Here is a 55,467-nt window from a genome sequence, read left to right as displayed (position 1 = left end):
AGAGACAAGGAGTTCCAAAGAGGGGCAGGAAAAAGGGAAGGGCTGTGCAAGGACCTCAGAAACAAAACCAGGACTGGATCCCTAATCTATGATTCCTAGTCCAAGTGTTTAAAAATCATTTTATTATTTAAATGTTGTGACACTTTTTGAGCTCTTCCTCTGTACCAAGCCCTGGCTTAATAAAAGTGCACACAGCAGAATAATCCCTGACCTCCTGGAACCTCCACATTATCTGGAAGATGTGGCTAGAAATGTGGATTGTGCATGGTCCCTGTAAATTGAATTTCCCTGGGAATCAGGAGTCCTCCCTTGTACATTCTGCCATGGAGTTCCCCACCATTTGCTAGGCTCTGTGTCTGGCAAGGGTGGTGTGGGAGGAAAGCATTCTGATGGACATGATGGCAGGCATGCGGTACTCTATTGTTCTATCTTGTTCTGCTTCCTGCTCTCATTTCTTATATATATAAACTAGCCTGGTCCTAATGAGGCTATAGTTTGCACCTGTTTTGTGATTTACAGAATCTCAGGCTGGTCTCAGCCTTATCATTCTTCAGTAGACCTAAGACGGTTCACCAGCAGAGAGAGCCAGGGTCAAGGAGGCTCAAAACCCCAACTCTGTCTAATAGGTACTTAGATCTCAGAAAAGCTCCTGAACCTTTCTGGGCTCATATTCCCTATCAATAAAATGGGTATTTTGATACCTGCTCTGGTTATTTCACTACATTGTAAAAGGCCCCAAATCACAGTGAGATTATGTGCAACAAAGTGCTTTTTAAGTAAGAGTTCTATAGTTGTGATGTGTGGTTTTCCCTGCTACAGGAGCTAACATTGTGTATTTGGGGCCAGGAACTGTTCAGGTCTAGCCGGTCACATAAATCTTACAAGAACTCTCTAAGATGTGAATTATCGTTTCCCATTTTAGATACACGGAAACTAATCACAACAGGCTCGTTACTTTCCAAAGGACAACCACTGACAGGGCTTAGGTGGAAACACTGGGTTTGTTGGCTGACTCCAGAATTCACATATTTAACTGTCTTGCTTTACTGCCCACCGGGAGTAGGAGACTTAGCTTCTGGTCCTAGCTGTGCTTTCAATAATCTTGGGCAAGTTTGCCCATCTATAAAACCGAACAGAGAATGAAGTCATTTTGTAAACTCTAATGTCCAAAGGGTCAGAGTGTCTGTTCTCAGATGGTCCTCTCCCTACCATGGAAAGGTTTGGAGCCATCCTGGAATATAGTTCAGGGCTTAATGGGGAGAATCCCAATCTCCAGGAGCCAGAGAAGCTAATGAGCGGAGTAGAAACAGAAAGGTTGAAGTAGAAACAAAAGGCTGAAGAGAGGACTCTGCCCTTCCACACTCCAGACACACTGCATGATGCTCAGCAGCAACTCCAGCCTGCTGCAGTGACCGCCCCTGGCTCAGCCCTGCTGCCCGGGTTTATTGATTGAGGTGATTCTTCCCCAGAGCCCTTAAGGAGACCATCTATGATCAACAAATAGCAACGATGACATTCCCTGAGCAGTTCCTATCTTCCGGGTGCTGTGCTTGGCTACAGGGACCAATAGATCCATTCAGACCCCTTCTCAAGGAGTTCACAGCCCCTCAGGGGAGACAGACATGTAAACAGCTAATGCTAATGCAAGTACACATGAATATTCAATAGGTAGAAACACAGCCTTCGTGCTCTGGGAGCAAAGAGGGAACATTTGCCAGAAACCTTGAAAGTAGTATAGGAGACTAGGGGAAGGGCATTCCACTGAAGGAACAGTGTGAGCAAAGACATGAGGTATGAAGTGCAGGAATCATTTTCTGAAGGGCAAACAGCCCAGCGAGGTTAACTCCCAGCAAATCCCAAGGGACACAGTGAGAGATGAGGCTTGTAAAGTAGGCTGGGGTTTAGAGCCAGACCATGGGGGCCTTGAATGCCAGGATGAGGAGTGAAACAGTCCAAGGGAGATAGTGTGTGAGCCTTGGGGACTCAGAGATGGGGCCAATGGAGGGGGTGCCCAGACTCCCACCAAGAGAACGTGCCCTGAGTTCACCCTTCAAACAAGCAGCATCTTGCCCTCGAAGATTTCCCAGTTTGACAGTTCCGGCTCTCCTATCCTTCCCTCCCCCAGCCAGCCCTGTAAGTGGATCCAGATGGTCATTCCTATTTTAGGTCGGTGTGTGTGCTGAGGGGAGGGGTAGCGATGAGTCCTATCAATCCTTTCCTGAGCTGTCAGAGGAGCTTCTTCCAGGACCCTGCTGTGATCCTCTGAGCCTGGAAGGAAGTGTTAGTCTTTGATGGAGATTTCCCATCTGTCTGTGGGTGATAGAGGTGGCAGCAGCAGAGCAGGCAAGGCACAGGCTAGGGAGGCTTTTACATTGGGTGAGAAAACCCAGGTGATGTGTGCATATGAGAGGGGGCTATGTGGACAGGCTAAGGGGTGGCAGGGGGAGAAGGTTGGGGGAGAGGCCCAGAGAAGTCAGAGGAGCTGGCTTCTTTCTCCAGGAACCTGGCCATCTTCATGCCTCTGCTTCTGTAGCTGCCTAGGCCAAGGAGCTAAGGATCTCTGATCAGACACTACTCCTGAGCACTGTGCCCCCCAACACCCATGGGCCCCTTTAAAAAGCTTGGGACACCAAGAGGTAGCAGGTGATAAGCTAGGTTCCTGCCCTCGGACTGTGTGTACCCAACATATGATACCCAGCTTTTAAGTGTATGCCATTCATTCGTTTTTGCAAATATTAAGTAGATGATATATACTCGACACTACTAGGCACTAGGTTTGCAGAAGTAAACAAGACAAGGATAGTCTCTGCTCTCAAGGAGTTTCCAGCCTAGTGGGGGAATCCAAGAATTCAGAGCTACAAATGTGCTATGAAGGAAAGGAAGAGGATGTCTCAAGGGAGATTAACGGGCTTTCTGATTTTGATTGGGAAGGGCTCTTGGAGAAAGCCACATTTAATCTGAGACTTGAAGGATAAATAGAAGTTAGCCACTTTAAGGGGGTGAGGAACAGTTAGCAGAGGAATGTAAGCCAAGTCCCTGGGGACATGAAAGAGTGCGGCACATGAGAGGAACTGATAAAAAGGCCGGTGGTGGGGGCGCCTGGGTGGCTCAGTGGGTTAAGCCGCTGCCTTCGGCTCAGGTCATGATCTCAGGGTCCTGGGATCGAGCCCTGCATCAGGCTCTCTGCTCAGCAGGGAGCCTGCTTCCTCCTCTCTCTCTGCCTGCCTCTCTGCCTGCTTGTGATCTCTGTCAAATAAATAAATAAAATCTTTAAAAAAAAAAAAAAAGGCCGGTGGTGGCCGGTAGTGTAGTGAACAAGCAAGAAAAAAGGCAAGACAAAGGGCCTTGTAAGCTATGGTGAGATATTTATGTTTTATCCTAAGTACAGTGAGAAGCCGCTGAAGGCTGGCAGAGTAAAGGTGGTCCTTGTGTTAGTACTACCAAATTGTGGCAGACCCTAAGAAAGACTTAACTTTGGTTGTTTATTCATCAATATATATAAAATAAATGACTAAAGGGCACCCACCAGCCCTGTGCTAGAATTACGGATTGACAGTGATGATGGAGGAATATCTAAGGCAAAGACCTTCCTCAGAGCCTGTGATCTGGAAGAGATTAGGTATCGTGATGAGTCAAGAAGTAATTTATTCATTCAACAAACATACACTGCACACCTAATCTATGCCAAACTGTGCTAGATGCTGGTGTTGCTCTGCAAAGATAACGCACTACACATGGGTCACAGGAGAGGCACAAACCTACTCAGAATCGTTTTCAGTTGTGATACCTGTAAGGCCTTTATAAAACATCCGTTCAATCATTAAATCAAGAAACATCTAGTGGGCATCCGCTCTGTACTAGGAGCTATACGATAGCTACTGAAGTCAAGGAACTTAGATTTCGTAACAGACATACCCCCCAAAATGCATTAAAATATTAAGTGCTTGGGTGCCTGGGTGGCTCAGTGGGTTAAGGCCTCTGCCTTCAGCTCAGGTCATGATCCCAGGGTCCTGGGATCAAGGCCCACATCAGGCTCTCTACTCAGCAGGGAGCCTGCTTTCCTCCCTCTCTCTCTGCCTGCCTCTCTGCCTACTTGTGATCTCTGTCTGTCAAATAAATAAATAAATAAACAAAATCTTTAAAAATATATATATTAAGTGCTACAAACAGGAGAGCAGGGTTTCTGTGGATCAGTGTTGAGGAAGGGTAATTCAGTGGAAGAAAAAGACGTTCCTAAAAAGGCATAGCTCCCATTTTTCTGATTTTGTCCCTACCTCCTCCTAGCCTGATTTTTAGCTGCTGCCTTCCTTCTTGTCCCCATATTTTCCCTTCCCATCCCAACAGATTCCATTTTCTTTGGCTATCTTGGCATCCTTTAAAAAACCCAAAGAACCCAAGATTTAAGCCTGCCTGCTTTATATTGGTTGTGTGTGATCTCGGACAATTAATGAACTTCCCCGAGCCTCAGTTTCTCCATTTGTTCGATGAAGGGATCGGATCACATCTAAGTAAGGTTTGAGATTTATTCCAACCAAGGTGATATTCACACTCCTGCATACTGCGCTCTGCAAAGCCTCTTGCTTTGCACGGCTGCACGCATCCCTGCACCCCCACCCCCGTGCCACCTGGCAAACATCAAGACAGCTCAAATACCTCCCGGCAAGCCTCCCCTGCGTACACGCACACCACACAGCATTTTAGCCTGACCTTCCTCTCTCCGCTGCCACTGCCTCATGAGAGCCCACAGAATGGAAAGGACAAGGGACGCAGACTTGGGTTTGAGTCTTGGCCACTCACCTCACCTCTTGGGCCTCAGTTTCTCACATGTAACCTAGGGGAAATACCTAAATTCGCTTGTCGAACCAGTCTATGGGGATTAAAAACAGTGTATGTCAAGTGCTTGGCACCTAGGAAGCACTCAGTAAACAGCGGCTGTACCACACCTCTTGGGAGGCCTCAGCGTACTGAATTACGAAGTTCTCAGTCGGTCTCTCGCGCTAGACCGCGCGCCGCTTGAAGGCATCCCCTTCTCAGCGCTGCAGCGCGGGCGCAAACACACGGGGCCAACGGGCGCCGAGGCAGGGGGCCAGGCGGGCCGGGCCCAGAGGGATGCGGTCCCAATTCCCGGGGGGAAGGCGAAGCCAACGGACCCCACCTCCGGGAAGTGACGCCACCGGGCGAGCGGCGCTGGAGCAGGGGCCGGCCGGAGCGGGGCGCGCGCAGCATGGCGGAAGCGGAAGGGAGTTCGCAGCTCCTGTTGCCGCCGCCGCCACCCCCGCCCGGGATGGCGGAAGTGGAGGCGCCGACGGCGGCCGAGACGGACAAGAAGCCTTTCAGCGGCTCGGGCGGCAGCACCATGGACGTAGACCGGAGCCGTTTTCCCTACTGCGTGGTGTGGACGCCCATCCCGGTGCTCACGTGAGTCTTCCCCGGGGAGTCTTCCGCCCGGGGACGGGGAGAGTCGGGCGGCCCCGGGCCAGCCTCCGGTTTCGACGTGCTGCAAGCCCTTCCCTCCGGTCCGGCCCGCACCCCTCGCCCAGTCACCAGAACCCCGCCACCTACGCGGTGCCAGTTTGTGCTGACGGAGGGGGCACGCTCCTCGCCCTCGTTACACCTAGTCTAGTAAGGGAGCAGGGCAGTCGTAGACCGGCGGGAAAGGTTCTGTGGCTGGGAAGCGCAGGACCTGTGGGCGTGCAGAAGAGGGGCCCTTCACAGGGTCTGAGGAGACATCTTCGTTCAGTGCTTCATTCATTGAGCGAAAGCTTGCTGATCACTTCCTATAGGCTAGAATGAGTCCAGAGGCGGGAGTGGGAGTGTGGCTGAGACCACGCTGCCTCCTGAGATGTCAACATTGAAAAAGCCCCCAGACATCTGGGAGTCCAGCCGTTTGTCTCGTAGGTGATGAGGCTGGAGATCACACACTATTTCAGTTGCAAAGCGAATTTAGGTCCCAGGGTATCTACCTCCCAAAGCAGTGTTCCTTCCATGGCCTCGTCCTGTGTCAGGAGAGAGAGCAGGTGCTCCTGTAGTGTGGCCGCCTTTTAGGGAGGAGGAGCTCCTGGGTCAGGGGAGCTGGTTTGCTCTCCTACTTCAGCCTTGACAACTGATAAAAACACCCTTCACAGTGCTGGACAATTGGCCAAGCTCTTTCACAGTCATTTTCTAAGGTAGGGATTTCTGAGACGATGAAGCTGAGCTTCCTCTGTACCATTAAAGGTCTTGGTCAGTTTCACAAGCCAATGAGCAAAAGCATCCCAAACTCAGTCTTCGGACTCCATAACATGCTCTCTTTTGACTATCTTCCCTCACCTGATGAGACAAATTTGTTCCCTGTATCATAAGCAGCCAAGTGTTGTGGAGAAGGGACCATTTTTTGGCCTTATATGTTGATGACACAAAAATGACCTTAATTTTTGTATTATGTTAAAATACTTCACTTGTTTGTTTTTAAATGCTTATGCATTCGTTTAAAAGCATCCAAGTCTGATTCCTTTAAAAAATAAAAATTTTAAGAAAGTGTGTTCATTCATTCATTCGTTTATTCAGTGTTCTTGTAACATATTTGCTGAATGACTCCTTTGTGCTCAGAGTAGTTCTAAGTGATAACAATATAAAGTTACAGATGAAACAGATAGGATTCTCACTGTCATGGAGTTTTTTGTTTTTTTTTTTTTTAAGATTTTATTTATTTGACAGATAGAGATCACAGGCAGAGAGCAGGTGCTGGTGGCGGTGGGCGGGGGGCGGGAGCAGGCTCCCAGCTGAGCAGAGAGCCCAATGTGGGGCTCGATCCCGGGACCCTGGGATCATGACCTGAGCTGAAGGCAGAGGTTTTAACCCACTGAGCCACCTAGGCGCCCCTGTCACAGAATTTAAATCCTGGTGAAGGAAGATAGACAGTAAACAAGTAAGCTAGTAAGAGAACTTCTGATAGTGATTAGTGCTGTGAAGAAAATAAAATGTTTACGTGAGAATAACTGGAAGGGATAGTCAGGGAATATACCGGTTTTACTAGAAACATGTCTTCTTTCTTTAAGATCTCTGTTTTTTCCCTGTTCTCAGAAGAACATTCATAGAGTCCTCTGCTCTTCAGAGAGCTGATAGCAACATGAAATGGGGGCACCATAATCCCCAGTCACCTGGGCCAGGAGCAGCTCACACCCTATTTCTGTTTGCATCTATGTGCATGTGTCAATAGATAAATAAGCCATAGCCCCTCTGTGGAACCTGCAGCAGGAAGGGAAGACAGATGAACGAACCAACATAGTGCATCGTGATGATTGCTGACCTAGGGTGCAGAGCTGGGAATAGATGTGGCACAAGGAACTGTCATCTGTCTTTGGAAAGGGGAGCAGAGAGGAGGCAACTGAAACCAAAACTCTGTCCACCCCCTCAGAGATGTTGATAATTCTGCATGAAAAGCCAGATAATAGCTCCTGCTGCTAATAAAAGCAGCTAAGATTGGATACGTACTCTAAACATCTTATATTCATCATCTCATTCGGTCCTTGGTCCTTACGTCAACCTAATGAAAATAGATACTGTCATCCTCATTTTGTAGATGAGGAAATAAAGGCTTAGAAGCCTACGTGGGGCTCTTTCCACTGAGATAGTCTACCTTACCAGGTAGAGCTCTCCAGGGTCAGTAACTCCTTCCCTCCCGCCGTTCCTTCGTTCCATGAGCAGTTATTGAGGGTCTGTTATGTACTTGGTCTGAATAGACAGCAGTCCACAAAGCAGCTTTGGAGCTTGACTTCATGGGATTTCCAGACTGACTAATACTTGGAGAGTTTCTTCTCTGTTGCCTCCGTAGGCTCAGGGCTCTGCTGTTGTCTCTGGACTTTACAGATTTCCGGCATAGTTGTGATATGTGGGTTCCTGGTCAAACCCAGACCTTCTCCCCAACCAGATGAAAGGAACTGGGGCAGAGGCAAAGGGTGGGGGGGTTTGTTCTGAGATCAGGGTCTGAGAAGCCAGAGGAGCTACTTTCCCATAATTCAGGTGCCCATTCTGTGGCCACTGTAGCTCTTTAGCAATTTATTCTGTGCCGGTCCAGCCAATGAGATGGCAAGGGTTTATGGAGCAGCTCATGGTAACAATATTGAGCAACTACCAAATGCAAGGAAGTGTGTCAGGCACTTCGCAAGCAGAGCCTGTTTAATCCTCACAGTAGCCCCCGCACTGAGGTCATTATTACTATCCACCTCACACTGACAAAGTTGGGAATGAGTAACTTGCCCCAAAACAAAATCAAGACTCAGCCCAGCTCCAACTTCAGAGCCTGACTCCACTCTTAAATTCAGGACATTCATTCATTCATCATTTATCAGTCAGTGAATTCATACCTCCAACTGCATGCTAGGCACTGCTCTGGGGACTATAATAAATAAGAAAATCCATGCTGTCTTGGAGTGTACGTCCTAGTGGGGAAAGACCACAACCATAGACGTTAACAAGATTAGTTCCAGATAGTAGTCGGTACTATGAAGAAATTAAAGCAGAGTAATGAGAGCTGGGGTTCCTGGGGTGATGTGTGGCTACTCTTTTTTTTTTTTTTTTAAAGATTTTACTTATTTATGTATTTGACAGAGAGAGAGAGAGAGATCACAAGTAGGCAGAAAGGCAGGCAGAGAGAGCGGAGGAAGCAGGCTCTCTGTTGAGCAGAGAGCCCGATGCGGGACTTGATCCCAGGACCCTGAGATCATGACCTGAGCCAAAAGCAGAGGCTTAACCCACTGAGCCACCCAGGCGCCCCATGGTGTGGCTACTCTTGAAGGCATGGTCGGGGAAGACCTTACAAGTGGACAGTTAAAGCTGAGGCCCAAATGACAAAGAGCAGCCAGCTGTGTGAAGCTCTAGAGGAAGAGTGTTCCAGATGAAGGCAAATGAAAAAGAGCATTGAGGTGGGAAGATTTGTTGTGTTTGAGGAACCAGAAGCAGGCAATGTTGCTAGAAAGAGGGTTGAGGTGATTTCAAGGGATAAGCAGGGCCAAAGTGTTAGAAGGAGTTTTAAGTATATTTTAAGTGTAACAGGAAGCCATTAATGAGTGTGAAGCAAGGGATCGATGGAACCTGAATTACGTTCTCAAGAGACCACTCTGACCCCACTATCCTTTCAGATTCCCCGGGCAGCAGACCTAGGAAGGCCTCTGTCCCATCAGTCATAAAACTGCCCAGTGTTCCTTTTAAGAATCTTTTGAATCCATCTGCTTCTTACTACCTTACCACCAGTGCTCTTTTTTTTTTTAATTTAAATTTTTTTTGTTTTAAACATATAATATATTTTTATCCCCAGGGGTACAGGTCTGTGAATCGCCAGGTTTACACACTTCACAGCACTCACCATAGCACATACCCTCCCCAATATCCATAACCCCACCCCCCCAACCCCCCTCCCGCCATCAACCCTCAGTTTGTTTTGTGAGATTAAGAGTCACTTATGGTTTGTCTCCCTCCCAATCCCATCTTGTTTCATTTACTCTTCTCCTACCCCCTTAACCCCCCATGTTGCATCTTCTCTCCCTCATATCAGGGAGATTATATGATAGTTGTCTTTCTCCAATAGACTTATTTCGCTAAGCATGATACCCTCTAGTTCCATCCACGTCGTCGCAAATGGCAAGATTTCATTTCTTTTGATGGCTGCATAGTATTCCATTGTGTATATGAGATATCACCTCACACCAGTCAGAATGGCTAAAATTAACAAGTCAGGAAATGACAGATGCTGGCGAGGATGCGGAGAAAGGGGAACCCTCCTACACTGTTGATGGGAATGCAAGCTGGTGCAACCACTCTGGAAAACAGCATGGAGGTTCCTCAAAATGTTGAAAATAGAACTACCCTATGACCCAGCAATTGCACTACTGGGTATTTATCCTAAAGATACAAACGTAGTGATCCGAAGGGGCATGTGCACCGGAATGTTTATAGCAGCAATGTCTACAATAGCCAAACTATGGAAAGAACCTAGATGTCCATCAACAGATGAATGGATAAAGAAGATGTGGTATATATACCACCAGTGCTCTAGTCAGGATCACCATCATCCCTTGCCAGTATTCCAGAATAGCCTCTGAACTGGCCACCCACTTCCCTCCACTCTTGTCCCCTCACCTTCTCCAAACACAAGCAGAGTTCTGCTTTCTGCCTGATGATATCCTGTCCTTTCACGGCTTAGGGTTAAAAGTTACCTCCTCTGTGAAGTTTTTGCTGACTGCTCCAGCCCCTAATAATCGCTTCCTTGAGCTGCACCTCCAGGTTTTGCCTCCCCTTCCCGAGCAGGGTGCAGCTTTGAAACCAGTGCTGGCCACTGGCCCTGGAATGAGTCATATTTTCCCCCTGGGAGTCCTTAAACTGGACCAGTCTGTTCAGCACCGAGGCCCTGTAGCGCCCTGGTTCCCATGCTACAGACAGATCAGGGGCTTCTATATATTTTGCATATTGGGGCCCAACTGAGATTTTGTTTTTTTAAAAAATTTGGACTTTAAGTTCCTGGAATGCACCGTGCTTTTGTCCTCAGCTTTTGTCCTCATCGATGTCCTTCCACCTACTGTTAACTTCCTCATTTCCTCTAAGCAGCCGTCCCTGAAACCCTCCTCCCCCCACACACAGATTAGTCTTTTGTTGTTGTTGTTTTTCCTTAAGATTTTATTTATTTATTTATTTGACAGAGAGAGAGTGACAGCACAAGCAGGGGGAGCAGCAGGCAGAGGGAGAGGGAGAAGCAGACTCCCCACTGAGCAAGGAGCCTGGCGCAGGGCTCCATCCCAGGACTGAACCACCCAGGCGCCCCCACAGATTGGTTTAAATGCCTCCCCCCTCACTTTTTAATTTTTTAACCCCCCCCCCTTTTTTTTTAAGAGGTAGGCGGGGGTAGGGGGAGAAGCAGGCTCTCCGCTGAGCTGAGAGCCCGATGCCAGGCTCCATCCCAGGACCCTGAGATCATGACCTGAGCAGAAGGCAGAGGCTTTAACCCACTGAGCCATCCAGGCACCCCTATTTTTTAACTCTTTTGCTGAGATATAACATACACTGCAAAGTGGACAAATCTTAGGTATATGGCTCAGTGAATTTTTGCATATATATATAGATATATATTCATATCACCCAGGTGAAGATAACATTTCCAGTACCCGAAAGACTCCCTTGTGCCAGTTAATTCGGCCAAAGAAATTACCCCTCTTTTGCCCTTGAGCACCATAGGTTAGTTTTACCTCTTCTTGTAGTTCATATAAGCGGAGTTTTATGCATGGACTTTTGTGGAAGGTTTTTTCACTGCCTAATGTCTGAGAGAACATGTGTTGTATGTAGCCGAAGTGTGTTCTTTGTTCATTGTTACATATTATTTCATTTCATGAGTCTACCTAATTTACTTACTCATTTTACTCTTGTTGGACCTATGGATTATTTCTAGTTATTTTTAAAATCAACTTTATTGTGGGGGGGTGGGAGTTGAACAGGGGCCAGGTACTAAGCGGGGCAGTTGTGATGATACCGGCTGGTGCACGTGAGTGATGAATCACTGAATCCTGCACCCGAAACTCGTATTGCTTGGTGTGTTACCTAGCTGGAATTGAGATAAAAACTTGGGGGAAAATTCAACTTTATTGGGATGTATTGTATATACAATGAAGTGCATACATTTTAAGTGTGCGGTTCAGTGAGCCTTGACAAATGTCTCCAGCGATGTTGAACGGAGGTGCTATGGATTTTCTTGGCATTGGTGGACATAAGCATTTGTTTCTGCTGGGCGTACACTCTGAAGTGGGTTTGCTGAGGCATAGAGTAATTGCCAGTTTTGAAAGCAGTAGAAACAATTGCAGTTGCCCCCCATCCTCTCCACACCCCATGTTACCATCCTTTGGGGGTAGCCATTCTGTGGGGTGCAGTGGTGTTCCATTGTGCTATTCATTTGCCCTCGCCCCTCGTCTGTGCCTCCGCAGCCGTCCCCGGCCACCCTAGTTGGCACTCACTGCACTACGTTATAGTCACGTAGTCTCACACTGGGTGGAATGTCCCCAGCATCTGTCTAACCAGTCGAAGACCCCCTAAGTTTTGCCCCTTCTCTGTCCTTTTTTCCACAGGTGGTTTTTCCCCATCATCGGCCACATGGGCATCTGCACATCCACGGGAGTCATTCGGGACTTTGCTGGCCCCTACTTTGTCTCGGTGAGTTCCCATTCTGCCCTGCTCTAGTGGGTTCCAAGGCTTCAGTGGGAGGCTGGCCTGGCTGGCCTGAGACAGCTTTCCAGTCTCCCCAGGAGAATGCAAATATCAGACAGTCCTGGCCCTGGTCCTCTGCTCTTCACCAGTGTCTGACCCCTTTCCCCCTTCTCTTACCTCCAGGACAGGCCAGGAGGGCAGTGTGGCCAGAAGGATTCTTAAGTAACTGACCCAGTCCTTAGCCCACCCCTGGGGTACCAAGACATGGGTAGGGATTAGAGGCAAGAGTGGAGAGTCAGACCATCCAGGAACCACATCTGGACCTTCAGAAGGTGGGAGTCACAAGGTGGGGACACCGGGGAGGCTGATGTGGTTCCCTGGGTGTGGCCATGGAGAAGATGGGGTGGGGCTTCAGGAACGAACCAGCTATGTTCTTAGGTCTGTTTCCTGGGGATGTGCCTGAGGTGGGGGCAGGGGGCCAGCTGCAGACAAGCAGGCAGCCTGCTGCCTATCCCTGGGGTGCGGCTTCATCTCCGTGAGAGGCTGGAATGAGGAGCCGTGATGGTACCAGCTTGTTTATATTACTAGATGTCATGACAAAGGTCTTTTGTATATTTTATGGTAGTTTCTCTTTGACCTGCTCTGTCAGCTGGGTCTTCCTGATTCTGAACCCAGAATCTGCCCCGACCCTTACGTAGGAGGTCCAGGGCTTGGGTGAAACATGTCCATCACTGGAAGCTTCTCGAGCCCCCTCCTCAACCACCAGGCCTCCTCTGAATGATGCGGTCAGGCTGCCAGACACAGGAGCCCCATGTGGTCCCTGTTGTCGGGTCAGGAGGTCAGAGGGTGTTGTCATTTGTACCACAAAGGAAACTGCCTCCCTGTGATCACTCATAGATTGGCCAGAGAACTTGGAGCAAATGAGGACCAGAGGGTGAGAGAAGTACCTGGGAGCCACACAGAGGGGCTGTCATGGCTGGCACTCCGTCTTTGGTTTCTGGGTGCAGCACCCTGGGCACTCCTGCTGTGATGTGACCTTCTCCCAGAAAAGCTGCTGCTGGCCCTTTAGATGCTGTGCCAGCCCCGGAGCGGGGCCCAGACTCCACTTCTGCCCCCCTGACCTACCACCTTCTTAGTCACTGCACTTGCACCACGGACACATCTGTCTGCCAGGTTCTCCACTCACTTCTGCTCTTGTCCTTCCGCAGGAAGACAACATGGCCTTCGGGAAGCCTGCCAAGTAAGTGATGAGCACCCTTGTGACAAGCCCTAGGGCCGGGCCTTCTGGGATGCGGCGGGAATCAGCACCCTGAGGATGGGATGAGGGCCGGGAGAGCCAGGGTCCACCAGAGCATAGCACCCATGCCAAGCATCTGCCCCAGTCCTGGCTGCATTTTTACCCACAGACCATCTAGACTTTGCCTCAGCTCTGCAAGATTGTATGCAGCTCCATTGGAAGGATAAGGAAAGAGAAAGGGCTGGTCATGATCACACAGGAAGTGGCAGAGCTGAGACTCACACCTAGATGTCTCATTCCAAAATCTAGATTCTTCTGCCCCTTGGGAGTGAACAAGCCATTTAAGATGTAAAGGAGGCACTGCTTGGAACTCAGCTGGAAAGTTCTGGTTAGAATAAAAGTAGTCAGACCCTCTGGGAGCTATTGCTATGTTTGGGTATTTGGAATCTTTGGTCTGTCTCCCTCCCTCTCTCCCCCACTTCCTTCCTTTTTCTTTTTCTTTTTTCTTTTTTTTTTTTTTTTTTTAAGTAATCTCTATACCCAGTATGGGGCTTGAACTCACAACCCCCAAGATCAAAAGTCTCATGCTCCACTAACTGAGCCAGCCAGGCACCTCTTTATTTCTTCTGTCTTGGGGGCCCACTCAGCTGTGGGCCTGGTGACAAGGTCTTAGTCATTGGTATGCTGAGAACAGCCCCTGTGGTCTGAAGCTGCCCCAGCCAAGTCAGGCCCCAGGGAGGAGGTGGTACCTGCGCAGTGAAACAGCCTGCACTGGTTCCCCGCCCCCTGCTGACTTCCACAGGCAGGCGGAGATGTTGGCCGTGGACCTCTGGGCTGGATGTCTGTGCCAGGCTGCTTTTTGGGGTCAGTTTTCTGGGCACCCGTTTCCAGGCAGGAACCCCTGTGCAGCCCCATATCCAAGCGGTTCCCCACGGAGCAGCCAGAGGGCGCCCTGCCCTCCCAGCATTCACTTCTGGAGCCCCGCTGGGCACTCCGTCGTTAGCACAGCTGCTGGCACCTAGCTTGAGATCAGTGAGCTTTTAGCCCCACGGGCTCTTCTCCTGCTCACCCCAGTCTCCCGTGGGGGGGGGGGGGGCAGAGAACTTGTGCTATGGATAAACTCTGGGTGACATTCAAGTCCCCCAGCATGTGGCCCGGCCTGCATCTTCCTCCCTCTGACTCCTCCAGCAGTGCCCAGACTCTTAACCACCCCATCCCCCCCACCCCCCCACCCCACCCCTGTATGAACCCCATAAGTCTGTGACTCTCCCTCTGTGCGTGCTCCACCCTCCACTGGGCACAGGTAACCACTCTTCCTTCACACGAGATGCAGATGTCACCCCAGAAGCCTCTCACAGCCCCCCGAATAAGTTAGTCCCTGCCTTCCCCAGCATCCACACGGCGCTATGTGACAGGTGTCCACTGTGTGCCTCTTGCCCTGGGCTTTTCTCACCCCTACAGCCTCCACCCCCTCTCAGGACCCTGCACAGAGCAGGCGTCCAGAACATTTGAGAGGCTGAGTGATGGTAAGAGAGGAGAGCCAGTGCCCAGGACCCCCTCTCTCCTTCCAGGTACTGGAAGCTGGACCCTGCTCAGGTGTATGCTAGCGGGCCCAATGCGTGGGACACAGCTGTGCACGACGCCTCCGAGGAGTACAAGCACCGCATGGTAGGTGGGCCACTCCCCATAGCAGGACCTGGGGTGGAAGGTCCCCCACCACCCAGCCTGACCCAGCCCTTCCCACATCTCTAGCACAGTCTCTGCTGTGACAACTGCCACTCACATGTGGCGTTGGCCTTGAACCTGATGCGCTATAACAACAGCACCAACTGGAACATGGTGACACTCTGCTTCTTCTGCCTGCTGTACGGGAAGTACGTCAGGTAAGCTGTCCAGCCACCGCTCACCCCTGGGGCCGCGCTCTCCCGAGGATCCCGTCAGGGCCCTTTGTGGAGTTCTGCAGCCAACAGGGCCAAAGCAGATGCTGGTTGGAGCCATGAAGGTTCTAGAATAACTAGCTGAGTTCCTGGTGGAGAGGAAGGTGACTGTGCTGAAATCCAGCTCCACCTGGATTTCACCTGGGTCCAACCCCAGACCCATGTGATCTCAGCCACCTGCCTTGGCCTCTCTAAGCTGCAGCTGCCCTTGGTAAAATGGAGCTGATGGTTGTGGCCCCTCGGAGAGGCTGTGAGCCCTCAGAGCCCCATGCACAGGTTAGGCGAACATGGAGACCCTTGAAGGAAGGGCTGGTAACTGCCCCCACGGGATTCCCATCCTACTCTTCCTCATCAGAGGCAGGGTTCTGGGCAGGTGGCCTCCGTGGTGGCCTGGGAGGACCTTTGAAGCCACAGCCTCAGCCTGTAAGGTCAAAGGCATTATTCCAGTTTTCAGGTAAGGGGACTCAGAGAGCTTGAGTGATGCACCCACCTGGGCGCCAGCATGGGCCTGGTCCCCCCCCCCCCCCCCACCTCTCCAGCCCTCCCGCTAGCCACATGCGTCATTAAGAGCTTCTGAAAAAGAGACTCTTAGGGGTCTTTTTTTTTTTTTTTTTTTTTTTAATTCTGAAAGTCCTTTAGCGGTCCGCAGAGAAGACTGTAACTGCAGTCACACAGACACTGAGGCCCAGCCCCTCCGCTCCAGCCACAGCACTGTGCTGACTCCTGCCCACCCCTCGCTTCCCAGAGGGCCTCATTAGAGGGCTTCCACACCGAGACTCAAGACCTCTCCAGAGAGAGCTCATTGTGGAGGGAGCAGTGAGGCCCAGAGAGGGGTGGGTGCGTCTCGTGCCTGCCCAGTGTGGTGTCAGATGTCTGCCAGAAACCTGGAGCAGCCCCTGCCCAGGACTGTAACTGGTGACTCTGCATCATCGGTGTCGAGCCGGGCTGGGCCTCTTCCCTTGACTGACCAAGTCTGGGGGTGAGGGAGTGGTTCCGGGAGCTTCCTTAGGGGCAGCAGCCCCATCTGGGCTGGTGTGCTGACAGGACTCTATGAAACACACCCCACTCCTCGGGCCCTTCCCATTCGGACTCCCGTCTCTCCTCCCTGTCAGCGTGGGGGCCTTCGTGAAGACCTGGCTGCCGTTCGTCCTCCTCCTGGGCATCATCCTAACTGTCAGCCTCGTCTTCAACCTTCGGTGATGGCTGCCTCCTGGCCCTGAGCCCACCAGGTTCCTGAGAAGGCAGTCGCCACCCCTTTTGGTTCGATTTTTCATTCTCACCCCAGAAGGCAGGGATGGGTTTGCCGGTCTTGACCCAGTGGTCTGGGCCAGATGGACTGAACAATGGCTGAAGATGAACATGGGGCGGGGGGTGTTTGCTTATTGTGTCTCACTGGTCACTGAGAAGCTCCCTGTCCCCTCCTTCCCAGACTTGTGACCCCCGCCCTTGAGGTACCCTCTTTGGTCACCTGTTGGAAAGGCCTTAGCTTGCCTCTGTAGAGCTGCTCCTGCCACTGCCCACTGGGCTCCCTCTGCCTCAGCCCAGTGCCCGGTGGGGAAGGGGAGCACATTTGGACCACCGGACAAGGCCGCACAGGGGCCAGAGCTGGATTTGGAGCGCAGCCGCCTGCCAGGGCTCTGGTCCCAGGGTGGGTGGAGTACACTGAGAAGTTTCCATAAGCTAAGCTGCCCTGGGACCTTCACCACTAGTCTCTAGAATGGTCTAATAGGACTGGGTGGGCCCCCAGTCAGATGTCTACCAGAAGCTGCACTAGGGGCAGTTCGTGCCCCATCTCCTGGTGTCCTCCAGCCCCTGCAGACCCTGCTTCCTCTTCTCCCTGGGCTTCTCAGCACGTGAGTCCATTTCCCCCTGCAGTTGGGGGTTGGGGCTCCCCCAGCCAGCCCAGGGAGATGAGTGATGCTGACATGCCCAGAGTGACCCCCTGTAGACCAGAGCAATGTAAACAGAGCTTGGCTCCAGCCCCAGGCATGGGCCTTGCCCAGGCGCACTGGTGATGGCCCCATGGGTCCGGGATGCTGGGGGCTAGGCATCAGGGCAGCCAGTGCCGTCGGGGAGCTGGAGGGGAGCTGTTTCCTCCCACTGCCACAGTTCCCCTTAACTTCAAGTTGTGGAAAGGGCGTGTGCTGCCCCTCACCCCTGCTCCGCGGATTCCTTGCTTGGGGCTCCCTGGGCAGGGTAATAAAGAGTTTGACTCCAGAAGGTGTCTTGTCCTTGTTTTCTCCCTGGCGGGGGCCCTGATTGACAAAGCCATGGTTGAGTCCTCGTCCAGTGCCTACCTCAGGCAGAGCTTACGGGGATGTCCGCTTCCCTCAGGTACCTCCTGCCCCGGGCCCAGGCTGTGGGAGCTCCCCACCCTTCCAGATCCACTCTCCCAGAGCCTTCTCAAGGCAAGTGAGTATGAAACCCTCCCACACTGCTTGTTGGGAAGAACTGGCAGAGCACTGGGAGGTGGGGCTGGGCAGACCAGCGCCCTGACCTGTCCCCTCAGCCAGGGCTGCACCGTCTGGGATAAGCCAGGAGGATCACCGGAGCCCCTGGCCTCTGCCGTATCCATGGGTCATATTGCTAGGTTCCCCGTGCTGACCCCCAGCGATCAGGTCACGGCCCCGCTCTCCAGCAAGACGGCAGAATCTGCTCGTTTCTGGTCCTTTGCTTTCCACCTGTTGAAATCTTGGCCCTCCTTTCTAAGACTTGGCTTCAAAGCCTCTTCCTTGGTGACGTCTTTCCTAACCCTGCTCTATGTCATGTGTAATTTTAGTTGAACTCGCAAAGGATTTGGTCTCTGAATCCCGAGGATCTTTGGTGTCCATCCTGACGGCAGCTTTGAGGACAGCTGTAGCAGCTGGCCCCCATGGCCCTGGAGGGGCCTATAAGCTTATCACCCTTTGGAGCTGGAGTTTCTCCAGGGCAAGACAGAGCACCCCACTCCTGTCCCTTCGCAGCAATTCCATTTTCAAAAATCAATTTTGCATACAGGGACTCATCTGAGAGTTGGCTAAAGGGAGAAAGTTCCAGTATGGAGGACAACCACAGCAAAGTGGGCAGACAAAAGTAGTAAGGCTTGATCCCGCCCAGCAGAACTTTTTTTTTTTTTTAAGATTTTATTTCTTTATTTGAGAGAGAGAGCAGGAGCTGAGGAGGGGAGGGCAGAGGAAGAGGGAGAAGCAGATTGTTGGGCAGGAAGCCCAACATGGGACTCGATCCCAGGACACTTGCTGGGATCATGACCCCAGCCGAAGGCAGATGCTTAACATCTGAGCCACCCAGGTGTCCCCCAGCAGAACTTTAAATTAGTCTTGGGGGAAACAAGATATAAAGAGGTGGCTGAGTGCTTAGTGTGTGCCAGGCCTCATAATAAAGTGTCACTTATCCTCACCACAGCCCAGTGAGGTCAGTGCTACCATCCCCATTTTATAGATGAAGTAAGCACAGAGAGGTAAAATGATTTGCTCAAGGGCACAGAGGTAGGAAGAGTGGACCCATGTTCAAGTCCAGTAGCCTAACCTACTTCCAGAGCCCCCACTCAGAGCCACGCTGTGGCCGAGCACAAGGGGTAAAGCAGAGAGAGGCTGTTTTCCAAAGGGCTGGCTACTGTGACCATAGAGAAGGGAGAATGCCTGCTGGAGGCAAGCCAGGGGACACTCCCCTGCAGCAGTCCCAGGAGATGGCTGCTGTCACTGCCTTTGTTTTATAAAGGCAGAGAGTGAGGCTTATAGAGATTGTCACTGATCCAAGCCCACCAGGGACCATGCACCAGAGCCAGAAGTTTAAGCCAGACCTGTTGGCCTCCAGGCTCCTGCCTTCTCACCTAAGCCCAGTGCACATCCTGGAGGCAGGGGAGCCCTGGGAGGGGCGGTGGCAAGTGGGGAGAGCACTCCTGCAGCTGGCGACTAGGGAGCACCAACGGAAGCAGAGTCTTTGGGTAGGCTTCTAAGGATGTGGGAGACAAGGACATCAGAGCCACACTTATGGGGGAGCCTGGGAGTCAGGCTGAGGAGTAGGTGCAGCCCAAGAGTTAGTCAAAGTGTCTAAGGGAGGCTGGACTGGTTGGGAGCACTTTTGTGAACGAGCCACAGGGTTATCCTGGTTGTTTGCCAGCACCTTCCAGAGCTGAGGAATGACAGATCAAAGTAGGACACTGAAAGACCCCTCCAACAGCCTTGCATAGGCAGGACTAGAGGGGCTATGTGGAGGCCAGGAGACAGGGAGGAGGAAGGTTCCAGAAGAAGCTGGGCTGGTACTAACACCTGGGCAGTGCGGGAGCAACAGCAATGGGGGGTAGCTGGGGACGGGAGAGGGGGCAGTCTGGGCACTGGCAGCAGGGGGGTTGTTCGTAGCAGTGGGAACTTGGACATAAGAGAAGACTTGGTTGGGGGCGGAGGATACAGAGTTAGAGTCCAGAGCAGGGGGGCTGGGGCTAGCGCCGCCCAAGAGGCACATGTGGACAGGGAGGGACAGTGGTTGTCAAAAGGGACTGTTGGAGAGGGACCCCCTGGTACCCTCTCTATGCTGGCTGGGCCCTTTCTGGCCCTTGGAACAGGCTCTTCACACCTCCACCCCCAGTTTGCATAGGAGGAAATTGCAGCTCAGCCTGGTGGAGACACCACCTGCTTAAGGTCACACAGTGGCAGAGGAGAAACTCTACTTAGGGTCCTTTGGCCATGGTCTGCAATCCTTCCTTGACCCTGCTTCTTAGAAAGATTTCTAACCTTGCTTTCAAAGCAAGTTCCTCTCAGCAACTCTGCAGGCGGGGTGGGGCGGCCACCCACTCTAGGGATGAGGCCACCGAGGCTCTCAGGGGTTGGTGCCTGTGCTGCTCACAGCAGTTACAGAATAAGTGGGCAGCAGAGCTGGGGCCAAGCTCCTGGTGTCTCCCACCCAGCAGATCAGCTTGGAGCTCTCTGAAAGCCAAGGCTTAGGTGCACCCCTAGGGTGCCGGGAGTCCAGGCCCGGTTTTGCAGCAGGCCCTGCTCAGAAGGTGTTTCCTCCTCCTCTGGGGCAGCTCCTCTGGGCTGCTGGTTGAGTCAGCCTTAGTCCCTCTCTGCTCTGCTCCCCAAGTTCAGCTCTGAAACTCAGCTGCCAGGAGTTCAGGAGAGCCCAGGTCACCCTGCGAAGGTTCTGATCCATACTGGACTCCTACAGGTAACACACCTCAGGGCCAGGGTTCCTTGCCAGGGTCCCAAGGGGCAGACACTGCCACCTGGTCTCCTGGGTACCCTCTGGGGCCTTAGGGGTCGAGGCAGGTGGGAGCGGGTCTGGGACTGGGACATTGACCAATGGGTCGGTCCCATAGTGTTGAACGGGGGTGGGAAGGACCAGACGCTGGATTTTAGCTCTAGAAGAAGGAACTACAGGGAGGGGTTGCTGCTGGGGACCCTAGGCTCAGATGCCCACAGCCCAGCCCAGGCGGACCTGCAGGACATTCCCCACCTCCGCACTCCTACACACACCGCCAGAGGACCCCTGGGGCCCCCCAGCACATAGCACGACATAGCCCAGACGCACGTCCAGCAGAGGATGAAGTACACAGGGCACATACCACACTATGCTGTCATCCAGAAAGTCACTGAAGGTGAATAACAGTCACCCACGCGGCGTCACACTGGGACATGGTGCACCGACACACAGGCAGTGACACAATCTTCACACCCACAAAACAAACAGCCTCATAGACGCCTCCGTGTGCAGAGCCGTGTTGTGTTGGTCTAAGACCCTTGCAAGGGCATAATGTCACATGGGCTTGGGCCCCGGGCCACAGAAGAGCCCCGAGCTGTGTGCGGGCAGCACCCAGCACTGAACAGGGCAGATGTTCGGGAAGTAGTGCTAATGCGGGGCACACGGGCGTTCACACGGGTGTTCACACAGGATCAGACCAGGCACTCTGTAAAGACAGCCACACCAAGCCTGTGGTGCGGGCAGCAGAGGGAGAAGGCGCGCTCAGGCTTGGACACAGACTCGGCAGGGACGGCCCAGCTCAGGCAGCAGCGGGCACAAGCCAGGACTTGCCTGCCAGAGAACTCTCTTCCCATCTCGGGCCTGCCTGGTGCCCTGACCTGGCCTGGGAGGGGATGGGATGGGCAGCAGGGGAGGAGAGACGGCCCAGTGGGCTCAGGCCATGCCTCCACTCTGCCCACGACTCTGTCCCGGGCCCCCTGCCACGTCCACATGCCCCTCGGAGCTGGGCAAATGTTTTCCTTCCGGAGTCAGCGTGGTGCCCGGGCAGCCTGAGCTGCTTTGCAGCCCTTGGCCTCTGCCGCCAGGCCCCTGGCCAGGTCCTGGGTCAGGAGAAGGGGGAGAACACATGTGGCCAGAGCAGAGGGCGCCAGGGGCTACAGGCAAGAGGGCATCCCTGGCTGGACGCCTCAGGGGGAGTGGGTAAAGTGGTTACCTCAGTGGGGAGGAAGTGGGGGTGTGGGCTGGGGAGGAGGTTGCCTCAGACAGGAAGGCCAAATGGGCCAGGGCAGGGTGGAGGTGAAGGGTGGAGGGAGACAACCCGTATTGGTAGGTTCCCAGGGTCGGGGGGAGCAGTGAGCAGAGCCGGGTGTTTGTGTGTGTGGCCTTCCTCATGTGTGTACAGGAGTATTTCTGCATTCAATTAATCAAGCTTTTACCAACTGTCTGTTGTGGGCAACATATGGGCTTTTGGGGTGAGGCGCTGTCTCTGTCTTCAAGGAGCTCACAATCCAGTTGGAGGAGGGGCAATGTGTGTGCAACACTCGGTGTGATTTGTGTGTATCTCGGGTCATGTTTTTGTCCCAAGTTATACATTCTGTGGGGCCTCGCGTGCAGGGTTCAGAATATGTCAGGCATGTCCCCTGGTGTGAGCCAGGGTCTGGGACCAAGACCGCATAGGGTCCTTGGTGCGGGACAGGTGTGCACTGGCCTGTCCATACAGATGGTGGGGCGCCCGTGTGATCAGGCGGACGTCTCACTGTGGGTGGGCGTGTCTGCACATCTTCAAGTGTGTCTGTATGTCTGTGAGCCAGTGTGTACCGGGGCCCATGGGTCCATGGGTGTGTCTCATGCCACCTCGAGCTCAGCCTTCCTGGAGTCGTACTGTGCTCACCGCCCAGGCATGTATTTGGGCAGAAAAGAGCCAGCAGCTCCAGGATGGACCCTGTGTTTGGGCAGGGCTTGACCTGCCCCCTTGATCTGCCCCCCCAGGTCGCCACATGTGCCCCAGCTGATGGGGCACCGTCCCAGCTGATGCCCCAGAGGGGACACCCATTTCAGGAGAGGCTCTGGGCCCTGCCCAGCTGCCTCATGGCGCACGGGCCACAACCTGAGGCTGATGCACTCTTGGACCTCAGCTTCCTGACAGAGGAGGAGCAGGAGGCCATTGCTGATGTCCTGAAGAGAGATGCCCGCCTTCGCCAGTTGGAGGAGGGCCGCGTCAGGTGAGGCAGGGCAGGGGAGCCCGGGAGAACGGGGCCTCAGGCACTGGGAGCCCCAGTGTGCCCCTGCTGCCTCCCAGTGTGTGGCCTGTTAGATATCTGGGTGGTTCCTGTTTTTATTCACTGTTCACCTTCACCCTTAACTAGCGCAGCTCTCCACCTCACCCAAGGCAGCTGCCTTCCTGCCTCCAGGCTCACCCTCTCTGACTCACTGGTCATGCTGCAGCTGGAGCTCCCCAGATCTGTCCTTAATGTCCCCTGCTGAAACCGCCCATGGTTCCTCAGCACCTCATGTCAGGAGCCAGCTCCTAAGTGCGCCCGCAAAGCCTCCCTGATTAGTCCCTGCCAGCCTCCCCAGTCTCATCCTCCACCAGTAAGCCCCGCCCCCGATACACATACCCAGAATGTCCACTCGAGCCACTCAAGAGCGTCAGAGTCCCTGAATACAGCCTTCTGTGCTGTTCCTTCTCCCTGGAAGAGCACAGTGGCAGAGGAGCATGTGACTTAAAAGTAGTGTTTGGGGACAGGAAGACACCTCTTAGCTATGTAACCTAGGGCAACTCTCCTGACCTCCCTAGCACCACTCTCCTCATCTGTAAAATGGGGCTAAGGAGCACTACCTCCTGGAATTAGGAGGGGGCATTATGCACAGTAGTCACTTAATGAATGATAATTATTCTCCTTCTCTGCCTGGAAAACTCCAATTTGTCCTTCAAGAAACTAGTCAAATGTCACCTCCTCTGGGAAGCCCTCCTGGATTCCCACAGGCAAAGCTGGCCCTTCTCACATCCATCATGGCACCCACCTCATTATAGTGTACTTGTCTGTTCTGGATCCAGTCTCCCCATCAACCTGAGCTCCTTGATCCAGAGTAAGGATTGAGTCTGATTTGCTCTTGTGTCCCTGGCCCCAGGTACAAGGCCTAGCACAGAGTGGGTAGCAGGAATGTGGTTTGGATGACAGCCACACCCTCCCCTATCCCCCAGCAAGCTCCGGGCCTCGCTGGCAGACCCTGGGCAGCTGAAGATCCTGACAGGAGACTGGTTCCAGGAAGCCCGCTCACAACGGCACCACCATGCCCACCTTGGCTCTGATCTTGTCCGAGCCTCTATCCGCAGAAAGAAGAGCTCCATGGGTGAGAGGAGATCCCCGGGGTGAGACTGGCTACACAGAGCCCAGGGCACTGGGTATGCATGTACAGTAAGAGAGGGCCCCTGGTACTGTGTGTCTTTGGGTGGGCACCACCCCTCCACGAGCTCCTGGAGGTGAGTGAGCATCTCCAAAGGCCAGACTTCCTGAGATCCAGGGTTCACAGAGCTTCTCACCCGGGCACAGGAGACCAGGCTCCAGGCAGCGATGGGGAGGCTGAAGCTGCCGAGAAAGAAGCTGAAGAGGAGCCAGAGCCCAGGTGAGGAGGTCTGGCAGGGGGAGAGGAGGGTGCCTATCAGTCCTCTGGGGTCTATTCCCTGACAACCACCTCTCCCTTCTCCTAGGCTCATCATGGACAAGGCACCCCAAGAGACGCTCAGCAAGGCTGAGGTGAGGAATGAGTGACCCCCGAAGAGGAGGTGGGAAGTGAGACTCAGGAGACCCTGGTCTGGGCCACTGTAATCCTCCTCTGTCAAATGGGGACAGACACCTGGCCTCTAAGGGAATCTCAGAATCTGGCTCTTAGGGGTGGTGGGGGGACTGAGCTGGGTGAGGTTTAGGACTCAGAAGTTACTGTCTGCCACCAATGGGACGAGTCAGACAGGGCATGCCGTGACACAGGACGGAATGTGACATGCAGGCCCCACTGGTTTGGCAACTGGTTAGCTGGTTACCAGCCCTGCCTGGAGGGCTGTGCTAAATCCATCTGGGATAGCCAGCTGGAGCCTCTGGCCTCTGACCCTATCGTGACCTTTGACTCCTTCGTCACTAGTCCCCACTGTGATCTCTACTCCTTGCTATTTTCAGAAACCTGATTCCCCTTCACCATATGTCCCCCTAAAGTCTTCAGATCATGAGGAAGAACCCCAGGCCCAGGAAGGTGAGTGGGAGGGTGTGTGTTGGGGACTACAGAGAGGTTTCAGGGACCAGAGGCATCTCTGAAATGACCCCAACCACCTGTGTTCACCTTCCTTCCCCTTCCTACTCTCTCCTTGGTGCGCGTATATGCGTGTGCGTGTGCGGTCTCAAGGGCTTCCCGCTGGACTGGAGCCTGAATCCGCAGGTCACGGGAGTGGCAAACCAGTCCCTCCAAATCTGCTTAGGGGCGGGCAGGAGAGGGCCACGCTCAGTAGCTCATGCCCCACCCCAGCCCCGGACTCCGGGGCCCCGCAGGTCAACACGGAGGAGGCGGAGCCGGAGCCGGAGCCACGGCCGCGGGGAGCCGAGTCGCCTCCACCCCCAGCCCAGGTAGGCGGGAGCGGCCGGCGGCTGCTCCCAAGACCCGGAGCGGATTCTGGGCGGGGAGTGCCCGTGCACCAGGCTGAGAGCCGTCTGGGGAAGGGCTGGGAAAGAGAAGACGCCCCGTCACTTACCCCCTGCCCCACGCTCCCCAGACCCAGACGGCGCCCGAGATCTTGCAGAACGGGGAGGAGGCTCCCGGCCCCGGCCCCTCCCTCGACCGCATGCTCAGCAGCAGCTCCTCCGTGTCCAGCCTCAACTCCTCCACGGTGAGGGGTGAGGGCTATGGCCTGGGGACGAAGGAGACGGGTGGGGGACGCCACCCTCCATATCCCCGCGCGTAGCCCCGGCCTCACCCCTCCCTCGTCCCCTGATCTGAGCAACCCCCCCCCCAACCCCGCCTGGACCTGAGCCCTGCACACCCCCCTCCCCGCGCTGACCTCCACCCCCGCCCGCAGCTGAGTGGCAGCCAGCTGAGCCTGTCGGGGGAGGCCGAGGCGGGCGCGGTGCAGGTGCGCGGCTCCGTGCACTTCGGGCTGCGCTACGAGCCCGGCACCGCCGAGCTGCGCGTGCACGTGATCCAGTGCCAGGGCCTGGCGGCCGCGCGACGCCACCGCTCCGATCCGTGAGTGCCCGACCCGCTCTCGCTGCACCTCCACCCCGCCACTCTTCTTGGTCGATTTTCGTCCGTCTTCAAAGTGGGAGTATCAACGTCCTTGGGAGGCGCGGGGGTTGAGTGAGAGAACTCCGGGAAAGCGCTGCCCGGAAGCTGTGCTCTGGGCTGGGGCTGGGGAGGCCCCCCCCCGGGGGGTGGGGGTAGGCGCTGGGAGGGCCCCCCATTCAGCTCCGGTCCTCTCCTCCCCTCCCACGCTCCAGCTACGTCAAAAGCTACCTCCTCCCGGATAAGCAGAGCAAGCGCAAGACGGCGGTGAAGAAACGGAATCTGAACCCGGTCTTCAACGAGACTCTGAGGGTGAGGCTGCGACGACCGGGCGGCCCCCCATGCATGAACTCAACGCCCTTTCCTGCGGGGGCCTGGTGGCTGGGGCAGCCAGGGTATGGTCGTTGCCCGTCGCTCCGACCCTCTGTTGTGCGGGAGGAACGGCAGGGAGGCCCTCCGTTCGTGCGTTCCCCAGTGTGGGTCAGTCCAGTGCTGGGCATGGCGCTAGTCCAGACCTCCCATTACGGCCCTTCGAGGCTCCCCCAGATTCCGTCGTGCAAGGAGCGCGGTAGGACAGGTCCCCGTCCATACTGCTGCAGCGCTGAAGCCGGCGCCAGCCGCCGTGGTCCCTTAAAGCGCACCTCTTGTCCCCAGTACTCCGTCTCGCAGGCCGAGCTCCGGGGCCGCGTGCTGAGCCTGTCCGTGTGGCACCGCGAGAGCCTGGGTCGCAACATCTTTCTAGGCGAAGTCGAAGTGCCTCTCGACACGTGGGACTGGGACTCTGAGCCCACCTGGCTCCCTTTGCAGCCCCGGGTGAGGCAGCCTGCCCGCGTGGGGAGACCCAGCGACGCAGGTGTCCGGCCTGCACCCTCCCCGCCCCAGCCCCCTTTCCTTTGCTCCAGCCTCCTCTGACTCCGCCTTTGACCGAGCCTCCCCTCGGCCTCGAAACCCTACTGCCACCCCGGGCGGTGGTTGGGCCCCCCGGCTAGGTGCGCCCCATCCGGGTCTGGAGACCTCACCCCTCGATGGCCGCTTTCGCTGGGGTCGGCTCCCTGACCTGACCGCCTCTCGCAGGTTCTGCACTCTCCCGACGACCTCCCCAGCCGCGGGCTGCTCTCCCTTTCCCTCAAGTACGTCCCCGCCGGCTCCGAGGGTGAGTGCCCCGCCAGAGGCCACGCTGGACGGGACCTGGAAGGAGGGGGCCTCCAGTCCGGCGAGGGCGAGGGGCGTCCGGCGAGGGCATGCGGCGGCAGGGTCTGAGCCGAGTCTCTGGGCAGGCGCGGGACTGCCCCCCAGCGGGGAGCTGCACTTCTGGGTGAAGGAAGCTCAGGACCTCGTGCCGCTGCGCTCAGGAACCCTGGATACCTACGTACAGTGGTGAGGGGCTTGGGACCGTCCTGGCTACCCTTCTTCCCCGCCCTCCCCCACCGCCCACGCGCTCTGGAGCTCCCCACCTCTGACAAACCCCTCGTAATCAACCGTTCTTGATCCGCCCCCCAGTCTGATCCTCGACCACTGTGCAGGGGTGAAGGGGACAACTTGAACAAAAGCCCAGAGTCAGAAAAGTTAAAGACTTCCTTCAGGAGCTGCATTTCAGAGTGACAAGCCATGGGACTTGTTGGAGAGCTGAGGCTGGGGACCTGGGAGGTCACAGGGGCTCTTCCATGAAAAGACCTGGAAGGTCAGGCTGTGGGGCTTGCCCCTGAACTTGCAGTTCAGTGGTTTTCAAAGTAAGCTCTGGGGGACCTCTAGGGGTGCCTCCGGGTGCTGCCTCACACTCAGAGAGTGAAATGAAGTTGGGTGGATCAGGTTCTAAGTTCCCAGCCCTGATTCCACGCATAGACGTTGTTTTCTTCTACTTCTGGGTAATGTTTTATCTTGCAGGGTGGGTTCTGAGGCTTTAAAAAGTCTGGAAACTACTTCTGGGGGCAACAGGGAGCCAATGAAGGTCACTGTGCAGGGAAGTAGCAGAACCGTATTTCAGAGACTTTACTCTGGGGTCCTACGAATAAGAGTTGTAACTTTTAAAGACAAGAGCCTGAGAGGTAGCTGGCCCAAAGGTCCACGAATAGTGAAGGTTTGAGTTCAGGACATAGGCGGGAGCCAGAGGGCACGGACATTGTGAGGGAGAATGGGTAGGATCTGGTGACTGGTTGGTTCTGGGGAGCGTGAGGGGATAGCCACTTGATTGCCAGCCTACCTGCCCCACAGTTCAGTGCTGCCCGATGACAGCCACGCCAGCCGCCAACGGACAAGGGTGGTACGACGCAGCCTCAGCCCTGTGTTCAACCATACGATGGTTTACGATGGCTTCAGGCCTGCTGACCTGCACCAGGCCTGTGCTGAGCTCTCCCTCTGGGACCATGGGACCCTGACCAGCCGCCAGCTGGGGGGCATACGCCTCAGCCTGGGCACTGGTGAGTGGGGCAGGGCCCCGGGAGACCTGATGCTAATACCAAGCTCAGCGTGAGGCCTTGGGCACTTCTCTACCCTTCCCTGAGCTTTGGTATCTACTTATGAGCTGGGAGTGGCAGTGGGTAATCTGGGACCCGGAAGGCATTCCTTGGGACCTTAGGGTGTCCGGGGTAACCATGTCCTTCACCCCTGTCTGCACATATCCAGGCAGCAGCTATGGGCTCCGGGTACCCTGGATGGATTCCACAGAGGAGGAGAAGCAGCTGTGGCAGATGCTTCTGCAGCGACCATGTGAGTGGGTGGATGGCCTTCTGCCCCTCAGAACCGACCTGGTGCCCAGGACATAGCTGCCCTACAAGCTCCACCAGACTCCCCTCTGGACCCCCATCTCTGGGCCTGCCCTTGGCCAAAACCAATAAAGTCTATTCTAAGGGCAGCAAGGGGCTGATGTCTGTTTTTGGGCAGCAAGGGCGATGGCAGGAATGGGCGAGGGAAGTGAAAGGGAACAGGTGAAGGGACTTCAGACTCAGAAAGACCTTAGGAAGCTGGTCCCAGGACCCCCGGCCCCCCATACCTCAGAAGTTGCCAAGATCCAGAGCGCCTGGGTGGCTCAGTGGGTTAAGCCTCTGCCTTCAGTTCAGGTCATGATCTCAGGGTCCAGGATTTGAGCCCCACATTGGGCTCTCTGCTCAGCAGGGAGCCTGGTTCCCCCTCTCTCTCTGCCTGCCTCTCTGCCTACTTGTGATCTCTCTCTGTCAAATAAATAAAATCTTAAAAAAAAAAAGTTGCCAAGACCCAAGCATACAAAGATATTCTGTTTAATAGTCTGCCTGGCCATACCTGATCGGCTTGGGGGTATCTCTATGGTTGATCCCCCCCCAATATCGCTAAGTCTGGGCCCTACCCCGCCCCCACCCGCCTGGCCTCCTCCAGTTGGCCCTGAGTCCTGGGGTAGGTGAGGTGTATCGGAAGCTACTTGTGTCTTCTCCATGCACCCATCCTTGGGTCCTGCCTTCTGTCTCTGAGCTCTCATTCAGCCTCCTGTTGGCCAGGGGTGACTGGCGTGGATCCTGCTCGCTGGGCCAAGATGGCTCTCCAGATGCGGCACACCATTCCTCCCCTGGGGAGAGCAGGCTCAGTGTGGCTCAGCCAGAATACGGCCTACCCCACTGTCTGCCTGATGCGCCTCCTGCCCCTGGGGGACACTGTGTCCACGAAACTTCCAGGGAGGAACTGAAGCAGGCATGTAGCCTGGTGGGGGGGTGGTCAGACTCTGGCCACCAAGAAGCCACATGCGTGGGTCATCCCTGGAGGGCTCAGGACATACCTGATGCGGGTGTAGATGAGGTCATCTCGAGTGGCACAGGTCAGCAGGATACGGAGGGTGAAGCTGTGGTTCAGCAGCTGGTTGTGGACAAAGACCCGGATGTAGAAAAGAATATCAGAGGGAGATGTGTCCAGAGACCCAGGTACTAGCTCTGCTGGGCTACTAACATGCTACACAGCAGCCAACGCCCCCTGGCACTTGTTTCCTCATCTGCACCATGGGGGGTACACTAAGTGCTCTTGTGTACTGAGAGTCTCGGCATGAGGGAACGAGTGAGAAGAGCTGAAAGATGGGCAGAGATGGAGTCTCTGGTGGGTGGGGGTCAAGGACTTGGCCCGCGCTCTCCCCCTCACCATCTGGATAGTGCCTGAATCCACATTCAGTCCCTGTAGCCACTGAACCAAGCCCTGGTCCACCGTGAGAGCAGCTGTGGAGGAGAAGTCAGGCGGTCAATCCAGGGATACCTCCTGGCAGAAGCTGCCTGGCACTTGCCTTGAGTGTTCTCCAGCTATGGCATACTCACCAGGGGGCTCTGGGGACAAGGCGCAGGTCCCTGCCTCCCTGTTTACCCGCTCCAGAGCTTGCTGCACCAGGGCCTGGCACTCTCGCTCCTTCTCGGCCAGGACATCTCGGAGCCTGTAGGAGAGCGCAGAGGTGGGGCCAGTACGATGGAGCGGAGAGTGAAGGTGAAGCTGGCCCAGAGGGCGTGGGCAAGTCCCTGGGGCTTTACCTGTCAGTCTCTGCTCGCAAGAGGCCCAGCTGCACCACTGGGGTTGGGGGTGCTTTCTCTGGTTCCCCCGGGCGCCGGCTGATGGTCTCCTGCTGCTTGGACTGGGGTTCCTCCTCTGACCTCGGTGGTACCTCCTCTGTCTCCTCTTCTGCCAATCCAAGTGACTGGGGTGAGCTCCCGCAGTGAGAGAGAACGCCCATTTGGGACACTTCCCCAGACACCCGGCAGAGGGCGCACGGCTCTGGGTACCCAGCCATTCATTCCCGCCCGGGTTGAGCTTAACCCCCACCAACCACGCCCCCTACCGGCCCCCGGCGTGCATGTCAAGCCCCCAAGGGGGTCACACCCTCGCCGGCAGGCAGGATAGCTCCACTCCTGGGGTTACCTGGGCCCAACACGGCCAGGGCTACCCGCACCGCTCGGCTGAGCAGCGAGTCCAGCACGAACATCCAGTGTGGGCGGATCTGGCGCCGGCGGAGGATCTGCTTCACCTGGAAAGGGAGAAAGGGCGCGGCGGGACTCAGAGGTGGGGCTCGAGTCGGAAAGGCCTAGAAAGTCTTGAGCCAGAGGCGAGTCGGGTAGGCGGGCTTGGGGCAGAGGGAGGAGCTGGGAAACTAGGACGGGATAGATGTCCCTTTCTTGACGGCTGTATCTTCACGGGGAAGACGTGCAACCTTGCAACAAGTCCTTGCACATTCCCGGGTACAGGGAGCTGACTACATCTTATTGGGCAGCTCGAACCGCGAGAAGGCTCCCTCACCGCGTCCGGGAAGGCGAAGAGCGGTCCGTGCAGAAGCGAAGGCCGGAGGCCTTGGGCCCGCAGCTGCCCTTGCAGCGCCCGCAGCTCCTGGGCCAGCTGCCGGCGGTTGGGAGTGTGGATGTGCGCCCCGAGGCAGCGCAGTAGCTGTTCCACATGATTCCTGCCCAGCTGGGGCCCCTGGGGAGGAAGAGAGGTTGTCATGGGTGGGTTTCCCCCTGAGTCAAGAGAGCTGCAGGTGGGGGTGCAGGTGTGGGGGAATACCTCTGCGGACTTGCAGGCCCCGCCTCACCACCAACCGGCGGAGCGGGGTGGTGGTGTGTGGCTGTTGGTGGAGGTGGTTGGGACGCGCACACCCACCTGTTCCTGCTTCAGGCCCAGACTCTCCGCCAGCGAGGGCAGCTCCTGCTCCAGCACTGCGGCCAGCATGGCCCGGCGCTTGCTCTCTTGGTGCAGCAGGCTCAGCCTGGAACTCTCCTCAGGGGACGTGGGCTCCTCGGCCCCCGGTTCCTCAGGCACCCTAGTGCAACCGGGGAGCTGCGCATGGAGGGCGGGTGGCCACAGTGCCCGGCCGCCTCCACCCCAGGGTCTGAATCCTGGCTCTTTTGAGGCCAGCCTCCCAGGGGTAAGAGAGAGGAGCCTGGTACTGAGGTGGCACAAGAAATACAAGTCGGAGCATCGGTGAGGAGGCCCCCAATCCCACCCTTGCAAGTGGTGGGAGGCGCCCAGGGCCCCGAGGGGGGCTTTCCCACCGGAGGGAATACAAGAGCAAACCCAGATGAGGCAAAGCCCCGCCAAGACCCTGGGCTCTCACCGGAGGTGGCTGGTGTCTCCGTAACTGAGGCAGCGCTTCGGGGGACTGGGTGGGTGCTGAAAGGGTGCCTGAGGGTGTGGGAATGTCTGGGGCTGGGTGGTTGGGTCAGCTGAAGGAGTGGGGCTGGCTGAAGGGGCATCTGAGGGAGGGAGGAGGCTGTCAGCCTGGGCCCCCCATTCAGCCCTCTCACCTCCACAGCTCCTCTCCCTCAGCCCAGTGCACCCACTCCCTCCACCTGCATCTTACCTGAGGGCCGCAGTGCATGTCGTGGGGAGCCGGGGCTGCGGCTCCTCCTCCCAGGCTGCAGGAAGGGGTCCCCCAGCAGTGCTTCAGCACTGGCTCGGAGGCGGGGGTCTGGCTCAAAAGTTCGGAGAAGAAAGGCTTGGGCCTCCGCTGACAGAGAAGTGGGCATTGGCGGATGCACCTTGTACATGCCCACCTGGGAGGGGTCAGGGAGGACGGAAGAAGGTCAGGTTTCCAGGTGTTCAGGGCTCGGTCTGTCGCCACGCCCCCCGCCCTGTGAGCCAGGCCACGAGTGAGGGGTCTCACCTTAAACATGGCCGCCTGCGGGCTCCCTAGCTCATGGAAGGGGGGGCGACCTGTTGCCATCTCGATAACAGTGCAGCCCAGTGACCAGATGTCAGCTGCCTTCCCATACCCTCGTGGGCCCTGGTCAATGATTTCTGGTGCCATATACTGGAGGGTCCCTGTGGTAGAAGCCGTGCCCTTAATGCTCATCTAGGCATTAGACGATGTGGGGGTGACGGGCTCTCATCCTCTAGCCACCCGCACCCACCCTGAACTCTGTCATCCAGATAATCCCCATCACCTACCCTGGGGGTCAAACACCTATCCTGAGTTTCCTCACTCATCTTGGGCTCCGTCACGTTCTGACTCCCTCACGCACAGTATGGCCCACCACACATCCCAGACAGCGTCATCCACTCTGAACCCATCACACACTTCTGCCCACATTGACACTTCCTAGACACTAAATTTGCCATCATGGACTACTCAAGCTCCAGTTCTAGACTCTATCACCTCACCCCCAGCGCAATCACCGGCCCTTGGTTCCATGTCCCATGAGGGCTCTAACTCCACAGCCAAGGAGAAACACCATTCCCCGGAAGGTCCTAAGAGTTCTTCTGTCCCAGGTCAGTGTTCCCACTCCCCACCCCACACCCCATTACCTGTGAAGGTCTCAGTGCAAGGTGTGATGCCCGCCAGCCTCTTGGAGGTGCCGAAGTCAGAAATCTTGAGCAGCCCACTGAAGGTGTTGATCAGCACATTGTCCCCCTGAGCAGAGTGGACCTTATGCTCAGTGGACATCAGGCTGGGTTCCTGATGGAGGAACCGGACCCTGTCCCTGGATCCCACCTCCTACGATCGAAGCCTGACCCTGCCTCTGTCAGCCTCCTCTCTCTGCCACCCCACTTATGACTTCCTGGGTGCTGGCACCTGCTTTGGCTTCAGGTCTGAAGTTCTCTCATTCCCTTGGGAGCCTCCCTGGTGAATTCCCCCACCCTTTGCAAAGGGGTCAGCCTTCTGAATGCAAATTGCTGTTCTCTGTCTGGACCCCTGTGTTCCCATGACCCCCGCCACCAGCAACGGGACTCACCTTGATGTCTCGATGCACTATGTGGTTGTCATGCAGGTAGCTGAGTCCCTGAAGGGTCTGGCGGGTATAGAAACTGATGGTGCTCTCATTGTCCTGCAGGGGGCCCCACACCGACCGCAGCAAGGAGGACAGGCTGCCTGGGCAGATGCAGTCCAGGATCATCACGGGCACCCCCTGACTCCAGCCTTCAGCTCTCTGCTCAAGGCCCAGGCACACCCCAGCCATGGCCCAGACTCCATCCCCACCCAAGTATACAGTGTCAGCTAATTCTGAGCTACCCCACCCACGCAGGCTAGGATTCATTTTCCCCTAGGGTTCTCCACCCCCTTCCTGGCCCCATCCCCCTGCCCCACACATCCAGTTCCACTGCCATCCCACACTGGGCACGTACCTCCAGGCACTTCCTCCATAAAGATCTTGAGGTAGCCGTCCTGGCTGGTGGAGCCCAGGTAGCGCACGATGTTCTTGTGGCGAAGGCGCTTGTGCAGAGCAATCTCTTCATGCAGGGGCTGAGAGAACCTGAGAGCAGGGAGCAAGAGAGGAACAGGCCACTTTGGGGCAGAGACGCTCACCCAGCTCCAGCGCCAGGCAGGCGGGGCCCCCAGGACCTGCCCCAGCCACAGGCCCCTCTCTGATCTTCTCCTCCATATCACCCAGCCCACAGGCCCCCTCCAGACCTCACGGCCCCGCGTGTTCCCTGCCATTCTGCCCACAAGACCCCCTCCCCTTGGGCCCTGGGCCCCGCCCCTACCCCCCCCCCCCCCCCCCCCCGCACACCGCACCTGCTGTCCCGCTCCGGGATCTCCTTAATGGCTATGCGCACCCGCGTGTGCCGCTCGCGGCCCGCGTACACCACCCCGTAGGTGCCCTTGCCCAGCACCAGTCGCTCACCCGTCTCTGTGTACTCATAATCAAACTGCGGGGGGGCGGGCGAGATGGGGGCTCGGTGAGGCCCCCAGCCCTTCCCCACCCCCACTTCTGGCGCTCCCAGGCCCCCTTCCTCACCTCCAGCACCTCCCCCACGCCCTCTGCCTCTTCCGCGGGCGTCGTGGAATCCGGATTCGTCACCAAGGCTTGGATCAGGCCGCAGAACCTGAGGGTGGGGGAGGTCAGGCCGACGGGAGGGGCACGTTGGGCGAGAACTGTCCCCTCCCGGGGCGAGAGCACCCAAGGAACATGTCCCTTCCTTTCCCTCACTCCCCGGGCACCCCAGCCATCCACGCGCACCACTGGCAGTGCCCGACGCTGGGGAAGCAGAGCTGCACGTCCTGCGCCGGGGGCAGCGCGTAGAGGAAGCAGCAGCGCTCATCCCGCTTGGAGGAGCTGGGAAGGGAGGAAGAGCCGCCGTGAGCGCTAGTGGGCTGGGGGCACTCCCCTCCTGGGACCCCGCCACCACCGGAGGTCTCTCCTCTCACCTAACCCCGCAGATGGAAGCCACTGGGAAGGTCCAGCTGGAGGGAACGTCCTGGCAGAAGAAGCTGGGTCTGAGGGGGGTCCTGGGGGACTCAGAGAGTGGTTTGGGGAAGGGATGCCCAGCAGTGACTTCACCTGGGGTTCGGGCTCCAGCAGGCTCAGGGTCACTGCGCTCACCGGGTCGGTACCCTGAATCTCCAGCCTGGCAGGCAGCAGCACCTTGTTCATCTCCAAGACCAGCACCTGCACATGATGAGGAAGGGGGTCCGTTAGAGAGGCCCCACCCCTCTCCCAGGTCCCACACCCACACTGGGCAGCCTCACCAAGCACTGGTCCCCTTGGGGACAGGCTGTCTTGAGTGGCTGACAGGACTGCAGCAAGAAATGGAGCCAGAAGTGAGCACGGTGCGGGGGTCCTTCGGGAAGCTCCAGCGTGGGTCTGAAGTGCTGGTACAGCAGGAAGGTTTCCATCATGGACACCAGGTACCTGCCGGCACAGCCTTGTCCTCAACTCAGCCCAGGCCCCATCTAGCACTGCCCGGGAGAGCAGACTGGCTTGGAGGCAGCCAGAACATGGGTACCGGGTGTGGTGGGCACTGGTCTGGAAGGGGCCATGTCACCAGCTCTGGGCTTGGGCTAGAATGCGGGGGTACATGTGTGCAGGAGCAGACAGCTGAGGCCGGGCCCAGACTGCAGAGGAGGCCACCTACCATATGGGAGCATTGAGCTTGTACAGTTGCTCTGCGGCCAGCGCCACCTGGGCGAGGTCATTGGCGAGGATCTGAGCTCCCAGGTAGAAGCCTACATCCCAGTAATACTGCATCTTCTCCACAGAGCCTTTTCGGGCCAGCAGGCAGCCCAGTTTCATGCCTGGGAGAGAGGGGTGTGGGACCTAGGGAGTGTGGCTGTGGATTTGGGCAAAGCCCAGGTGTGGGCCACGACATCCATGTGGGGAGGAACATAGAAACAGGCGCGGGGTGCCTGGGTGGCGCAGTTGGTTAAGCATCCAACTCTTGGGTTTCACTCAGATCATGATCTTGGGGTCGCGAGATCAAGCCCTGCATTGGGCTCTACGCTCAATGTGGACTCTTCTTGGGATTCTCTCTCCCTCTGCCCCTTCCCCTGCTCTATCTCCCTCTCTCTCTCAAATAAATAAATTGAAAAAAAAAAAAAAAAAAGGTGAAAGCTTTGGTATGACTCTCAGGTGGGAGTAGGAGCTCGGGGACAAGGAAGGTTTGGGGAACGAGTGTATGTCAAATTTGGTGTGTAAGGAGCACAGGTGTGGGCTTTGGCACACTTGTGGCCTCAAGGGCTCATGAGGGCCCAGGATGGGTATGAGGGTCCAGGTGTGGGTTCTGGCAGAATAGGTCCAAAAGAGACAAGGCCAGGCTCCAGCCGGGTGTTCTCTCTGCCCACGCTCTCCCCTGGCCCGTCCAAGGCCCGCTGGTGGGAGGAGGCGCACAGAGCTGGGACTCACCTATGAGCTGGAGCTCCTCAGAGTCCTCGAAGCGCTGGCCTGCAGCAATGAGCAGCACAGCCGCATTGATGCCTGAGTGGAGGCTGGGCTCTACATCAAAAGCCTTGCGATACCTGGGGTAGGGGTGGGGCCTCAGGGCTGGCCCGAGGCCCACAGCCCCATTCTCCAGCCCACGGTCTACTCGCTGGTGCCCCTTACCAGTGGTAGGCCTGCTCCCGGTACCCAGCATCCTGGAAGCCAGAGCTAAAGAACATGTCCTTGTAGACACGGCCGCACATGCAGCAGAGGTCAGGCACCACGGAGCCCTCGCTCTGGACCAGCGGCAGCAGCACGGCCAATGCCTTCTCCCGGTCCCCCGGCCTGTTCCTCCTAGGGAAAGGGGAGCGCAGGCCGGGGCCTTACCTGATGACCCCACCCCACTCTAGCCATGACCCCCAGATCTGCCACCCCCCAGGCGGCAGTCCCATGTGTCATCAGTGGGATCCCAGTCAGCAAAGTCCCTGAACAGCACGGATCCCGCTCAGCAGGGACCTTGCATGGCAGAGACCCATGTCCCTAGGAGGCTAGGACCTGAGCCTTGTTCTATCACTCACCGGTTGAGGGCAAACGTATAGTGGAAGCAGACGTTATGCTGCTCAGCCACATCGCAGGTGGGCAATGCCTTCAGGGTCTCTACCAGCTCGATGATGGCCGAGTAGTCCTGCGGAGGGGGACAGTGCACACTGGCACGATGGCCTCTGGGGGGGGGGTCCCATCGCCCCCCCAGGCACTAAGGGAAACCTTGAGTTTGGGGCTCCCTCCCATCCCTGAAACCCCATCTTCCCATCCCCACACGTGACACAGAGAACCCGCTGTGGGCCCCCACTTCCCCGTGCTGGGAGACAGTGACACGATCGATCCCTCTTACAGACAAGGAAACTGAGGCTCAGAGACATGAGCCCCTCTGCTCAAAGCCACCAGCACGCGAGTGGCACAACCAGGAAAGGGACTGGGTCTTTTCTGAAGTGGGGTGCGGCTGCCCCACCTGCCTTCCTGTGCTCCACACACCTGCACGTCGCGGTAGGAGAGCAGCAGGTTCATGACAATGTCGGGGCTCAGCAGCTCCACGCTGTCCAGCCTCCGCTGCAAGCGAGCCAGCTCCTGCCGCAGCTGCTCCCCACAGAAGCGCTCCCGGGCCTTCCGGATGTCCTGCCGGATGGTCTCCCGGAAATAGCCACTGAGGGCCCCGGCAGAGGAGGGAGGGGAAGAGAACGATGGGGCCTGTCCCTCAGCCAGGCCCATCGTGCCCTCGCCAGCCTCTCCTGGTGCCCTTTCTCTGTACCCCATTACCAAGAGTCAGTAGGCGTGGTCTCCAGCAGCCGGACCAGCCGGCCCACCAGGGGCGTAAGCAGGGCCTCGGTGCCCACCCTGGCCTGGACCAGCCCATCAGCCAGTCCCCTCAGGAGGCCAGCATCACCGCACAGCACTCGGCCTGCAACTGTCACCACATAGGGGATCAGGGTGTAGCTGCCAACACAATCCTGGGGGGAGGGAGGCAGCAATCAGGGCAGATCAGAGGTCAGCACCCGGTTATAGAGCGACAGTGAGGAGGTGAGAGGTCAGCACCAGAGGGGACTGGAACAGCAGAGAAAGGGCACACATCGTGAGCTTGGCAATAGGGAACAGAAGGCCACATGGATGTCAAGGGAATTGGGTCAGAGGTGACTGAGGAGGCCAGGAAAGGTAGTGGGGGTCGAAGGGCACACTGGAGCGGAGAGTGGATTCTGCTCACCGAGTTCTTCTGGAAAACATCCTCCTGCAGAGGACAATCCAATCGGTATCCTGGGTAGCCGCTGGCCCCCTGCCCCTGCCTGCCCCCGCCCCCAGACACCCGGCCACCTACCCGAAGGGCCTGCAGGTCAGGGAGGTCAGCCTGGGAGCAGAGCAGCACGTTGTTGGTCATGCTGAAGCTCTCCCGCACACCAAGGTGGTAGAAGAGCGAGGGCTGCGCCAGGGAGCTGCTCACCTCCAGCACCACCACGTCTGTGGGGGCACAGGCAGAGGCCCTGAGCCCGGAAGCCTAGCTCCGCAGGCAGGGGAGGAGCCTTGGAGGCTGTCCTGGCTCAGATGGCCTCCCCCTTTGACTCCAGCAGGGTACAGTTTCGCTCTGGCCTCAGTTTCCCCCTTCTAGGTCCCTCTGGCTCTTACACAGAACGGATATTATCTGCGGTGTTGCAGGAGAGGCTTGAGCTCCACGGGCTGGGACCCTCATCCCACTGCTTAGAGCCTGCGGGTACGGGGCACGGTGCTGTACCTGTGTGTAGAGCTGTTTCTATCTTTGTGTGTGACAGTGTCTGTGAGGGCCGGTGTGTCAACATATGTGCGACGTGGGAGTCTAAGGCTGTGTGGGTCTTTGTGTCCTCGAGGTCGAGTCAGCCTTCATCTTTAGGCTGTGAGTTTAGAGCCGTCAGATAAGCTTGGTTCCCAGACTCGTGGATGAACAAATAAGTGTCGGGGCGGGGCGTCCGGATTGGAGGAAGGGAGGGGACTAGCCACCTTTCTGGCCACGCCCCCTAGCAACCCTGCTTAGCCTCCAGCTCCGCCCACTACCTCGCAACTTCTGGGGCCTCGTAACCTAAACTCCTTCGCCCAGAATCCCGCGCCGAAGGGTCCCTTCGTTTCTCTTTCTGCTTCTCTAGCCCGATCCTCGGAAGTAGTGTGTTACCGCCCCTGGACTCCAGCGCCCCCCCAAGGACCGCCTCTTTCCCTAGTCCAAGCTCCACTTCCCCGGATCCGCCCTCACGAGCTCCGCGCGAGATCGACTTGAGGCTGAGCCCTCCAACCCCACTCTTGAGATACTACTCTCTGACCGGCTCCCAGCCTCGCCGCAGACTTAACCCCGCTCCCCAGGCACGGTGCCGACTCCAGAGTGCTTTAAGCCCCAACCCTGAACCCCGGAGGCTCCGGGCCTGGATCTACTAAGTCCCAGCCCGAGCCCGGCCGTGCTCCAGATCCCCTAAATTCCGCTTTTATCATGCCCCTATCTCGAACCCCTCAGCCTAGCTCACTTTGTGCCCCCCGGACCCCACACCGGTCTCAGGGTCTCCCCGGCGTCGCCGAACAACGCCCCTTTCGGCCCTCCTCCGGAACTCTAAGCCCCGCCCCGGGCCCGGGGCCCGCCCCCAGCGCGAGCTCACCCGCGTTGTAGAAGGAATCCAGCGCTGCAGTGTCTCCCAGCGCCAGCGTCCCGAAGGGCAGGCTGCGCAGCTGCGGTCGCGGCCGCGGCCCGGAGAGTTGCGCGCAGGCCTCGCGCAAGCAGCGCAGGGGCAGCGGCTCCGCCTCGGACTCCACCCCGGGCTGCGGCTCCCGGGTCAGCACGTAGACCACACTGAGCGGCCGGCTTCGCGCGTAGCCCCGGCCGGGGGTAGCGGCGTGGGGCCGGCCCCGGCTCAGCGCCTCGGCCAGCGGGTCCTGCCAGCAGCTGCCAGCGCGCTCCAGGGCTCCGGACCGCAAGCACGGCCCTGCCGTGCGGGGGCGCTCGGGTGTCGGGCGCCCGGCTCTGGGCACCCGGGGAGGGGCAGGAGCCAGTGGCTACGGATCCAGGAATCTCAGGATCGGGAACCTGGTACGGGATCTGGAAATCCAGACTCTGCCAGAAGTCCTGTTCCGGGAATCTGGAGCCCAGGGCGAAATCCGGGGTCCGACTTGCAAGGTCCTGAGGATCTGAAGTCGGGGATTGGGTCCAGAGAATCTGGGACATCCAGTGATCCGCGGCCCAGAGTTACGTAGGGGATCCCGGGAATCGGTCCTGGCGTGTCCACCACCGGGACACCGCAGGAAAGAGTCTGCCGTGGCTCTCCCCTGCCCTCACATGTAGGGCGGGCCCAGCCCTTTCCCGGCCGACTGGAAAAGCTCCACCCTCGGCCCTGGGGCAGCGCCGCTCCCTCGCGGCCCCAGGACTTGGCCTCTCCCCTCCCTCCTCTACCGGCAGAACCACTGAGACTGGCGGCTTCCGGAACAGCTTGTGCCCCCAAGCAGGCCAACCAGTGTGGATGGCTCAGAGCGGGCACCTATAGGATGTGTGCCCAGGCCGGGACTATGGGGGAGTTGGGAACTGCAGGAAGTGCCCAGCGGGGATCTGTAGAATGAAGGCATCTCCAGAGACAGAAGGGTGTGCAGAACACAGCGAAGAGCCTACATCCTTTGGGGCGGGCCCTGCTGTGCAGGTGGGGAGGAACCAGAATGGGGGAAGCAGGCTTCTCAGCCTGCCAGGAACATGGTACTTGGCATCTGAGCCCAGGCCTTGGCCCTTTCACCAGGGAACTGCTTTCCCCATAATCTAATCTGCTGACCTCTGACCTCCACCCAAATATGACCATGGGACCTGGATCCCCACACAGACACTTCTCTACCTACCTGAAGAAGATCCAGAAACCTCAGCCCTTGAGCTACCACAATGGCACAGCTCCCCAAATCCCTAGCCTTCCAGTGTGAGTTAGTGAGGCCACAGTCAGGTGTAAACCTCAGCAGGTTCTGGAATCAGGAACTGGGGACTCAGTCTCCAAGATCACTCACCTCCGTGACAGAGCAGTGTGCAAGCCCAGGACCACCCATCAGGCTGGAGTTATCACAGTCTTAAGTGTGTGTTGCTCGGCCAACATGTTTCTAGAACGTGAGTCTAGCAAGTTAACTGCTTGGTGACTGTTACCCTGTGGAAGTAAAATGCACCTTCCCTGGCTTGACTCGGAGTTCAAACCAGCCCCAAATGGGACAGGCAGGAAGTAGCAGAGAATGAGACTTGGCTTGCAAGAGAGGCAGGTGTGGAGAACAGATGACTTAGAAGGCCCAGACACGGGACAACAGGGTGAGATGCTGCGCAGGTGTGCCCACAAAACCATCCACCTGTAGGACCTGGAGGGCACCGGGGGCTGTCAGTGGATGCTTCGAATCCTTCCAAGCCCTCCACTACATGCTCCTCTGACCTTGGCTTGCATACCTCCAGAGGTGGAAGCCTCACTACCTTCCGAGGCCAACCCTTCCATCTTCCTGACTGGAAGGAAGGTCTTCCTTGAATGGAGCTGAACCCTGTGTCTCTGCTCCGCCCTCCTGGGTTTTTCCCAGTAGCCAGAAGAGTCCTACAAGTCAGGAAAGGGTTAAAGTGATTTTATTTTTAAATGAGGACAGGAGAGCAGAGGCAGTTAGCAATGGGGAGGGTAGCCGAGGGTCCGGAAGCTGTACAGGAGAGATAAGGGGATGGGAGATATAAGGGGACCTGCTGCCAGGTTATCCTGGTGAGCATCATGTGAACCTTGCGGTAAGGGTGGCCCATGCCCTGGCCTGAGGCCCAGTCGGTGCCATACTTGGGAGCGGTGGCCTCCGAGAAACTGGACTGGTGGCTCGATCTGCCCTACCCGGCACTACGGACAATCACAGCACCCTTGCTCTTGCTTGTATCATGGGTGGTAAAGGGCTTCCCACTTCCCCACTATGGAAGCTCAGGGAGCCCCCCGGCTGGCCAGGAGGGGATGGAGTCACCCTAGAGTGGGATGCCATGCTGGCACCCTTAAAGAGATCCTCTCACAGGGGTCTCAGAGCAACCATGAGGTGGGTGTTAGCAGGCCCTGGGAGAAAAGAGCAGCCCTTTGGAGCCAGAGGCTTTTCCCCAGGTCACTTGGCCAGTCACAGGGCTATAGGCACTTGAACTCAGGACTGTGGCTCCAAAGCCACTAGCTCCTTCCCCCGACCCCCGCCTTGTCCTCTCCCCAAATCCCCAGCTCCCACCAGCAGCCTGAACAACTCTGCAGGGTCAGGTGGGACAGAGCAGGGAGGGACTTCCCAGTGCCTGCCCCGGGCAAGTGGCATCCTGAGGCACCTCCTCATAACCACTTCCCTCTTGGAAGTCTCTCAACAGTCACTGTTTCTCTGAAGAAAACGCACACGAATACACACACCCAAAACCAAAAACCCTTTCCCTGTTCCTCTTCCGAAGCAGATAACACAGACACTCAGCAGGGCCTCAGATGGGTCCCACAACCTCCCTCCCCGCCTCCTTGCCCATTTTGTAAGGAAGGAAGCTGACCATTCAGAAGGCAATTGGCCAAGGTCACATGGTTAGTAGTAAGCGAAAGAGCTGTATTCAAACTCAGAACTTTTGCCTCCTGAGCCCGAAGTGTTCACTCCTGCACGATTCTGTCTCATGATTGCCATTTCTCAGATGTGGAGATGAGGCCCACAGAGGGGAAGAAATTGCCCTGGGGCATTTATGGAGGCCATGGTAGCACTGGGAAAGGATCCAGACTCCCTCCTCTCCCTTCCCTTCTTCTCCTGCTCTGGGCCCCACCTTAAGCTCATGTGCCTGCTGTGCCCTCTGAGAACTTGCCCCCACCAGCTGGGAGCGATCCGACTCCCCAGGGAGGCAGGAGGCCTCATTGTGGGCAAAAGTGTGGTTGCCAATAAAGTCCTCCAGCTCCCTCTGTGGCTCCCAGGTCCCTGGGGGGGAAGGAGGAGGCAGGGAGGGAGGAATCCTCAGATCCCAGAGTGTCAGCAAAATGCCCTCCCCAGCACCCCCAGGCTCCAGGGGCCCTGCTGGGAACTTACCCTGCAGAGTGAACTGGTGCAAATTCTCATTCCCCAGCCAGAATTCAGACTCCTGGCTCCCAAAACCTGCTTTGTAGGAGGACCAAGAGCAGAACCATTCTGTCACTTCTGGAACACTTAGGGAGGCAGAGAAGGCCAACCAGCACAGCAGCCAATTTTCCAGGCTGGGCAGGAGACGAAGAGAAGCAGGGAGTGGTGGCCGTGGAGAGCGGGCTCACTGGGAGGGGTGGGCAGACACCTGCCCCCTCTTTGGATGGGGGCTTGTTGATAACGTGTGAGTCTGGGTGACTGAAATGAGAGAAATGTCGGGCCTGCCCTTGGAGGATGGTCAGTCCTGCTGGGAGTCAGTTCAAAACAACTTGGTTTAATTTACTAGGAAAATCAAGATCTTATAGCTGAGAGGTCACTCCAGAGTCCCAATCTCATGTCCCAGCCTTATCCTGATGGCCCCCACCTCCCACCACAAGCCAAGCAGTCCCCAGGTCCTACAATTTCTTTCTTTTTCTTTTTTTTTTTTTTAAGATTTTATTTATTTATTTAACAGAAATCACAAGTAGGCAGAGAGGCAGGCAGAGGGAGAGGGGGAAGCAGGCTCCCTGATGAGCAGAGAGCCCAGTGTAGGGCTCAGTCCCAGGATCTTGAGATCCTGACCTGAGCCGAAGGCAGAGGCTTAACCCACTGAGCCACCCAGGTGCCTCCCCTACAGAGTTTCTCTCCTCAATATTCTTCAGTCTAAGGGCCTCTCCTTCCACGGTGGCCCGGACCCCTGCCGTCCTCCTAACCTGCATCCCTGACTCTACCCCATCCCCCGCTGCAGAGCACCTTCCACAGTGCAGCCTTAGTCTTTTTCCTAAAATATAAGTCTGACTGGGTCCGCCCTCTGCTTATGATGCTTCCATGGCTCCCCATCGCCTCCCACGTTCCTCAGTCAGCCATCTCGTGCCCTCCATGAACTGGCCTCTGTGGAGGCCCTAAATCCACGCTTGACCTATGCCAGTCCATTCACAGGATCTCCTCAAAGCCTCTTGGCCTCTCCTGCCTCCCTGTGTGTTTGTCTTTCTGTCTACGTGGAATGCCCTTCAGCAACCCCATCTATCTAAAGAACTTCTACTCAGCCTTCAAGGCCCTTTCAAACAGCATCGCCTCTGAGAAGCCTTCTCAGACTTCTTCAGACCCTCTGGGGGCTCAGTAATAGTTGGTCTGGCAGGGGCAAGGAGGAGGGCGGCCTCTCCAGTGGGCTCTGGCTCCCCCTAGGGGCCAAGGGAAAGCACCCGCTGGGCCTGGCCTGGAGCCCTTTGAGCCTCCAGACACTCACCAACCAGCGGCCCTCTTTGGGCTCTTGGTCACAAAAAGCTGGGGGGGCTTTGCCCTCCATTGGCTCAGAGAGCACCAGCCACTCAACGTGGCAGGCCGGCTCAGCAGCTCCTGACAGCTTCTGGGGCCTATGGAAGGAGAGGTGAGCTGACAGGAATTGCCAAGGCAGTCCCCAACCCTCACCCTCAGGCAGTGGAACAGGCCAAGGGTGGGACCCCGGGAGCTCTGGCGACTCCACTGGGCCCCTGAAGAGACGTCTGGTGGCCCACCGCTACCCCGGCACTGCCTGAGACCGTGTTCCTGGCTCTGTGAAGCAGAGGAAAAGGCAGAGTGTTGGTTCTGAGGTCTGAGTACTTCCGAGGCCCACACACCAGAGGGGAGGGTGCCCAGGCCTCTCTCCTCACCCTCCCCACTTCTCCAGCCTTCCATCCCCCCTGGGGGGGGCAATCATAGTGTCTCTTTCAACAGCAGCCAAGCAGAGACAGCCCTCTCTAGTCCTGGGGACAGAAAACAAAGAAAGCAGAGGACGGCAGTGGTCCCACCCACTCACCAGGCTCACCCCGAGGCCCATCTTGCCAGGTGGTCCATGTTTCCCCGAAAGGCCAGAGGACAGGGTGCCTTAAGTCCCACCCTGTGCCCAGGGCAATGAGGGACACAGAGCCAGAAGTGGCTCCTTACTGGCTCTGAGATCATGACTGCCCAGCTCATCGTCTCCAGACTTGACTTTCCTGCTCAGCAAAATGGGGAGAGAACCAGCTACCTCACAGAGCCAACCCTAGGGTGCTGGGAGCCCAGCCTGGGGCCGGGTGCACATTGGGTTCCTTGCCCCTTGGTCATGGCCTCTCAGCAGAGACAATAATTGCTGAGCCCCAGCCTTATTTCACTCCAGGTCCCTGCCTGCTTCCCGGGATCCCTTAGCTTAAGGGCCTGGAGCCCTTTTCTCTCCACGACTTCCTGGGGCTCCAGGACAAATGGAAGACAGTTTTTTTTTTTTTTTTTAAGATTTTATTTATTTATTTGACAGAGAGAGATCACAAGCAGGCAGAGAGAGAGGAGGAAGCAGGCTCCCTGCTGAGCAGAGAGACCGATGCGGGGCTCGATCCCAGGACCCTGAGATCATGACCTGAGCCGAAGGCAGCGGCTTAACCCACTGAGCCACCCAGGCACCCCTGGAAGACAGTTTTGCTGGCTTCCAGCTCCTGGGTTCTGCAGGAAGATGCAGAGCCGGGCGGCCCCAGGGTGGGCATGGGGGAGTGGGCTTATCTCCTCCAGATATGTGGTTCTCTTTCCATCTCCCAGATTCCAGCTGTCAGGACCCTTGACTCCAGAGCTGCCAAGGGTCCAGGCTTTGCACTATTTGCATCTATTTGCATAAGTTTACAGCCCAGAGCCCAGATGATCAAACTCCCACCTTGCTCCTTGAGGCTAATGCACCTGGGTAGGAGAAGGACACCCAGGGAAGGAGTGACAGTTGGTGGGGAGGACATCCATAGGCTGCTACCTGGGCAGCTGGGGTGGCCCTGGGTCCTTAGGCAGGCTGGCTTCCCAAGCAAGGAGAGTATAAAGGGAGAATGGGGTCCACAGTAGCCCCATCTTGCTGGTCCCTGAGGGAGGATGTCAGTTTATAAAGGGGCCAGGCTGGTGGGAGAACATGAAGCAAGACTCCTGCCCATTGTCCCTCCCCAGGGACACCCCACCCAGGCTAGAGCCAGCAGCGGCTAGAGGCATTTCCTCCCTCAGCCCCAGAGGCCAGGATGGAGTCCTAACTTCTGGTCCTGGCTTCTGGGTCTCTGCAGCCATCTCTCCAGACCTTTGGAGTCACATAGGGTTTTCCATCTTTGCCCCTTCACTTGTTCCGTGCCTTCCATGTGGGATGCCCTCCTCTCTGTCTCCCCCTGCGAAGCCCCAACTGTCTGTAGAGGTCCAGCCCTACCATCATCTCCTCCGGGAGCCCCTCCCCGGTCTTTGTCAAGGGTTACAGCCATGGTTACCATTTACTGGGTACCTACTGCACTCCACGAGTCCTGCTGGGTGTGGTCTGTGTGTGGCCTCTGGTTCGTACACAGCCTGGCCTGTAGTCATTCCTGGCCCTGGGTTATAGGCCTGGCACAAAGCAGTGACTCAATAAATATTGGTTAAATGAATGAAAAAACAAGGAGAAACTGAGGCCCAGAGACAGGACATGGCTTGCTCACTACCTGGCACTTATGTGCTCAGAGCCACAGAGATTTGGCCGAAGCTCCCTACTGGGCAGACACACTCTTGGCAAAGTGACTTCATGCCCACTCTCAAGTCTGCTGGGGAGCCCCTGGCAGCACCTAGGAAATAGACGCTAATATAGGTGGACCACTGAGTGGGCGACTGTGCGGGGCAGGCCTGGAGGCCAGGAGGCCAGTGAGGAGGCAGCCGCCACAGGCCAGATGTAAGGGTTGTGGTCTGAGCTGGAGAGAATCCTCAGGGGATAGCAAAGGGGAGGGAAGCCTCACTGGCCTGTTCGTTCACTCCTCCATCCACTTGGTCATTAGTTCATCAAGCTTGCGCTGGAGACCTTCTCTATGCTGGGCCCAGCACTCGTGGGGGCAGGGGAGGGCTACGGTAGCAGGGGGTGTTGGGGAAGGTAGGGCCAAGTTTGCCAGACAGGATGAATCCACGAGAGGGACTCTCTGAGATGGTGAAGTTCCAATTCCAGGGATCTCTCCTCCCCAGACTCTCCCACAGGTGTGTTAAGATCTGCAGACAAGCCTAGTTACCATGTGTTATTTTTTTTTAGTCATGTGTTATTAAAAAAAAAAGATGTACTAATTTATTTGAGAGAGAGAGAGATCACGAGTGGGAGGGGCAGAGGGAGAGGGAGAATCTCAAGCAGACTCCACGCTGAGCGCAGAGCCAGATGTGCGGCTCGATCTCACGACCCTGAGATCATGACCTGAGCCAAAAGCAAGAGTTGGATGCTTAACTGACTGAGCCACCCAGGAGCCCCATCATGTGTTACTTATAATAATTTTTTTTTTTTTAATGGGGCACCTGGCTGGCTCAGTTGGTATGACTCATGTGACTCTCGATCTTGGCCTTGTGAGTTTGAGCCCCATGTTGGGCATAGAGGTTATTAATTTAAAAAAATTGTCATGTGCTCTTTATAATAATTAACATGGGAGTTCCTGGGTGCCTCAGTACGTTAAGTGTGTGACTTTAGCTCAGGTCATGATCTCGGGGTCCTGGATATCGAGCCCTGCGTGGGAGTCCCCACTCAGTGGAGAGTGTGCTTCTCCCTGCTCCCTCTGCCTCTCCCTCTGCTCATGCTCTCTAAAAATATGGTGTTTTTTTTTAAGATTTTATTTATTTATTTGACAGAGAGAGATCACAAGTAGGCAGAGAGGCAGACAGAGAGAGAGAAGGAAACAGGCTCCTTGCCGAGCAGAGAGCCCGATGTGGGGCTCGATCTCAGGACTGTGGGATCATGACCTGAACCGAAGTGGTAGACCACTTAACCCACTGAGCTACCCAGGCATCCCCTCTAAAAAAAATCTTAAAAAAAAAAAAAAAAAAAAAACACAGAACAGACCCAACTGAACACAGATAGAATACAAGCGAATAAAATACCACCACCTGGGCATGTCATAGGGCAAACCCGAGCTCTAATGGAAGGGGCAAAGTTGTGGAACAATATGTATAGCCCGATCCCACTCTGTGTTTTAAGAACACGGAACACATGTATGTACGGTGTAAATTTACAAAAAGGGTCTGAAACTGTACTGTTAAGCTTAGTTATTTCTGGGGAGTGGGGCGGGCGGGGGGAAGTGTTCCTCACTCTTCATATCCATTCCTGTATAGACCTTTTGTTTCCTGCAGGCATTTACTACTTTGGTAAAAACAAACATCCGATAAAGAAAGGTCCTTTTATTTTTATTTTTTTTTTAGTTTTGCCTATTCTTGAGCTTTTTTTTTTTTTAAAGACTTTATTTATTTATTTGGCAGACAGAGATCACAAGTAGGCAGAGAGATGGTGCAGGGAAGCAGGCTCCCCGCTGAGCAGAGAGCCCGATATGGGGCTCGATGGGGCTCGATTCCAGGACCCTGAGATCATGACCTGAGCCAAAGACAGAGGCTTAAACCTCTGAGCCACCCAGGTGCCCCCAGATAAAGAAAGGACCTTAACCGAGTGGAAAACCAGAAGGTGGTGGGGGCATTTCCTCCCTCACCCCTGGAAAGAAGGCGCATTCTTCCCGCCTGCACTTAAGTGCTGGCTGGCGAAGCCAGGGGAAGTGGGTGGAGGCCAGGCAGGAGAAACTGTGTGTGCAAAGGCTTGGAACAGACAGAAAGCAAGACGGGCCGGGTAGCAAGAGGGAGATGCAAGTATGGTGAGAGTGGTGCTCAAAGGGGAGGCTGATGCCTGAGATGGGGGCTCTGATGTGGGGGGTGAGGAGATGGACTGCATGGCAGTGGAGGCACGGGTGAGCTGGGAGGCCAAGGAGGAGCTGGAACTGCTTGTGGACTCTCCCTGACCCCCCGGGTCCCTCAGAGCCCATCCAGCTGGAGGGCAGAGAGGCTGGACCTGGGGGAGGCAGAAGATGAAGGCTATGCAGGCTACACAGCTGGAAGGGTGACGGTGACCTGGGTGCCAATGGAGCACGTGCACCTGCTCTGAGTTGCCCCACATGCCACTGAGACAGACCCTGCTGTGACCCTGCTTTACAGATGGGAAAGCAGGGCCAGAGCTGGGAAATCTCTTCCTCCCATTCACACAGAGCTGCAGGGCTCCACAGGCTGACCTCGCCGCTGCCACCGTGACCCTCTCTGGTCCCTCTGCTTCCTTGGACAATCATGGGATGAAATCAGATAACGCTGTCCCTCTCAGCCACGTGTCCTATTTCCAGCTGTTGCCCAGCCGTGGGGGATGTTATCAGCCAGGGAGGGCTTCTGGACGGGGGTGGGGGAGGAAGGAGGCACGGGAGGGCAGGGGCTTTCCAGGAAGCCCTGGGTGAGGAAGACCAGGAGTGCAGAAGGCACTGTTGAGTGCAAGGGGCATCTCCACCTTGGCAGGCACTGGGGTGGGGACTTTAGTCGCTGACAGAGCCTGGAAATGCCTCTGCAGGGGAATTCTGACCTTCTGCTTATTCTGGAGCAGAAAAACCTAGATTCCAAGCCCAGCCCTGCCCCGCCCCCCTGTGTGATCTTGAGCAAGTGTACTTACCTTGCTGAGTCTCTATAGACTTATCTACAAAGGGCCGGACAGCGCAGGGAGGGTTAAACACATATAACAAATAGAAATGTTTTAAAAGGCGATCGGGGCGCCTGGGTGGCTCAGTCGGTTAAGTGGTCTACCTTTGGTTCAGGTCATGATCCCAGGGTCCTGGGATCAAACCCTGAGTCAGGTTCCCAGCTGAGAGGGGAGCCCGTTTCTCCCTCTCCTTCTGCCTGCTGCTCCCCCTGCTCACGCTTGTGCTCTCTTTCTCTCTTTCTCTGTCAAATAAATACATAAAATCTTAAAAAAAAAAAAGAGAGAGAGAGAGAGGTGATAGTAGCAGTTCAAGGCTGAATTCCCATGAAGGAGAGGACGATGGCTCACCCCAACCCCCACAGATGTACACACAGCCCAAGACGCGGGACATGGAGCACAGTGCTGCAAAGAGTTCTTTTATTTGAGGGCAGTGCTAGGCCAGGCGGATGGGAAGAGGCAGGCACAGACCCCGTGCCAGGCAGGGGGCCCTCAGGCATGATGGGTGAGACAGGAGATGGCTGAAGAATGCTCTCCGCTGCAGGTACCAGGCCTGGGACAGGAGGCACTGAACCTGCTTGACAGCCCACAGGGGCCAGACATGGGTGGCCAAAGTTTTTCCCACCCCCAGTGCCTATAAGAGGGCCAAGAGGGCACCCTCTTCGTCCTCCTTTTCCTGTGGAATCCAGGCCTGAAGGGGGTCAGATTCTGCGGAGGCCAGACAGAGAGGGCACTCAGGGCGGTGGTGCTGCCTCGGCTGGGCGAGGACCCCCACCCCCTGACGGCAGGCAGTGGCCGGAAGCACACACATTAAGGGAGACCACAGCGACCCGCCCCACTGCACACACGGGCACACAGGGGCCTCAGGGCAGTTCCCCTTCCTAGAGGAAAACCAAACCACACACGTGTCCCAGGCTCCTGCCTGTGGCTACAGGGCTGCAAAATGAAGGCTTGCCTGGGGTGTCACCTACTGGCTCTCCTCCCTGCCGGCAGCATGAGGGACAAAGACAGGTGGGCTCAGCTGGGCTCTCAAACGTAAGTCCAGGCTGAGTCCTGGCCCCAGCCAACAGGGGACAGAGGGAACCCCATGCGTTGAGGAGGGAGAGGGGTGGTTCCCATGGGTGATGTCAAGAGGAAGACATTGCCCTTAGGGCCACCCCGTTGAAAAGACCGCAAACTGGCACTAAAAGGGACCCAAAGGCCAAGAGTGGGGTGGGGGAAGGGAGGTGGGACTCCGCTGGCTGGCCAGGTACTCACAGTGTCTGGTAGGTGCTGTCCTTGGCCTTGAGGAAGCGTAAGACGAAGAAGGCCGCTGCCTGCAGGCTCAGCACCAGCACGACGCCCCCAATGAAGCTGGCCCCGTCAAAGCCAGGGCTGTGGGCTTCGGGAACTGGGGGGCTCCCTGCAGGGTGCAGGTCATAGCGGGTCACTGTGGACCAGGATCCCAACCCCACCCCGATAACCAGCACAGGCCTCCTGGAGGCCCCAGTCCTCACAATGGGAGCCTCAAGCATCAGGCTCAGAAGTTCGGCCCAATCTGTACCCCAATGTTCATAGCAGCAATGGTCACAGCCGCCAAACTGTGGAAAGAGCCAAGATGCCCTTCAACCGATGAACGGATAAAGAAGATGTGGTCCATATGTACAATGGAGTATTATGCCTCCATCAGAAAGGATGAATACCCAACTTTTGTATCAACATGGACGGGACTGGAGGAGATGATGCTGAGTGAAATAAGTCAAGCAGAGAGAGTCAATTATATGATTTCACTTACTTGTGGAGCATAAGGAGTAACACGAAGGACATTACGAGAAGGAAAGGAGAAGTGAATTAGGGGAAATCGGAGGGGGAGACGAAGCATGAGACACTGTGGACTCTGAGAAACAAACTGAGGGTTTTTGGAGGGGAGGGAAACTGGGGGATGGGTGAGCCTGGTGGTGGGTATTAAGGAGGGCACGTATTGCATGGAGCACTGGGTGTGGTGCATAAACAATGAATTTTGGAACACTGAAAAAACAAAATTAAATTTAAAAAAAGAAAAAGTTTGGCCCAGATCCTGTGGCCAGCTGGGAAGTGCGCGGTGGGAGGGACAGTGCCTGGCTAGTGAGGGCGGGGGGGGCTTGGCTCCAGCCCTGGCTCTGCTCCCAGTTGCTCTGTGGCTTGATGTCTTTTTACATCCTCTCTGGGCTCAGGACGGCAAGGTCCTGAGAGCAATGAGCTCCCTTCTAGCCTCCCTACCCCACTCTGGCCGGGTGAGATAAGGATGGACCCAGAAGCTGGGCCTCCAGACCCCTTTGGCTCAGAGTTTCTTTTGGCCTTGGTTCTCAGGGTTCAAAGCCAAAATGCAGATGATACAGTCCCTTTTCAGTACTCCTAAGTCCTGACACCCTGTAGTCACCTGATGTGAGAGCCCTTACAGAAGGAAGAAGTAGGGAACCATGCCCTACCAAGTGCATAAATGGAGACTAGGTGATGTACGTCAGAGGGAGAAGCTGGGTTCTGAGGACCAGACCTGCCCAAAGTCACCTCACAGTTAAGACAGAGCCAGTCACACAGTGTCCTCTAAACATTTCTGCTCCCCCCACCCCCCGCCCAGGCCCATCTTAGCGCCCAGTTGCCAGGCTGTCTGGGTGGCTCCCACCTGTGCCACGTTAGCCATCAACTCCCACTAGGGATTCGATTTCAGGCCCTAGGCCAGGTGCCAGGGCAGGGCTGGTGGCAGAAGATGATTCTGGGGCAGTGGAGAGGGGCCCAGCTGGGAGCTGGGTGCACCTCTCGGTGGGTATAGCTTGTGTAAGGGGGTCGGAGAATATGAAGGGCAAAGGGTGGTCCCAGCTACACCACAGGGAGCCCCAGAGAAGGACGCTGGGGGGAAAGTAGGAGAGGGAAGAAATGAGCTGCCCAAGACCGATCTAGGGCTCAGCCAGAGGGAGCTGAGCCATCAATAATTCAGCCTCCAAGATCAAGTGTCTGGCTTTAATTAACCAAAGCCTCTGCAGTCATCCCTATCAAGCCTGGTGACCTCTGGGCCCTGAGGGGCAGTGGGAACCAAGGGGCAGAGTTCTTGCTTCTGCTCTGCCAGGAGCCTGCTTTGTGAGGTAGTCACTGAACTATACCTCCCTGGTGGCCTGAGCCAGCCACGAACGCTTCAGCACCAAGGGCAGGTCCTGTGAGGGTCAGCCTGAGCTCCCAGAACTTTTCGGAGGAGAGCGACAGGAACCATCACTTCCTCATCTCTTTCTATGCATCAGACACTGAACTAGGCTCTCCACACCTGCTCGTAAAATCCTCGCAGCAATTCTGTGAGGTATTACCCAACCCATTTTACAGATGTGGGAACAGTCTCAGCAGGAGAAGTCACAGGGCTGAGGTCACAGGGCATGTCAGCACCTGAGCCCACCTGTCTTTGCTGGCCCCTCTAGTCCTTCCACCGCTCCCATTCTCCCAGGTAGCACCTACCTGTCGTGACTGTCTTTGGTTCATAGGTGGGGTAGTGGTGGGCAGCTGGAAAGACAGGGAATCCATACTAAATCACCTCTCCCACTCCCTGACTCCCACCAAGAACCCAACCCAGGCCAACAGCTGGACTTCTGACTCACATCAGGACCCCTGTTCCAGATCCAGGTCCAGCTAACATACTTTCAAGCCTCAGTTCATACAGTTCCTTCCACCGGATGTGCCCTCTCTCCATTTCTACCTTTAAGGGTCATCTCTGATGACACCTCCTCCAGAAAGCCGTCCCTACATTCCCTTCTGAACTTCGGATTCTGAAGTCCTCACTGTTTTAAATTAGACGAGCTCGCTTCTCCAACCCGTCTACACATCTGTCCTAGATCCTTTGGCTGTGCCAATTTTTAAATGGGGAATAAGCCAGAGTGGGGAAGAGACTTCTCAATGAGCTAAAGGCAAAACTGAAAGTGGACCCAGGTGTTCGTGAGCATAGTCTGCTCCCCGAGAGCAGCTGGTTCCTTCCTGGAGGAAAGGCTCTGGTTGGGGACACCTCAGCCCCCTCTCTCCAACTCAGCTTAGGTCAGCAGGAGTCCCCTTACCTGGACACGACTCCGAGCGGTTATAGACAGAGCAACCTTCCTTGGCCACCTCAGCTTGGGCCACACAGTGTCCTGGTGGGAGAAGGTATAGGGGAGAGATTTGGGGAGAGGGGCCAAGGCCCTGGGGTTCAGAACTGGGGGCACTCTATTTGGGGAGGGCCCACCTCCATACCTGGCTCCTCAGGCCGGCACTGCTCCCACACGCAGCCGGAGAGATTGTGTGCTTTGTGCCCCTCCACACAATGCTCACAGAGCTTGAGCTGTTTGCAGGCCCCTCGGACAGCTGGCCAGATGTTCATGCGGAGCAGAGCTCCCCGCCCAAAGCCTCGAGCTCCTTTACCTGGGAGCGGGAGCAACTCCTTGAAACTGAGCTGCACCAGCCCTTCCCTGCTACTGTGGTGCTCACCCCTTTGCACACATATACTCACCTGGATCCCCTAAGGCCCACTACACACCTGGAGTTTCCACAAGCACACGGTTGCAGACACCCCAACCTCCCCCACATTCACCCAGAGTCCCCTCCCTTTGCATACACCTCTCTTTGCATACTCCCTTTGCATACATGTGGAGCTGCCTACCCCAGACATACCTGGGGTCCCTTCACTTCCGAACACTTGGAGCCTATTATATACCGATGCTCCACACATGGCTAGAACCCCCTTCACCCACCGCTTGAGCCTTGAACTCTCTGGAAGGTCCCCTCCAGCCCCCCGCCCCCCAGCCCAGACCGCCCCAGAACCGGCGGCTGGACGAAGGCAGGTTCCCCCTGCCCCTGCCGGGGCTGGGCCTCCAACCAGACCCTGGTCCGCGTTACCAGCCACAGCGAGCTGGGCACACAGGAGAAGGCAGCAGCAGCCGCCACAGAGCGCGACCCGTAAGGCGCGGGGTCCCGGGGTGGCCATGGGCGGGGCAGGGCCGGCGATCGGCGGTGAGCTGCTGTGGTGCGTCCCTCCCGGACTCCGCTCTGCTGGGATGTGGGGAGCGAGACCCAGGCAACCTGGGTGTGACCAGGTGGGCGGGGTCATTCTGGGGCGGGGCCAGGCCCTTCGTCTGGGTGGGGCCCGGCTGCCGGGGGCGGGGTCATGTGTGGGCGTGGGTGGTGGGCGCGTCCTGGCCGAGCCTGGTTCCGCGATCTGGGCAGGGGCGGAATCCAGGTGTAGTAGCAAGGCCTGGTCCTGGGAGTCCTCGCCCGCAGCTTCCCGAAAACTTCGCGGGGTAGTTAGTATCCCTACTTCACAGGTGAGGAAACTAAGGCTCAGGAAAGGTGAGTGAGTAGGCGGAGGTCACAGTGCAAAATCTGGATTCGAAGCGAGGTGACTTTCTTGCAGGCCGGACCTTGTTGAGTGAACCCAAATAGGCCCACTCCCGGGGACTGGCTTCGCCAGGCCGCTGGACTCTGACCGCCCACCTCGCTTCACCCCTTGCACCCTACTCTCTTCTGCCCCTCAGCTTCCCACCACGCCCTCCGACCAAGTTATTGGTCTCTATTAGTAGGACAATTGGGGGTTTCCACAGACTTCCTTCCGCCTCAACTCCTGCCCTGGCACCGGCCTCTTCTTGTTCTTTACCCCTCTGTATCTTCTCCTTGGGTTCCTTAGAGGGCACCTCCTCTTTTTCCCCCTTCTCTTTCACTTCCACTCTCTTTCCCCTTCTCTGCTGCCCCTCCTTTTCCTCCTTCCCCCTCTTCTTCCTGGTGGCCCAATTCCTTCCTGAGACCTATTCCACCTCTCCTGGGACCATTTTGGCCATTCCTCTGCCATTGGCTCTGATCTGAAAGCCATCAGGTCTCCTATCTCCATCTCCAGCCCAGTGTTCCCTCCCCAGCTGCCACCTGTAACTAATAATACATAGTTCACACTACTGACCTCTTACTCTTAGTAGAGTGTACATTCCATTAAGAGCTTACTTGCAGCTTCTCATCTAATGTCCATGACTACCCTCTAGGCATGGCTTTTGTTAT

The 55,467-nt window shown here is 56.4% G+C and overlaps 4 protein-coding genes across 7 annotated transcripts; 2 read left to right on the top strand and 2 right to left on the bottom strand.

The window, feature by feature from the left end:
- Positions 1 to 5,180: 5,180 nt before the first annotated feature.
- On the top strand, positions 5,181 to 17,556 carry TMEM222 (transmembrane protein 222). Its single transcript, XM_047727655.1, has 6 exons — positions 5,181 to 5,418; positions 12,087 to 12,171; positions 13,374 to 13,405; positions 14,974 to 15,070; positions 15,155 to 15,285; positions 16,452 to 17,556. The coding sequence occupies exons 1-6, from the start codon at positions 5,225 to 5,227 to the stop codon at positions 16,537 to 16,539; spliced, it is 627 nt and encodes a 208-aa protein (XP_047583611.1). The 5' UTR covers positions 5,181 to 5,224; the 3' UTR covers positions 16,540 to 17,556.
- A 2,792-nt stretch (positions 17,557 to 20,348) lies between these two features.
- Positions 20,349 to 28,654, top strand: SYTL1 (synaptotagmin like 1). 2 transcript variants are annotated; one of them, XM_047726810.1, is made up of 15 exons: positions 20,349 to 20,502; positions 22,525 to 22,757; positions 23,741 to 23,889; positions 24,090 to 24,162; positions 24,248 to 24,293; positions 24,711 to 24,783; positions 24,934 to 25,151; positions 25,298 to 25,411; positions 25,601 to 25,767; positions 26,019 to 26,115; positions 26,458 to 26,616; positions 26,878 to 26,956; positions 27,081 to 27,180; positions 28,015 to 28,220; positions 28,426 to 28,654. In XM_047726810.1, exons 2-15 carry the CDS (start codon positions 22,567 to 22,569, stop codon positions 28,563 to 28,565), a joined length of 1,812 nt encoding a protein of 603 aa, XP_047582766.1. In that variant the 5' UTR covers positions 20,349 to 20,502; positions 22,525 to 22,566; the 3' UTR covers positions 28,566 to 28,654. The 2 variants fall into 2 exon arrangements, with proteins under 2 accessions (XP_047582766.1, XP_047582767.1); XM_047726811.1 differs by having other exon boundaries at positions 24,084 to 24,162; positions 25,054 to 25,151.
- Positions 28,655 to 29,020: 366 nt separating this feature from the next.
- On the bottom strand, positions 29,021 to 39,418 carry MAP3K6 (mitogen-activated protein kinase kinase kinase 6). Its single transcript, XM_047726809.1, has 29 exons — positions 39,401 to 39,418; positions 38,236 to 38,375; positions 38,125 to 38,148; positions 37,683 to 37,873; positions 37,401 to 37,569; positions 36,947 to 37,053; positions 36,552 to 36,722; positions 36,354 to 36,466; positions 35,587 to 35,746; positions 35,201 to 35,363; positions 35,013 to 35,120; positions 34,880 to 34,929; positions 34,692 to 34,787; positions 34,470 to 34,557; positions 34,247 to 34,380; positions 33,856 to 33,983; positions 33,465 to 33,601; positions 33,037 to 33,142; positions 32,396 to 32,553; positions 32,093 to 32,285; positions 31,847 to 31,985; positions 31,393 to 31,552; positions 31,003 to 31,212; positions 30,661 to 30,766; positions 30,276 to 30,423; positions 30,069 to 30,181; positions 29,899 to 29,972; positions 29,546 to 29,622; positions 29,021 to 29,338 (listed from the first exon to the last, which is right to left on the bottom strand). Exons 2-29 carry the CDS (start codon positions 38,293 to 38,295, stop codon positions 29,248 to 29,250), a joined length of 3,474 nt encoding a protein of 1,157 aa, XP_047582765.1. The 5' UTR covers positions 38,296 to 38,375; positions 39,401 to 39,418; the 3' UTR covers positions 29,021 to 29,247.
- A 10,454-nt stretch (positions 39,419 to 49,872) lies between these two features.
- On the bottom strand, positions 49,873 to 54,455 carry CD164L2 (CD164 molecule like 2). Of its 3 annotated transcripts, XM_047727265.1 has the most exons (7): positions 54,322 to 54,455; positions 53,680 to 53,847; positions 53,508 to 53,579; positions 52,918 to 52,962; positions 50,716 to 50,860; positions 50,430 to 50,441; positions 49,873 to 50,166 (listed from the first exon to the last, which is right to left on the bottom strand). In XM_047727265.1, exons 1-7 carry the CDS (start codon positions 54,407 to 54,409, stop codon positions 50,160 to 50,162), a joined length of 537 nt encoding a protein of 178 aa, XP_047583221.1. In that variant the 5' UTR covers positions 54,410 to 54,455; the 3' UTR covers positions 49,873 to 50,159. The 3 variants fall into 3 exon arrangements, with proteins under 3 accessions (XP_047583221.1, XP_047583222.1, XP_047583223.1); XM_047727266.1 differs by lacking the exon at positions 50,430 to 50,441; XM_047727267.1 differs by lacking the exons at positions 49,873 to 50,166; positions 50,430 to 50,441 and having other exon boundaries at positions 50,712 to 50,860.
- Between the last annotated feature and the right edge of the window lie 1,012 nt (positions 54,456 to 55,467).

This window comes from Lutra lutra, chromosome 4, assembly GCF_902655055.1.
Source record: "Lutra lutra chromosome 4, mLutLut1.2, whole genome shotgun sequence".
Lineage (NCBI taxonomy): Eukaryota > Metazoa > Chordata > Mammalia > Carnivora > Mustelidae > Lutra > Lutra lutra.
This window is presented reverse-complemented; position numbering and strand designations above follow the sequence as displayed.

What these genes read in the sequence shown, in the direction of transcription:
- SYTL1 (XM_047726810.1), top strand. Translation starts at nt 22,567, where the DNA reads ATGCCCCAGAGGGGACACCCATTTCAGGAGAGGCTCTGGGCCCTGCCC. An exon ending in AGACGCTCAGCAAGGCTGAG is followed by an intron (nt 24,294 to 24,710) that starts GTGAGGAATGAG and finishes TGCTATTTTCAG; the next exon opens with AAACCTGATTCCCCTTCACC. An exon ending in CGACGCCACCGCTCCGATCC is followed by an intron (nt 25,768 to 26,018) that starts GTGAGTGCCCGA and finishes CCCACGCTCCAG; the next exon opens with CTACGTCAAAAGCTACCTCC.
- MAP3K6 (XM_047726809.1), bottom strand. Translation starts at nt 38,295, where the DNA reads ATGACCAACAACGTGCTGCTCTGCTCCCAGGCTGACCTCCCTGACCTG. An exon ending in TATGGAGGAAGTGCCTGGAG is followed by an intron (nt 33,602 to 33,855) that starts GTACGTGCCCAG and finishes GCATCTGCCCAG; the next exon opens with GCAGCCTGTCCTCCTTGCTG. An exon ending in CTTGTCCCCAGAGCCCCCTG is followed by an intron (nt 29,973 to 30,068) that starts GTGAGTATGCCA and finishes TCTCCTCCACAG; the next exon opens with CTGCTCTCACGGTGGACCAG.
- TMEM222 (XM_047727655.1), top strand. Translation starts at nt 5,225, where the DNA reads ATGGCGGAAGCGGAAGGGAGTTCGCAGCTCCTGTTGCCGCCGCCGCCA. An exon ending in ACGCCCATCCCGGTGCTCAC is followed by an intron (nt 5,419 to 12,086) that starts GTGAGTCTTCCC and finishes TTTTTTCCACAG; the next exon opens with GTGGTTTTTCCCCATCATCG. An exon ending in CTGTACGGGAAGTACGTCAG is followed by an intron (nt 15,286 to 16,451) that starts GTAAGCTGTCCA and finishes CCTCCCTGTCAG; the next exon opens with CGTGGGGGCCTTCGTGAAGA.
- CD164L2 (XM_047727265.1), bottom strand. Translation starts at nt 54,409, where the DNA reads ATGGCCACCCCGGGACCCCGCGCCTTACGGGTCGCGCTCTGTGGCGGC. An exon ending in CCGCTCGGAGTCGTGTCCAG is followed by an intron (nt 52,963 to 53,507) that starts GTAAGGGGACTC and finishes CTGTCTTTCCAG; the next exon opens with CTGCCCACCACTACCCCACC. An exon ending in ACCAAAGACAGTCACGACAG is followed by an intron (nt 50,861 to 52,917) that starts GTAGGTGCTACC and finishes TGCACCCTGCAG; the next exon opens with GGAGCCCCCCAGTTCCCGAA.